This window comes from Streptopelia decaocto (genome assembly GCF_964273445.1).
Source record: "Streptopelia decaocto genome assembly, chromosome: 5".
Classification (NCBI taxonomy): Eukaryota; Metazoa; Chordata; class Aves; order Columbiformes; family Columbidae; genus Streptopelia; species Streptopelia decaocto.
Window position 1 is genome coordinate 40,609,392 of NC_138659.1, and position 60,948 is coordinate 40,670,339.

The 60,948-nt window shown below is 39.6% G+C and overlaps 1 protein-coding gene across 2 annotated transcripts; it reads left to right on the plus strand.

Moving 5' to 3' along the window:
• Window positions 1-4,790: 4,790 nt before the first annotated feature.
• RHOBTB1 (Rho related BTB domain containing 1) lies at window positions 4,791-58,072 on the plus strand. Of its 2 annotated transcripts, XM_082053349.1 has the most exons (11): window positions 4,791-4,875; window positions 9,396-9,493; window positions 32,993-33,194; window positions 33,552-33,655; window positions 45,954-46,139; window positions 47,793-48,760; window positions 49,202-49,320; window positions 51,684-51,834; window positions 53,573-53,661; window positions 55,159-55,264; window positions 55,779-58,072. In XM_082053349.1, exons 3-11 carry the CDS (start codon window positions 33,003-33,005, stop codon window positions 55,946-55,948), a joined length of 2,085 nt encoding a protein of 694 aa, XP_081909475.1. In that variant the 5' UTR covers window positions 4,791-4,875; window positions 9,396-9,493; window positions 32,993-33,002; the 3' UTR covers window positions 55,949-58,072. The 2 variants fall into 2 exon arrangements, with proteins under 2 accessions (XP_081909475.1, XP_081909476.1); XM_082053350.1 differs by lacking the exons at window positions 4,791-4,875; window positions 9,396-9,493 and adding an exon at window positions 22,354-22,472.
• Window positions 58,073-60,948: the final 2,876 nt, after the last annotated feature.

Consider the following 60,948-nt stretch of genomic DNA (forward strand, 5'->3'; position numbering starts at 1 on the left):
AATTTTGTTTAATTATAAAGTCACATAAGCTTTCATTGATGAATTTTGTGCTTTCCATAAAACTAGTTGGGTGTGGCTAAATGTATTGACTATGTTTAATGAAACTGTAAAAATGAAAGAGGGAAAAGGTTTGTCTTCTCTAACCCCCTTACATATCACTACTGTTCTTTCCAGTGTTCTTTGGAGTGTATCTTTCATAGGTTTGTTCAACCTGGCTATAAGCTTTTTTATTTAAAAAGAAGGAGCTGTATGAGGACACCATTTTGACTGATGCTGGATAAACACAAACTGTCCATCAAAGCAGAGTTAACAAAAGTTCATTTGTTAGAACCACTAGACCTCAGGAATTCTGCTGTCATTTCACTCCTGCTATTTCTGAGCCCCAAAGCAATAGGAGATTCAGGTAGGTTTGCCAAAATTAGGAATGAAATCCTTCTGCATGACTTTTGCATATTATAGATCGGGCATTTCCACAACCTAACTAGTACTTCTGCTCACGCTAAAACATTTCACTGTTGCAACAACCTGCCAGTGATATCCTTTCTCTCTCATGTAGTTTCCAAGCCAGTATCTTTACCCAAACAAACCTCCACTAGCCTTACATAGAAGACTTGTCTAGTATGAACACAAAGTGATTCACAGTGGTGATTGCTTCAGTGTTTATAATATTATGTTTATAACAGCCTATAAAGATGACGTAAACCTTCAGCAAAAGGTTATAACATGCCTTCTGATGTTTTATTCAGTTGTTGTTCTGCTCACAACTCCCATTGAACCGTGTATAGTGTTTCAGGTGTGGGCTTGCCAAAATCTCATAGAAAAGAAATAAAACCTCTCACTACTCCAGAATGATCTGTTGTATTACAGTTTAAAGCCATAATAAGTTCTTCTAAGAAAGGCTCTGAAAGCCCTCAGTAGCTAAATCACTGTGATTCTGATGCCTTTTGAGACAAAGAAGCAGCCACCAGGCCAGTACAATCTTTGCCCACACAGAGATGTGGAGAACAGGAGTTCTACCTGCCTAACACCAAATGACAGGCAACAGGAATGTAAGCCAGAGCTGGCCACCACCTGCTGGAAGCTGTGGACAGTCAGAGAATACTCAAGGATGCAATGCTACTACCTGAAGTCTGCTCCTGGCAATGAAGGGCTACAGTAACCACAGCCATAATAATAAGACAATAGAGAGTAAAATATTAAAAACACCTCAATAAATTGTAGCATAATGAGCCATTGGCTTCCAGGCCTAGCTGGAAAGGCCAGGGACATCACTTCCCCTCCCCATCATCACCTCCCATATGAGTTCCCTTGTCACCACAGCTCAGCTAGCGGAACTGCGTGCACAAACACTCCCTATTCCACCACAGTACAAAGGCCTATGCTCTGTCAACTGTGAGTGAGACCTGATGCTTCCAGGCACTGCTTGAAAACAGGTGTTAGGACTTCTGGTAAGTTCAGGCGGTCTATCTCCATCCTACATGTTTAGGGGGTGTTGAAGAAGGCAAATGCACCAACCATCACAGAATAGATTTTGTATCACTTTTCTGCAAAACAAAAACCTCTCCCAAATCTACTATCCTTTAAGAACTCAGATGTATAATGGAAGACCTGAGTCATCTGGAGCTACTGTAGTCAGAATAACATAACCACAGCTCATCTACAATGGAGCAGCAATGAAAAGACTCACAACCATAAATATTTTGTCACCACAGTATCTTCTGTGAATGGGGAACAATGTCATCACAGTCTTGACATCATGACTGGTATCAGCTTGTCTCATGACTCAGTTCAAGAGATATTGTCATAAAAGTTATACAGCTGTCAGACAACAATTATTCTTAACAGCACATTTAATCAAATGCTTTGGTATCCCTTCCTGGAAGCCTAGGACTTAATATAGCTTCTCCCCATCTCCCCATGGGCACTTTGAAGGATAATATATCCCACCCTTCATCTCTGCTTCTAGCTTCAACACGTGCAATTTTGCACAATAAGAAGCTGCATCTTAAAAACATAAATGAGTTTTTTGCAAAAACACAAAAGACAATAAATCAAAGTTGGTGAAAACAGAGGAAGTGTGCTGTAAAGACCATTAACTTTCCAAACTACTGCCTAACTAATTTAAGGCTGAAACAGAGTCATGACACTTTAAAAAAGATGATTACTTACTAAATACTTGTTTTTTTTTCTCAATTAAACACACAGTCTTAGTATCCAAGGCATAGTTTTAATGCAACAAAAATATCCTAGACCCAGTAATTACAGGGCAGGGAAGAAACAGGAAATCCTGCCTTTGCTGGCATGAGAAATTAAGTGAATGGAGTATCCTCAGCTTAGCAAAGTATCCTCCCTGATAGCATTGAGAAGCTTGCTTGTGCTGGACCCAGTCTAGGATTAAACATGGGAGTTCAGTTTCCAAAACTGCCAGTCAAGAACCTTTCACACAGCCTAAATTCATTTTGAAGTGCTAAAGGAAATAACATGAAATAGATGCAAGTCACTCAGTGTTCACAAAACACAGCTGATTTAAAGCGAACTATATAACCTGTTGCGTGGGTTGATTTTTATCTCACATGGGTTTACTTAGCAGAGCTAAAAATGTCAGCCAATACAAGGTTTGAGGCCATTTTCTGAACAGACGCAGATGATAACCTTGTAAGCTCAGCTGTCTGCTCCAACCGCCTTGCAAATGATAGTGTGTTTCCAGCACAAGTTACAGGAATTTAGACAGTTTGTTTCTACTAATTGTAATTGCACGATTATATACTTCTGTACACAAATACTGTGGAAGCACTGTGGAGGCTTCCTCATTGGGGCTCTAAATATGAGTCACCAGAACTCTGAATAAACTCTTCCCAAACAAGATAATCCTTCCATTCCTAGGGAGTAACAGGGGCCCAGCAACCTGTCTTTCCCCTAACCCTAAGCCCTAACCCTAATCCTAACGACTAGACCTGACCCTAACCATAACCCTAACCCTATTCCTAACCCTAATGACTAACCCTGACCCTAACCATAACCCTAACTCCTAACCCTAACACAAACCCTAACCCTAAACCCTAACCCTGACGCTGACCATGATCCTAACCCCTAATCCTAACCGTAAACCCTGGTCACATGCAACAAAGGTCATTTTATTTCAGGATTTATTTAAAATCTTAAAATTTAGCCACATTGTTAACACCTTTTTTTTTCCTCCCTTAACAATTTCAAGTGTCATTTATTTTAAAGGCCCAGGTCTTGGAATGCTGTGATTATACTCCCACATTTATGTTACAAAGTTAAAGCACCAGGTATGCTGGTGCTTGACAGTTTTAAAGCAATTATTTATGTGCTGAAGGCCGTATATCTATGGCAAGCATGGAGTTCCACACAGGCTAATTCACCCTGCTGCACAGTTCCGCATATTGATACACCATGTATTGATACAGTATGCATGTATACAGCAGTATTGATATCCTATAGAGCAAGTACATTTCAGGCCTTCATGACTCCAGAGGAAAAAGCACATGAAATGTAAAGTATGAAAAAAAAAAAGAAAGCAAATTCAATGAACTCTGCTTTTGTTCTGATTTTCATGATCTAGGGGCTAGATTCATTAGTTCTTAACAGGATTTCTGACCTCTGCCATGCAAATGGGAGAGCATTTTGACAGCAAGCCCAGCCTGCCTCTACCTGCAATGCTGCCAGCTCCTGCTGTCTTCAGGCGCTGTATCACTTTTTCTTCAGCCTAGAAGAGCTACGCTGTCAGAAACCCTCCATAACCAATGTTAAATGTCACTGCTGAGTGACTTGAAACACTGGCAACTGCTGAATACCTGGCCTCCACGGTCCTTCAAACTCCTCCTAAATCCACGAACAGTAAGGCCCAGGGATGAAAATCAAGTCCAAGACATTGAGCGAGCAGAGAATTCTTTTAATACCAGGCTACTGGGCCATTCCTCGGACTTTATCTAAGGATTTCAGCAATGGGCTCTACAAGCCTTTAAAATACTGTACAACATTGCATTACTTATGACTTCCTACTATTGTTCTCTTTGAAGAGTTCTGTTGGTGTATCATTGATACAGAGGTCAGACACCCTGAGGACAGTATAAATGGGAAGCATCCTGGTAGGAAAACAGGCTGAACGTTGCTTTTTAGCTGGGATTCAGCCTGAAAATTCTTTGTGGGGAAAGTGAGTGAACAGTTCAGTGTATTTTACGCAACAGACAGAAATGTGACACACGCAAATATACACACTCCATTGGAACATACAGACCCTGATCCCGCGATCAGATGCAACATTTCATCACGTGTGTGCTTACACAGAGCGCGGGTGTCCTTGCCAGCCGTACCGCGGGTGGACACGGGACCTCCGCGCTGCGAGGACGCTCGAGCCTGGCCCCTCTCACCGCGACCCGCAGGATTTCCTGTCTCGGCAGCCCCTCAATTCCTGGAAACGGTTCTTCCCGAGGGCAGGACGGGCGGCGAGCAGCGCCGCGGGGCTCACGGCTGCGGAGCCGTCGCACCTCACCTGAGCAGCGGCGCGCGGCACCACGGAGCGCAGCACCGCCCCTCCCCGCCACCCCGCCCCCCCGCCCCGCCGCGCGCGGCTGTAACGGCTGCAACGGTCGTAACGGCACCGCGTGCTCGAGCGCGCTCATGTGACGGCTCCGGGCAGTCCGCTCCAGGGGGCTGGTCGGTTGGCTGGGGCGCGCCGGCCGCTCCGCTCCCCGCCGGCCGGGCAAGGCAAGGTAGGGCAGGACGGGCCGCACCGCACCGCGTCGCTGAGGAGGCGGGTCGCGCCGGGCAGAGCGCCGCGGGCGGCGGCGGTGGTGGTGCCGGCGGCTGGCTCTTTTACCCTGTCCCCAGCGGGTTCCGCTCTGCGCTCAGGTGAGACGCGCGGCCCCGGTCGCGCTCCGCGGGCCGGGCGGGTGCCGCTGTCAGGCGCTGCCCGAGTCTCTCCGGGACGCGGGTGACCCAGCGGGTTTGGTGCCGGACGGGCTGGCAAGTTGCGGTGCACCCGAGGGGAGCGGGAAGCTGCGGGGCAGAAGGCGCCGGCAGCCGCCGAGGAAGGAGCGGCAGGCGGCTGAGGGACCGCGGGGCTCGGGGCGGTGGTGCCCAGCGGGCCGGGGGCAGATCCCGACAGGAGCCCCCGGCTCCTCCGGGCCGCTGAGCGGGGTCGCCGCGTCCGGGCCCTGCGGAGACCCGGCACCTCCCTAACCCGACTTGGCGTCCCGTTCCCTTCCCCGGTAAGTGGGAAAATGCTGACAGCTCTCTCGGGTGTGCGGACGGTTCCGCTGCAACGCTGGAGAGCTATTCAATACCGTTACACGTAATTATTTCTCCGGTTGAACACGGTGTAAATAATGCGCTGGGATATTTCTCACTACACCTGATATGGCTTTTACCTGTTCGTGCAGAGGCTTCTGTATACTATTTATTCTGGCTACACCCTCTTTTGAAAACTCGATGGGCAAAACTGAAATCTGTTCCTTTTTCCTTTTCTGAGTATTGATCTGGCACATTCGCCATAAAAATTAAACTTGCATATAGATTCTTCAGGCACTTTCTGAATGCACTTTGTTTGAAAAGCAATTTACTGAATTAACGTAGCATGCACAAAGATAACTTGACTTGACGTACTAGCAAAGTAACATCTATTGCATGAGCAAAAATGAAATGTTGCTGCCCTTGGGTTCCTTTTTAATCTTAAATTATTAATGGGTCTCTGCATTACATGAATGAAATTTGCAATCAGTACAGGGTGCAAATGCATGTAGAGATCTGGATACAAGAGGAGCTGGTTATGAAGGATGTGGCTCCAAAAAGATGAGTAGGAGGCTGAAGTTAGAGAGCCCCTTCTGTTCCTTGCAGTTATTGAGTTCCTCTGGGGGAGAAGCAGTGGGCCATACCCAGCCCAGCACTTTTGCAGCTCTCAGAAAAGAGGAATGAGAAAAAGGCAAAACTTTTCCTTGCTTGGGTAACATAGGAAATTAGAACTTTAGTACATACACTTTTGTTTAGCAGCTGTTTAGCTTAGTCTTGGGTGCTCCTAAGGGAGGGTTAGTGGCAATCACAGCATCCCATCTTCTTTGAGAACTTGCTTGTCAACATCTCACCAAATGCCTGCATTTGTACTTAGTTTTTTAAAAAAGTCTTTATATCACGTGGCATCAGTGACTTTTGCCTACGTAGTCAATAGAGGAAAAAAATCCTACATCTGTCAGGGAGACTCCAGAAAAAGCACACCTGTCTAAACTGAAGTAGGAAGGGCAAAACATTTGCATTTGTTATAGATTCTGGAACATTAAAGGTTTGAAAATATGTTGAGAAGAAATGTTGGTTTAGGTATCAATGGGAAGTAAAATTTCTACTGTCTGTTCAACCATGTAATGTACAGTAAGCGAGGTGTGTCATAGTAAAGATTGCAACAGTGAACCAAGGTTCTGTTCTTTATTTTACTTGAGCTTCTTTCAGTATTTGAACTTTTAAAGGCAAAAGTTTGAAGACCATATTAAATAAAGCAGAAGCATCATTCTTATAAGCAGTTACTTCCACATAATCCCTCCAAGTTTGTTGAAGAGATTTTGGGCAGACATACTGAAAATGTGTGATGTTACAGAAACATGAAACCAATACCTAGAGATGATAGGCTAGTGAAGGAAAGGTTAAGAGGTTAAATTCTGCAATATTGTTAGTTTGGTAATCCTAAAAAAAAAAAACCCAAACAAACCAAAACCAAAACAATAACAAAAAACTGGGGGGAGAAAAAAAGACTGGATTAACCTACGCTACTGAACAACCCAAAGGTGAAGCTGGAGTGGATTTGAGCAGAAAATTGGGCTGAGTTTTCCCTGACTTTTCTTTAGCGTCATTGTGTTAGAAGAGCGATTTGTCCATAGCAGAAGAGGCTCCTAAGCCAGATCAGACATGACCGGTTATGAGTTGTCCCAGAAGGAGCAGTCCAGGGAACCCAGCATTCCACATGGTCTCCTCTGCATTCCTTCTGGGCACTGCAATTGTATCACCTGCGAACCCGTGGCAACAACCAAGTCTTCCTCCCCTTCCCACCCATTTGAAGGGTGTTCCCCACCTTGGAGAATCAGACCATATAAGTACAACCTTCGCTGAATTACTCTTTGTTCCAGCTGCCTTCAGTTTCCCCCAGTTTATGGTGACCTCACTGCATGTCTGCAGGCAGCACTATGGTGCACTTGCTGTTGTGGGTGAGCGTTAGTTCAGGTAATGCCTGCCTGGGTGAGGAGCGGATGGGGGAAAGAAGGAATTGCACTGCTACAGCCAGAACCGATACCCTCTGGTGCAGGCACACGGGGTAAGAGTCACATAAAGCCATCTTTCTTTCCAGCTATGAGCTCTTCAAGACTCAGATAAGGAAGCTGCACAAAAGCTTTAGCTGCTCTGTTCTTCTGAGTGCAGATGACCATCACGGAAATAGATCTTCCTCCACTACTGTGGTAGGGAAGATGTTTATAATTTGCAGTTGTAACCAGGCAACATAATGCTAATTAATATTAACCTTTCTTTTGTGGTCCTAACTTTCTTCAAAATCAGAAAGCCAAGGTAAGATTGAGGCGCAGAGGGATGGAGGCCAGAAGCTTTTTTTCCTGTGAAGTGGAACTTTTAGGCTTAGGCTTTAGTAATGATGAAAATCAGGTTTAACTACATTTCTATCATCTCTTTACACTCTTCAAACAACCAGACCAACTTCAAAGCATAACAATTAAAAAATGTCTCGGCAAGCAGGAGAGTCTCAAAGTGGCCTTTAATGGGACAATAATGTAAATAATTAATGATTTCTGAAAAAGAATTATGAATGAGCTGGTAAAAGGGCTTTGTGTGTCTGTTTGAGAGTGAGAAGAGTCTCAATGTATCCATGGGGACCATGTCTGTGGGTTTTAATAAGCGCAAAGCAGAGAAAGGCTGGTTGAAATGTATGAGATCTCAGTGAAATAAAAAACAGAGAAATCTCTGAGTTTATTATCAGATAAACCAGATTTCCTCCCCTCCCCCCTTTTTTTTTGAAAAGAGGTATTCTAAAAGAAGTTATTTATTTTTAATCTGCCATCAATACAGAGGAAACAAATGAACAGTTATGAATGGTACAGTACCACATAAATAGGTATATAAACAGTTAGAGACCTCTGTGTGTGCTAATGCCACTACTTAACTATTTGGGGTTTTGCTTCATTGTGGGATAAGGCTGTTATTTGTAGGGCTCACAAAGGGACCTATGTGTGGAGGCTGTAAGGGCCTGCCTTGGAGAAAGTCAGGGTGAAGACAATAAAAAAGGTGCAGTTGTAGCTGCCTGAAACATACCAGTTAGGGAAGACTGATATGGTCTTTACCACTAAAATGCTTAAGGATAAGTACCAAATGTGCTTCAAGGGAAGGACTTCTAGAGGGATAAAAAGACATGCCTCTAGCTGTAGTGTCCATTCCAGTGGCTTATCTTTTCCACAAAGGTGGAATGAGGTCTTACTTCATTTTCTGTGTTCACTTTTACTGTTGTCTTGTGCAGGGTGTCTACAGAAGGTGGGAATTTCTGTGAGAAACTAACTTCAGTCCTAATTCAACTCTGAAATGTAGCTGATAAGAAGGGAGAAATGCCTAGAAAAGCTAAGCAGGCTGCTAGTCTCTTCAGCTGAAGAATCTGTATTTCATGTCTGCTTTTCAAGCTAGCATGAAACCTCTGAGAGCTACTTGTGTCACTGAGCATTGCTTTTGGGGCAGAATCTGAGGTGAAATCAATGTTGCTATCACCTTAGGTTCTTGGGAAACCTCAGCCTTGGCATGGGATGGGAACCAAGCCACAATAATGCAGCCGTTTACCAAAACCAACAAAGCACTTCTATAGTTAATTTCATTTGGGACCAAAGGTGGAAGCAACACTGAAGTCCCAGTTCACAGGTCATCAGGCTGTCAGCTCATATTTTAGAGTCTTGTCACCTTCTTGAAGCTGGGCAAAACTCCCCTCCTCAAAGTCTGTTAGCTAACATATGAAGAGCTGGTTATCTGTGATACAGCGGTGTTTGGTTCTCATATGTAAGGTGATTTTTTAAATCTAAATACACAGGAAAATTATTCAAGAACAATCCTAATTTAACAGAGTTGTGTCAATCTTCAGTTATACTCAAAAGCTTATTTATCTACCCGTGATTTCTTCAGTGCCTTGGAGTGAACAGCTAGTATTTTAATGCAGATATTCAATTTACCTGTTTGAAACTTTGAAAGACTGTTTTGTTGACCAAGCAGGCCTGTATTACAATATAAAATGGATCTTAAGAGATGTCTTTGGTATTGTATGTGTTGTAATTTTAGATTGAAAATAGTAATGTTTATTATCAGGTTTATCTTTTTTTTTTTTTTTTTTTTTCTCCTTCCCCCTTCAGGAATGCCACAGTAAGAGAAAGACAGAAATATCTTTAATGGAATTCTGCTTTTGATCAAGCTGTTAAAAATGGATTTGAACATTATTTTCTTCTGTGAGGTAAGTATTCCCAGGGAGAAATAAAAAAAAGTAAAAAAAAAAAAAAAAAAAGGAAAACTGCCTTATTTCACTTGTCTGTCACCACTGCTCTTCTATCCAGCAGCTTTTGTTCATGTATTTTAAAATTATAGCATCTGTGACTTGGAGAACTTTGTACTGAAAGACTTAACTGAGAAGTCCTAGAATTAATTCTTTCACTTACAGGATTAGTCAGTTTTGTTCTGATATTCAAGTAGATAAAAACAAATGTATAAAGGATCTGCACTTTGCAGAGTTGGTGTAATGGGTGGCTTCTGCACGTAGGAACTTTTGACCCAAGGTCAAGTTTTCTTCAAAGGATCAAAGAAACGGAAACTACTAAGTCTAATTTTCATGAGTGAATACTTACACAGACTAACTGCAGAAGCAGGAAATGAGTGAGATCCTGGGATGACGAAAGAGTTTGTACCACAAATAGACAGGTATTCTTTCATGCAACCAGGTAGCTTTCTCCGTTCCTGCTCTGTGCAGCCTAGGGAAAAGATGGGGCTGTTGCCAGCCTGAATTACATGTGCATATTAATAATGCCTTTGCCCACACCAAGATCTTCACAGGGTCATACAGTAAGCATGTAAGTTGGTAAAACCAAATACATGTCCTTTATTTAAGAACATGGAAAAATTCAGGTTGTAAGGAACAGGAGGTCATATAGTCCAGCCCTCTACTCAAATTTTGGAGTGGTCAATGGGGTTAGGAAATTTTCACCCATTTGCCTTCCCAGTCTGTTATATGTTCAGAATTATTAACAAAAGGTGGATTTATATCTTGCCATGTGTATTAAATGCACATTATAATAATGTAGATAGGAACATAACATGGTACTAAAATTTGTCAGAAAAGAAAATATTTTAATTAAGACAGGATTGTGCAAGAATGGCCTGTTTCTCTGAACAAAGGAAACAATAAATCTCTGGTGTAATTATTTCTTGCAATTACAAATGAAACATCTACAGGTCATCTAGCACAGTGACATGCTGCCAATATTTTCAAGACAGGTTCTCTGCAAGAACGTCCCCTTCCCAGGCATCTCTAGGGAATCTATTTATTTACTTTCTCATGTAAGCAAAATTGCTTTCTCATAATAAAGGGAAGGAAAGCGAACACATTGCCTGATACATGTTCTTGCCTGATACATGTTACTGAAACATTTCCTCTGAAGTATAAATATTTTTTCATGGGAAAACATAGTGACAGTGTGAATAAAAATAAGCATATTGTCAGGAAGCTTAGGGAGCAAAGTAAACACAAACAAAGCATTCTTCCCCCCTCATTATGTACTACCAAACAGAATGCTTCATGAGCCCTAGGAATAACTACTTCAGTGTTCTGGCAAGGGAGAGTCATGCAATGAAAGGGTTAATACTGTCAGAAGGAAGAGATTTCAACATTCAGAGCCTCATAGGAGGGTCACTGAAGTGAAGAGATACTTGGTGTGCTTTGGATTTATGCTTATCTCAACGTGCTTTGAATTGATCCCTCAAAATTGGTAATTTAATAGCTTTAATAGTTACATTAGTAATTTAATGAGCCCCCTTCAGCACATCATCAAAGTCAAACATATACTTTGTGAACAAAAATAGAAGTCATTTTATAGGTAATGCAGTTCCTGAAAGCCAGCATAAAATATTACATGTATGCAAGTTGTGATGCTGTGAATTATTTAATATACACTAAGAGTGATCTCAGCATCACAAAGTACTTATTAAGGCAAATGGCACACCTAAGAACCAAACTGTCTCTCTTCACCTCTGGTCCCAGTGTCAAGTCTCATTTCCCAGCCTGATTTTCTGTTTCTGAATGAATTTCTGAGTAACACACATAGCTTATGTAATTAAGTTACAGAATAATATTCTTGGAAATGTACTTTTTCCACACCAGTTTCTGTTGCTTCTGTGATTGGGTCTCAATTCTGGAAGAGAACATATCTGCAGGTCTGGACAAAAGTTAACTTACGTATTGTCATGTGCTTGAGTCAGAAAATGCTACATCTATGGAAGGCATGTCTTTGTAGAGGTGTTATTTGCTCCTTAATATTCGGGTCACAGCTTATTCGCTTATGGGCTTCTGTGTCACTTGAGGCATTACGAGACAAGTAGTAATAAATTTAGCCCTCTGGCTAAAGAAGCTACTGCTCTCCGAAAGATTACTTTCTCCATAGTCAGTGGAATAAAATAAGTATGTGTGTTAGCCACTACAGCACAGAGTCTGGCAATTTAATTTAACTGACAATTCAAAAAGGTAAAAACAAAGTTCTGGACTGTGCGAAGACAACAGGGGTGTATGTGTGAAGCAGCAACCTTCAACAGAATTAAATATAGCAGAGCAAATTTTAAATTTTAAAACTGATTGAGCTAGTTCTTGGCAAGCTTATGATTGCCTGGGACTAGGGATTAGAAAACTGGGAGGCTGCTGTGTGTCTGTGGCTGGGGTGTAGAGGGAAGGGGCAGTGTTGCTGTTTGTTACTTTTGATCTTTGTAATTAAATGTATGTTCTCTAGCACTGTCTATCATAGACTGTTGAAATCCTATATTAAAGGCATTTCTAACTTCATCATGGGATTTCCTGTGCTTTCGTTGAAAGAGAATGATTCTCGCAACACCACCTATGTGGAATCAGGAAACAATTCTTTGTTATTGTTAGGTGGGAAATAAAGAGAGAAATGATGCAATTCTCAAATGTCCATTAATTCAGAGAGCTTAAGCAACAAGGTAGCCAACACAAGAATTGCCAGCTGTGATATAAAAGCAGTGCTGTCACCCCAGAGCATCCTCTTGGCAACTGAAATTACCTGTGTCTCACACTTCTGGAAGCAAGGGCCTAACACTCTCAAGATGAGGATTTGTAGCAATAAAAACGTAATTAGTATGGTATCAGTACCTAAGCTTGAGCTACTGACTTGTTTTCACCACTTTGTCAGTGGTAAAATGTGCTTCTAAACAGGCAGATGTTCCAATAATTGTCCTGAGCAACAGGTACCATTTACACCTGAGACAGATAAATATGCTGTGGCTCTTATGACTATCCATGTTTCAGTTCTTGATTTATGGCTATTGCTTAACACTTGACCTCCTTAAATTTGGCCCTTCTATTTGAGATACGTGGTTTTGACTGTTATATGTGCTTAGTTTTTTTTTTTTTTTAGATTATTGGTCACTAAAGAAAGAGGAAAGTTTAAAAAAAAAATTTCTCAGTCTTCTAAGGAAAATGCCTGTGGGTCAGGCTTTTCTTGAGGCAATGCAACTGTCTCCATTGTAATTTCTCCAGGGGTGAACTTGGTTCTTATAATCCTCCTTTTTCGGTCTGTTTGCTGCAGTGGTCCCCACTGCCAACAATATAGTTAAAGGACTTCTCAGCATTTCTCTTACAATTATGGAACAATAGTATTTTAGCTGTAGCTCTGAATTTCAGCTAGAAGCCTAAAGTAAAAAAATAAGTGCTGTTCACCTATTTTAAATTAGAATGGTCAAAAAATGTTTACCTTCTGGCAGGCATTCTGTTCTGAGGCTTCTGTAATGCTACAAAATGCACCCTGCTCGAGCACTTTTAACAATATGTATGGGAGCAAATAAGATTAATGCCTTTGTAGTTCTGCTACCCTTACCCAGGAAAAGGACTCTTGACCTGGCTCAGAAAAAAACTGTAAAGGATTCTTTAAACAAAAAAAGCTACATGCCTTGCTACTTTATTGAAAAAGAAGACAACTCGTAGCAGAATTCATAATGCTTTGGCAATATAACTTCCAAGCAATAAATGCATGAGAAGTTTCAAGGCACTGGAATACTTCTGATTTTTTTTAAATTCCCTAAATTCCTTATTAAGTTCAAAACCACTGCTGGTGATTCTAGTTTGTTTTAATTTCACAAAAGTAAATTCTGCTCCTGGCATATTTAAACACTGCAGTTATCTGTTTGTATATGTGTAGTTGGAAAGTGATGTCTTTTTCTCCATACTTTACAAATCAGTATACATAGTAGCTTGAATCCTTTAAGCTCACTGTCTTTTGCCTAATCTGTATTTCAAGTCTGTAACAACGATACTTTGACAGCTCCTGGAGGTAATATGTTCTGTACCCTCAGTAAAATCTGCAAATATGTGCAAGAAAGGTGTGCTTTCATGGTTGGTGGCTTTTGAATGGTAGCACTGAAAGAGAGCAGAATCCTTTCTGGTAACTATTCCTAATAAACATAATGTGGGAAAGGCTCATCAAACAGCCTGCAAAATGTGCAAACTGCTTTCATTCTCTGCTTCTTAGATTTGAAATCACTTGTGTGCATTCACTTATATGGATCACTTGTGTGCATTCTTTTGCAATTTCTTCAATTATCATTATCCTTCAGCTACACAGTTTTGCTAGAATGTACAGAAAGTGGTTCAGGGGGAGAAAGATGTCCATCAGAAACAACCCCAGTAATTTTCTGTATATGATCTAAGGCCTTGACTCAATGCAGAAACAAAAAAGTAGTAACTAGATTTGCTTAGACATATTGAAGTAAACTGCGAAAAGGGAGGAGCAGTGTTTGGACAGTAGTAACCTTGTATTGATATAATGCAGTCTAACCCACTGAATTTAAGTTTGTGTTGCGAAAATGTAGTCTTTGCAAGGCAATCAGTGCTGGTGTAACTAAATCATGTCACTGAACTAGTGTGAATGGTTGGAAGAGGCACAAGGTCTTACCTTCCTGGCAAAGTTTTTTCTTTCAAAAAATGTATGGTTCAAAAGTAGACAATGTGTAGAATGTAACAGGAGTGAATGATTAAAGCCACAGTGTTGCTACTGTGCAGAATCACATAATTCAAAATAAATGAAGAATTGTACTGTTGTCTTGCGGGGGGAGGAGAGGGAGCGGAATTATAATCCAAACTGGTATATTCTTTGAGCAACCTGGTAGAAGCATTCATTCAGTGCTGTTTTGTTTCAGGTTGACTTCCATAGGAGTCAATGGAAGCTTTTCCCCATCAGTTTCAGCAGGGTTTATATCAGGCTCTTAAACCATAACTGGGGTCTTTTGCATCTAGCTGACTATGGGACAGAGGTGCAGAGGAGTAAGTTGTAGTTAACAAGGCTCTTCTCAAAGATTAATGATGGCGAGATTAAGCTGCCCTTGATTCTACTGTTTAATCCTGCTCTGTTGGTTTAGCACCCTGTCAAGATCAGAATAGGCTCTTGGCTGCTGTTCTTGTATATAAGCAGTGATTCAGAGACCAATAATACTAGTCTTTGGCAACTGTGAAAAAGGAGAGAAAACCCACTTTGTTTCCCTTCCCGTCACCATCCCTACCCTACACCTTCCAGGTGTATGTTCAAGACTTATTGTCATGATCTCTGTATAGCACCAGTTTAAGCAACTCAGAAAAGTAATGGCATGTCATTGCATGCTTTTATGTATTGCTCCTGTAGAATTTATGCAATCTTTGACCAATATTTCAGCTTCTGAGATTTGGTCTACGTATTGTATCCTTCTGCATATAAAGCCACTAGGCGTTTAATACATTGGGTGATTTTTAGAAGCTTTGAAAGGCAGGGAGAGTGTTTATAATGCTTTAAAGAATGAGAGCTGATCCATTTGTCAATGGCTTTTATAGCTCAACAGCTTGGATCAAGAATGAGAAATAAAGACTGTGTTTGCCATTGAAAACCTTCTCTTGTAGTATAAAGGGGTTCCAAGATACCACTGTCCCTTTGAAACTCAGTAGTCAGACAGAAGTGCATTTTGACTGATGTATGTAGAGGAGGGACAGAGACCAATGGCTAGCAAGAGGGTCAGACAGACAGAAAGTCTTCCCCAGCTGACTGTTTGCTATGACTATAATTTCATTCCACAAAGAGGTTCTTCCCATTCCGTTAACAACTGATTAGATGGCAGAAACATTTTAAGAAACTCTTAACAGTTATGCAGATGCCAGCACTACAGGTGAGATAAATGGATAACATAGTACAGACATTAAATCAGTTTTTCAAGGTGATGATTTGCTCCTGGGATTAGCATTTCATATATGTGTGAATGTTGCCCTGTGAAGTGGCAATAAAGCATTATTCTGAACTGAAAATGTATTTCTGGTATGTCCCAGCCTGCAAACAGAGACAGTAGGTAGGGACACATTTGTCAAGAAATTGGAATAATTCTCAGTCAGCCTTTTACAGCTGCATTGAGCATAGTTTTACCCTTAATTTTGGTTAGTGAGCTTTATAAAACATGAAACTCCACTAGATTGCCATAGATGGCAAACTACTGATATGAAAATGAATCTCCTGTATCTTGAAAACCCCTTTAAATACTGGAAATGTCTGATAAAGCAGGAATGATTTGGAGCCTTGTGAAAAAGTCTTATGACACTTCGGTGCAATCACTTCCAGTTTCATTCCCTTGCCAAACAGCAAAATGACATTCATTCAAGAAGAAATCCTCCTACTAGTCAGTTCTTCCCATTTAGCTGCTGTTTAGCACTGTTTTCATAAGCAGATTAAATCTTTCTTACCCATGTTGTAGTTCTGAGGATCTAGAAGCAGGGAATATAGCAAATACAAGCTGTTGCAAACTCGTTACCATTAAAAAATTACACATCTAATAAAAAACTGTGCTGTACAACAAATTTTCAATACGGCCTTGTCCTCTCTGGGTTGTGAATGCAGCGAGCCATAACTCAGCCACTTCTTCCCTTGGGAGACTCTTATCTAACTGCTCAGCTGTTTCTCTTGCTGTTCTTCATACGAAGCCAAAATTTTATTTTGTTTTATTGTATCCTGGTACACCTAGCTTTGCAAACTGGGACTATTCAAATGAATCCACTCCCTTTTAAGAGCAGACTATGCATCCTATAGAAAGAGAAGTACAGTAGCAGAGGCAGTTTTGTAATGTTTCATGAGCCTAAGTGAAGAGCCTGAGACACACCTGAGTCAGCAGAGCGCACTTCCAGCAACAAGGGCCATTCAGGTACTGGTGGGCTGCGTTAGGATGCGTGCAGTGAGGAGGTCAGTGGCAGTGGTTATTCCCCCATACTCAGCACTTGTGAGGCTGCAGCTGAAGCACTGTGTCCATTTTCAGGCACTACAGTACTGAAGAGAGATTGACCAACTGAAGTGTGTGCAATGAAGAGCCACTAAACAGGGGACTGAAATGCAAATCTACATAGAGAGACTGAGGGAGCTGTTTATCTGGCATGGAGACGGCTAAGAGGGCATCTAATTACTATCTCAGATACCTAACACAGGGTTATAAGGGAAACTAGATTCTTCTTACAGCTACACAACAAAAGGACAAGAGGTACCAGTCACAAGTAGCAGGAAGGTAAAAGCCTACTTGGTGTGAAGAAAAACATTTTCATAGTGAATGGCTAAGCAGTGGAACAGGCAGGTTGGAGACTGTGGGCTTACCATCCTTGCTGGTATTCAAATTCAACTGAATAAAGCCCCGAGTGACCCGATGAAGCTTTGAAGTTAACTGTGCATTGAGGAGGAGGTTGGACTAGATGACATCCAGAGGCCCCTTCCCACCTAAATTGTGATTATGTTGTGGAGTGACATGGAGAGAACAGGGTCTTATAATTAACGGGTTAAATATGGGAGCGGGGGAAGGCAAAAGCCAAAATCCTACATGTGGTTAGACTAAAAACTAAAGCATTGTTGAAATATAACCCTCTGGAAAAGTAGTAGGTATCTAATTTCTTTTCCAAATCAGAAGTACTGGCATTTTCCTCCTGTAGATAGTCCCTTTCTTGTTTACCCAGCTGTTTAAAATGTATGCATATATCAACTTTTATATTCCTCTGCTAGTGAAAAATAATTTGGAAATACAATTCATAAAACAAACAACTGGTGCTATATATCATTCATATAGAATGCTCTAATAAATCTGGTGCATTGCAGGTTTCTTAAGTCATGATGGTCTTGCACTATATTTTGCATTCAGTGAATAACTGAAAAAAAACCCCTAACAAATAAGTGCATAGTGGTCTATGTTAGAGTGCCTAATGCACACAGTGAAGATATTGTATATGTTACATCTCTGAGAACTGAGACAATTGTGTTGGATAATATGAAAAGGGGTGCAACTGGCCTAATCAATTTGCATAGTTGGCTATCATTAAATAGAAGCACCTTACGTCAAATTACGTCTGTTCTTATTATACCAAAGAGAAAAAAAGGACTGCATACAATACATAATAGTTTTGAAAAGAGAGCGAATTGTGAATGCATAAGCATTTGGCATGGGTATGTTACAGTTCGGAATGCAAAGCCATTAATACAAAAAATTGTATTTGACAGGAAATGACTTGAATTTTATTTCAATGTGTATAGCATAGGCATTTACATAGTTTCCTCGGGGCATTTATTCTCTTTATGAATTTTTTATGGATAAAATCTAATGGAATATATAGTAATCCATTACAGGAGTAGTTAGAAATTATTTTGATCTACCCACATAATTAAAGCCTGTAAGCCTAATTGTGGGGAAAAACTAGACTTCGAAGACAGGAGCTGGATAATTCTGATATTTTGATTCACATGCTGCCAGTTGGCTGAGACTACATGTATCACATACAATGGGTAGCTGGTGAAGTCCATAACTGAAGTACTACGTCTCCTTAGTTTGGCTGTACATCATGTATTCATGTTCTTTTGTATTGTCAAAAACAAGTTTTATGGACTGTGGAGAGCACCTTCTGTCCCCATGAGATTGCCATATGCAAGATGGAGCCCATATGGGATAATTTAACTTACTTTGTTTACTTACTTCCTTGTGCCTTTAAACTTATTTCCACTAACAATCTTTTAACATGCTCTTAAAGTCTTCTAGCACGAAGGGCCCCTGCGTTCGGGGATAATGGAGAGAGAGGAACTCGTTTGTCCTGTATTACTGAGTTTCATTTTGAGACTGTCCCAGGCTGCCTCTGCAGTGGCAGGTCTGCCCTCTCTCAGTGCACATTCAAGCCTGGTCCTGTAACTGTCCCTGCTGACTGCTGTCAGTGTGTGTGACTTGTCTTAGAAAACTGCATTTGTGCTTGGATGCTACTACCTGAAACAGAAGGGAAATAATCTCAGTTATCCTGAATTAAAGGCCTGAGTGGGTCCTCAAAGGGAGCAAAGAGCCATGTTACTAGATTTATTTATTTATTTTTTTTAGCAGACATGTGTGACAGACCCTGCTTAGACCTCTAACAGAGGGAAGAACCCCTTGCTTCTACATGGCTTTGAGTCTGGAATGGTCTGGGATGTAGACTTTCTCAGAAGGCTGTTAAACAGTAATGTAAAAACTAAACCCCAGATTTAACCATGCTTAGACCATCATTCTTCTGCAGATACAGCAGACTTAGATTATGATGGGTGGTAAGAAGCATAGGCTAGTCCAGTTCCTTGCCTTCCAGAAGTTTGGACAAAGAAGGTGAAGTAAATGCTTGTAGTCCCCCTCTTCATTCACCTCCTGTTATCCTTGGCTGGTATTTTTTCAACCTAGCGACTTCCTGAGCTTTTCTGTGCTGTCGAAGGAGTGCAGAGGATGGAAGGGCCTAAGGGCCCTGAGCTTCAGCATTTCTGAGCTGGTAGAGAGCTCCCTAAGGAGTTCTGCTAATACTGCATGTTGCAACAGCCTCTGAAGTTTAACTCTCCAGATACAGGAGTATAAAGCTCATTTGTAAACTCAGTTATGGTTTATGCACAACCAATATTCTCTGCTAATGTTTTTTAATCATCTGAGAAATACATTCTCAAAAACAAAAGGTTAATTTCACCCCAGAGTAATAAACAAGGTGTTAAGAGCATACGGGAATATACCTTTACATTTACGCTTCCAAATGTGTTTTGTGATTTAGCAAAACTAAAATAATTCTAAGTAGAATGGGTGGGAATGCATTTTTAAATTACTATTTTATTCTTTTTTATTCAGTTATTCTCTGAATTCTGTGATAGTGTTAAACGTAGTGGAGATGAAATGATGTGGCACACCTGGCAGCCCATAGTCATATTTTGGAAAGCTGTATAGACTTGGCAGAAGCAGACTCTGTAGTTAAATGCTAGCCATAGTCTGATACTTTGTCCTTTAGGACGGCTTGCAAGGATAGAACTTCCTTCTCTCTTCCCCTTTTGCTATTATTGTCCCCAATAATAAACAAAAAAGAAAAATCCAAGCTGGCTACCTGAACTACTTAAACATCTAATTGAGTGAAGCTTTACCACTCATATATTTTTAATGCTTGTGCAAACTCAGTGGGAATACTTGTGGTTTATTACTGTGCTTTCTTGTATCAAAGCCTAGAAACTAGTGGTTGCTCTACACCATGTTAGAGATGCGTTCCAGCCAGTTCTTAAGATGTGTCACTCAAGTTTATGGTCAAAACTCTACTGTTTGTTTAAAAGTTTGGAACAACGTAAGTATAGTTCAATAGGCTTATGTCTCAGAGAACGGAGAGATTCTAGCTGTCCTGGGTTTTTATTTTATACTTTGCTGGAAAAGTTGCAATTGTAATTGTATAAGAAGTTACACGTTTGTGCTGGGAAAGCACTGAATGGTTTAATAAAAGTTGCTGTAGATGGTCATTAAAACAGAAACTACATAGTAGCATGTAGCTGTTCCCGCAGCTGCACAAGCCTTCAGGGTCTAACCACCCTTTGATGAAACACAAAAAAAGGGAGAAACTGGAAATGTTTTCTTTATCCTCATCAAAAGCAAAACCTCATTTCTCTTTTTCCCATTTTTACCACCTGACTAATCTTTGTCATTGCTGTATTCTGCTCAATTTACTGTTGTGCACTAAAAGTAACACTTTCTCCCTTCTTCCTGCCGTCTTCCTTTGTTCTTGTATAGAAACTCTAACAAGATTGCAAGCAGAGCTGAAGGTGTTTGTTTGTTTTGTTGTGGGTTTTTGTTTGGTCTTCATTTGTTTGTGGGGTTTTTTTGTGTGGTTTTTTAATTATTATTTGTTTTGGTTTGGTGGGGACTTTTGTTTGGTTGTTTTTTTTTTTTTAATTGCAGTCAATATTTCTCAAGTCAGTATCAGAGCAAGTCTGGTTGCTTTCTCCCACATGATGCTAACTTACCTGTTAGGACAATAATGGTTGCTCTGTTTGCAGCAGTGGTAGTCGAGGTGTGTTTAACAGAGACACTGGGTTCTAGCTCTGTGATTTGTCTTCAGAAAGTGATCATTTAGACTGTAAAACAAAGGTACCTATAAGGAATTAAGATTTGCTGTACTGAAACAGTCCAGTAAAAGGAGCACCCTTTATATCACCCTCCCATTTTTTATCACCCTGCTTTGCTTAGCCCCCTTGAATTAACCAGGATGAACCTGGCCCTTATTTTTTTCCTAGAAGCTGTGTGTCCCAGAAACAAGTGAATACTTGGGATTTGTTGTTCTTGCATAGAATTAAAGTTTTTAGCTCTCATTTGTGGAGAAAAAAAATAGTTCATGTAGAGCTTGAAACTTAAGAAATGGAAGGTAATTATTCTATTAATTTTAAATCCGTAGGTTATCAGATTTTACTTTTTTTTTTTTTTTTTTTTTTTTTTTTTTTTTACTTGCCTGCATTATCAGTTCAATATTTCTTTGGTTGCAAGTAGATGTCTGAGTGAAAGTTGTTTTAGTTTCTGATGCATTTGTCTTGTCAATCCAAACTTGGTGCAAAGCTAGAAAAATAACAATGTTTGCAATGGTGCACTTTGTTCTTCTGCACCTAACAGCCTCCTGTGGTATGAAGTTGCAAACTGTAATTGTAGATGTACTCAACTGAAAATTGTTGCAGTCTCACCTGGTTAATGTGATTTTGGCTTCTGGATGTTTGAAAAATGCAAATAATTGACTATAATCAAATGCAGAGGGATGCTGTTAACCTGGTATTGGTACTGTTATTGGAAACGGTGTTTTTAAAACTTTATAACATCTTTTCCAAAAAATGACTGTGTTATTGCTACAAGACTGTGCAATATGTGAGTCCAGGTTGCTCTAGGACACTATTTTCTTTCCAACAGTCACAACTACAACCATGTCTAGAAAGTTCCCTTAGCCAAAGCAGTGTTGCTCATGCCCTTCACTGCACTAAAGGATTAGTTGCATTTTTTGATGGTGTAAAGTAGTAAATAGAAGAGCCAGAAAACAGTGTTTTAGCAGTGCACCTGATCTGAATTGTGACCCCTTTTCCCAGTTAGAGACAGGGCCTTGAGCCATTTTCACTGGTTAGAAAACTCCAAGTCTACCTTGTCACCTTAAGAGAGCAGCAGTTGTGGTTTAGTTGCATGTCTGTTTTACACGAAGGGTTCAAATATTAGTGGAAATGGAGAGAAGTAATTTCAAACCATAGCAGAAGCACCTGTGCTAAGAAATTGCACACCCAGTTTAGCAGATAATCCAGGGAGGCCTTCAGGACCTTTTTACAGAATCACATTCATTGTTTATGCACACACAGTCTTTGTCGAGTGCGTATAAATATGTGTGTTTATTCGTTTGGTTTTTACTAGTTTCCTGTCGGACCTCTTCCCGTGCGAGGCGGTGGCAGAAAGCATCCCGGCCTAGAGTGCTAGTGCCGGGATGGAGGATGAGGAGGGTGCGCCTCTGGGCTGCCCCCGCTTGCGGTTCCGCGCTCCCTGCGCGGCGGGAGGCGGCCCGGCCCGGCCCGGGCGGAGGCGGCGGGCGCGGCTCCAGCCGCTGGTTTCATGAATGAAATCCAATCGGCGCGCTAAAAATAGAACGCGGGGCTGCAGACGTCAGCGCGAGTCAGCGGGGCGGGCCGGGGCGGGCAGCCCGCCGCACGCCGCGGGGCCGGGCGGGCAGAGCAGCGCTGGCGGCACGTTGCCGCCCTGCCCAGGCGGGCTGGCTCCTGCCGCTGCCCCGCCGCTGTGAGGAGCAGCGGGAAGGGGGCGCGGCGGCGGCTGCCACCCCCGTCCCGTCCCGCCGGGGCCGGGGGCCAGCCCCGCTGCGTGCACGCCGGCTGCCGGGCATCCCGCCCTCCCGGGTAGGTCCCGCGTCGCCCGGGCGCGATCGTGCTCCGACCTGCCGGCGCAGCCTACGCGGCTGCGTGTGCGGGACTGGGTCGGGCTGGCAGCCAGCGGCGCCGCAGGGTGCGGGTGGCTGCGCCCTTCGCGTCCCGTCTCCCCGCAGGTGCGCTCCCGCCTCGTCGGGAGAGAGAGGAGGAGGCATTCTCCCCTCCCCCGAGGACAGGGAGACCTGAGTCCTTGATAAAGCAAATCTGTCTGGCTGCTTCTAACAGCGAGGCCACAACGTTCAAGGCAAAAATAGAGGGGTACGATGTGTACGGGAAGCAGAAACCTCCCGGTGCTTGGTACTTCTGAGTTTAATTTGCTAAAAACCTGAAGGATTTCGTTCTCCCTCTTTTTTTCCCCCCTTTTTCCCCTCTTCTGTGTCTGTGGAGTCTGTTTGTGGGTTGCTGTGACAACAGCAGGAGGCTGCAAGGGGGTCTTGCAGGACACAGATTATCAGGCGTCTGTGTGGGGACCTGTTTGCAGGCCACAGAAAGGGGTTGTAGAGACGAACACTAGTAGACTTTAATTTGTTAAGTCAACCTTTACTGGGTATTGTGGCATCTGACATCTATTGCAAAGAGAAGTCAGTCACTGGACAGGCTGAGGCAGGCTAGTCGGAGAGCTCCAAATTGTCTTCTATTGATCAAGGCACTACTCAGGCTTCTGAAGGCAATGATATACTCATTTAAAAAATGATAATAATACAAGAAAGCCCTTGAAGCTCTGCATATGGTCACAGCGAGAGCAAGGAAGTGATGCCAGAATCTTCTCAATGACTTTGTTCATCCTCAGTTTGTGTGCTATTTCAGGACACACAGCTGACTCAAAGCCAAATGTTCAGCTTGAGCTGTAATAGAAGCTGAGGTGAAAATTCATTTGTTCAGTGTGCTCTTAGGCTACTGGTCTTTCTAGGCAAAAGTAAAGCATGTAGGGAGACAAACACCATTGTTAAGATTGTAATTTCTTTTCAGTATCTTTCTGAGGTCCTCTCCCATTAGGCTATGCTATTATATGCACATTGGATTTGTATGCCTGATTCTATGTCTTAAGTACACAATGTGTCTATACGCTATTAACAGAAAAAAATAACTTGGTGAATTCTATATTTGTGCTAGGGTTCTTTACCTAAGTGACATAATACTTAAAGAGCATAAAATCTGGGGCAAGAAGAAATAAACATGAATTTTAACTCTGGAGACCTTTCTAAAACTCCTGCCCTTTTAAAACTCCGAGCTTCATGAATACTGTAAAGCATTAGGCTGAGAGGAAGAGATGATCACTTGATGAGTAAATCCCGATGTTTGGTTCTTTGCTAATACATTTTGTTCACTGGAAAAATACTTAAGTCGTTCATCCAGATGTTGCCCTGTGCTGAAGGAGATGAAAGGACAGAAAAGCCTCAAAGTAGGAGAAACAAAGGAGCAACAGGTGTTTGACATGCTCCTCCCTTGCTCCCATCTACCCTGTCAGAAGAGTACGCAAATATTGTAGAACAAAGTATGTGCTTGGGAGGGAAGAAAAGTCTGAGCAGTCCTTGCTGATACAGCAGACATGCAGAGCAGCTCATAGAAAGACTAGGCTTGTGAATGTACCCTTGGAGCATTGATTTGGTCTCTCTATAGAAGAGCTCAAAACCTTGTGCTGAAGGAATAAGAAATGTCACGTAAAGTTCAAGAAACAAGAAACTGATTCTGTCTTTTAGAAGAAAACAAGCACAGAAAGTTAATTCACTGTGCTAGAAGGTCACTAGTGTCTCTGGAATATTTTTATTTGTTTGTAGCTCTCTAGCAAAAGTTGATAAATATTTTCCCCACAGAAATGCTCAAAAGTTGGGACAATGCCTTGTTTGGTGGTTATTTTTTTTTCCCTTCTATCCTGTTGGGAATAATGCCCTTATCAAACAGAGTGTACAATATCAACACTTGTCTTTATAAATGGGTAAAATCAGTAAGAACCTATGCTACAGTTTTGATAGTTTAATGCTGTACAAACTTCTGATGCTCTTGATTACGTAAGAGCAAAATCGGGAATTTCATGGAGTTTATTACCATGAAAACCAGTAGTGTTGAATCAGCCTTTTCCAGTGATCCATCTCCCTCTGATCTGGAGTTTTATATGTTATCTCAGATACTCATGAGCATTGCAGTCAGTAAGGATTCAGCTGCAGCTTTGCCCCAGTTAGGTTGATCCAAATAACAAAGCAGGAGTCAGAGCATCTGATGCTGTATCTGCATTAGGGAGTCGTGTGATGCAGTAGCAGGGGATGTGAGGATGGAACAGTTGGTGCTGAGAACCCAGTGTCCACACATTTGGGGGGCAAAGGGTGTTAACTCAGATTGCCTTTAATCTGCTCCTCTGGGCTGAAAGCTTGCTCATTGTGGTGGGTGGCACAATTCTCACTTCAGATTCACCTGCAAGGCATTCAGTTTGTTCACTCTGGCTGCATGTGATGCGAACCAAAGCATGATAAGTGGTGAAGACTGGGATATTTGCTTCAAAACTGTAATCCTGATCTGAACTCAAATGCTAGCAGAGGTGAACCCTTAATCTGCTCCTGCAGTGTAATCTTATGTTGCAGAAGGTGGACTAATCTAAGCACTCAGTGCACAATGACATTTTATGGGTGGCTGCTTTATGAAGTACTAGATGTTTGGTGATGGTTATCACCATTAATGGGTATTGTCTGTTCTTCATTCACTTTGGTTCTCAGCCACTTTTATGAATGTCAGCCACACCTAATTTCAGTTTGTGATGATATGCCAGATTAGCAACCACAGCAATGCCAGATCTTGGTCTGTGCCTAGTCTCCTGTGTCTGCTATGGTCATCTCTGGCAAATGACAAAAGCAGTCAGTTGTAGCTAGATGTATCCAGAAGCCTAGCAAAATGCATCTGCCAGGCCAAAGTGTGAGCCTTAAATCAGTCATGTACCAGCTTATTCCTGTCTTTCCAGGGGTGAGTCCAGTGCGGTCACCCTTCCTCACAGCAAGAAAGAAGAAACAAAAGGAGCCACAACGCACTGCCCCGTGTTGTGACCTGTTCTTGAGGTGGACTCTGAAGAACTGGTTCCGGGGAGGCAGTGTTGCAGGCTCTCCCACCATACAGAAAACCCTCACCCTAGGTTCTCACACACAAACTTCTCACATGTTTACATGTCCTTCACCTGCTGTATGGATTCATTTCTAGAGAGATGATCTCACCACAAAGGATATCACAATGTGTGTCACAGATTAAAATTATATGTAAGATGCTCAGTGTAATCAGCTTGTTGATTTCTGCCCTTCAGGTCTTCCAGAACGTGTCTGAAAGTTGACATAGTTCAAGTCTAATACTAGGCTTTGCATTTGGATCTCTATTTGGTCTGACAGACTGTGTATATAATACAAAGACAGGTCCTTGTGGACTGTACATTTTCAGGACACTCAGGAGAATCAGTTATTTTACCTAAAACTGGATATTTCATCCTCAGCTATTGAGCTTCAGGGCAGTCTGTTTTTATACAGTAATATGAAAAGGATATGTATTTTGCTACTGTCTCTGATTTTTGGTCATCTAAGAAGTGCTCATATTTACTGATCAAAAGGTGTTGTGTCATCACAGAGGTAAGTCAGGTTTCAGTAAGCGTCCTGGTAACTGACCTTTAGAAACAAATCTGGAGTCGAGCGTACTGAGAAGGAGCAGCCTGACAGGCTTCTGGTACTACAAGCCACAAATTATATTCCTTATCTCTACAGTTTCTACAGAGAAGTGGTGATGATTTGACTGAGAAGTTTGCCACGAATTATATTCTTCATCTCTACAGTTTCTACAAAGAGGTGGTGATGATTTGACTGGGAAGTTTTCTAGGTAAACATAGAGATGTCTGTTCTGTCTTCAACTTTATATCTTCCTTAGAGGTTCTTCTTTCATTTCTCTGGGTGGCCACAGTCAATTTTTTGCTCTCTTCTTTAAAACTTCAGGGATAGCAGGAATGATGGCAGCTGAATGGAGGCTTCTGAGAGCTTTCTTCCAGCGTGTAATACATAGTAAGGGGTAGCATGCAGGATTAAATCTGATGCTTGTTGGCCAAAAGCTGTTGTGAAAGAAGGTGTTTCAGGCAAGCCAAGTATCGTCTGTCTTGATGACAACCAGAATACCTACGTTCTCCAGCTGTATCAAATTTTAGTAGTGTTCTGTAGGATTTATTTCTTTATTAATACTGGCCCAAGGCTGAAAACACCCCTACTATCCCAGAACAGCTGAAAAAGAGTAGAGCTAGGTTCTGCCCTTGTGGAAGATAAAGGCATTTCTGCTGACCTGCACTCTCCTTTTGTGGGCAGCAACAGCCAGGGTTATCTCATTTATCACCTCGTGCAGTAAAACAACATTTCAGTCAGCTAGCCTTCTCTTTCTACTCATAGTAGATCTGAGGGCTTCACATTTCAGATCAGGGTAATGTTAGAATATAAGGGCTTTTCTCCATCCCAAGCACTGGCTGTCTGTTGTCATCTTCTGTCAATGGACCAGGTAGGGCGAGTAGTTGATAAATTCCAGCGTTAATCTTTAATTTCTTTCTCCCATGTTGGTTTCTTCCTTTTCAGTCTTTCCATGTAAACTGCCAGAAATTTAAATAATGGCAACAGGGCAATGCCTCTTCATCATGAATGAGAATCCAGCCTAATATGCATTATGTCCATCCCTGTCCTTTGGTGACCTAGTGATCTGATCTCACCTTGAGTTTTATTACCCTTTGTTACCAGCTGGTTCGTTGATGCTCACAAGGAATAGGTTTTATTTTTAAAGCGATCTCCCCATTGCCCCTCCTGTAATTTAGTTAAATACTGACATAATTTATACCTTGTGAAAAATGTTTTGTGATGACCTTTCAGCAGCTGGTATAGTTTATCTGTTACTTGATACCATGTTGTGATTTATTTCACAAATATACTTGGTGGAGCCCTAAATTCATTTATGAAATTGAGCCAAACCAGAAACCAGCCTTTTGGCCCCCGTCCTTGCCCCAGATCAGAGCTGTCTGTGAATTCTGTGCTCTTGCACAAATGAACAGTAAGTCTCATTGCTTTTCCCCTGGGATATATGTGTTAATCCATTAAGATTCTGAAACAACACATGGCAAGTTATATATTGAGAACAAACATTTCATGTGCTTGTTCTGGCTCATGTGCTTTTTGGTCCTTGCCAGCACGCTGTCTTGGGACTCTACAGTATAAGGCAGTGACTTCAGTGCCTGAAGAACCTGGCATTTTACATCTCCTTTTCCAGTTTCCATGGTTGCAAGAAGTAATTTTGTAACCTGGGGATGGAGGTCAGAGCATTGGGTACTCTTGTAAAAGTTTTTATACTCTTTTGGTACGTTATTGGGTAATGACTCTCTGAAGGAGTCACTCCAAACCTATACTGTCTCCAGAATTGATTGATAATATGGAGTACCTACGAGTGCTCTTTCATATGTTTTCAAAAGAGTGTGTTTTTCAAGGACAGGTGTTGATGGTCTTACTACCTCACTGGTGGCCTGAGTTTTTCAAATAATTGCCACTCAGTTCCTTTAATAATAGTGATGCAATTGTGGTTAGTGACCTGTTTTTCGAAGGACTTTCTGATTTGTATGTTTGGTCAGATTACTTGAGACAGATTTGAATCATTAATGTTTTTTCCATGAAATAACTTGAAGTCAAAGTTTACTGAGCAGACAAGGTTCTTACATGCTGTCGCTCTGAACCTTCAGCTGAAGAGTTTGCTTTTAGTGATTGCTTGTTTTCATGCTAAGAGCTGCTATCTCAGTCTTATTGGACATGTTTAAGTACTGAGCTAAGAAATAATGCCTACAGGATCACTTGGTAATCACTGATTAATGTAGACACTCTTAGTTATTTGTTTGTGGAATCTTGCTGAAGACAAAAGGGTTGATAATTAACTACTACTCTTTGAAAAAATCTTGGGTATGTTTTGTATATGCCAAATGATGATTTAAAACATTTGGAAATTTCAAAATGGGCAGTTTTAGGCGGTGAGATCCATAGGGAGGGATTCCTGATCCTCAACAGGGAGCTCACAGTTCAGTTTGGATCTTCATCCACTTTCTTTCTAGCAGAGAAAAATGCAATTATAGCTTTAAGTATATGAAACTGCATTCTTAGAAGAAGACAAGTTCATAGTTAGGATCCGGTTGTCTCGTATATAGACACACCTACATTAACACACACAGAGAAACTGTATGCATCTGTTGCGTTTAATCTGTATACCAGTGGACTAGATAATCAAGTGATATGCTTCATCTACAGATCTTTTGGAAAATTTCTCTAGAAAGGCAGTGGTGCATTACTGAGGCCGACTAGCCGGAAGGATCTGCATGCTATGGCAACCACAACTGTTTTTTAGTGATAATAATAACAACTACTTCAGCAATGAGGAAAAACTGAAAAAAAACCCAAGCAATTTGATGTGAATGTCCAAAGAAAGAAATCAGTGACCGTAACCATCTGCAAGCCATGGTTCAGAACAGTAACCTTATACTTCTTTGGAAATAAGTCAGCTTTATTTGGAACAGTTCATTTTTGCTAATCAAGCAAATTGATTAAATAGCTTTATCTTAGGTCTTGAGTCTACTCACATCTGATTTTTAGCTGCCTCTGTCTCTTCTTCATCTGCAAACAATCACAGGTGACAATGTAAAAATAGAAACATCCTAAGAGATTTTTGACATCCTGTTTTATTCTTCTGAGTATCATTTTTCATTTCCATCCATCTGCTCACCTTTCTTTAGAACCTGGTAAAGCAGCTGAATGTTTCCCTGCTGGCTGTTGGGAACAGCCATAGCTGATCAGATCTTTGCCCTAGCAGGTTCCTGGCTGCTCCTTGTTTGATGGCCTTTCTGTCTTTCTCTGGCTTCTTTGGCAGTGTCCTCTCCGAGACTGGTCACACTTCCAGCAACTTCCCTTTTACTTTACCCTGTTTTGTTGGTAAACTAAACTATTGCAGGTTGTAGGTTGTTTTTAGCAAGTTTTTCAGTGGTCTTGGAATTTTATGCTGTTTTTTTGTTTGGTTGGTTAGGGTTTTTTTATTAAGCTTTATATGCCCTGGTTTGCTCCTGTCTAACCAGTTTTGTTTCAGTTCCAGTTGGTCTTCCCAGATGTTACCAGACTTTCAGAGCTCAAATTCAGATATTTTTTTTTAATTTAAGTTTTGTAAATACATGTTTAGCATTTTTAATCAGTGTGATTATATAATAGTTTTAGCACAAGCTTAACCTAGAGGTTACCTTAAAAAAAACTGACCAGGGCTGTATTTTTAAGATCTTGTACATATTCCTGGCTTTAATCATTCCAGTAGCCAGAAGGCTTCTAGCTACATTTACAGGTATTTATTCCACATGTTTTGCTAATTGTTTGTACTCTAAGTTGTTGTTATCATCTGTTTTTATTTGGGATATCTAGATATCCGTCCAGGCTTCTGTCTGTCATCTCTTAAGGAGCTATTTCTATTTTAATACCTTTCTGAAAACTAGTGAACGATATTAAAATTATTTGCATTTTTAATACATAGATATACTTTATATACCAGAGTGGATTTAAGAACTTTCCTTAATATAGCCACAAAGGTTTAGTTTTGCTTTTATTCCCTGTTTATTTTAATCTCTGTCCTGTGCAGTACTGAGTCACACTAAAAATATCTTCATTAGACTGCCATTGATCTACAACAGGGCATTAGGGCATGCTGTGTCTGAGTTCTGTGATAACTTTGCTTTCATTAGGTTACTAAGTACCTTGGAAATTTTTTAAAATAATAATTTTATTTTCATGCATTTCCTTTCTAGGATTCTCAAATAATTGCATTGATTTCTTCCCTTATTTTATTTAGATTTGGCTATTATTTTTAAACTTGCTTGATTATCCTCTTGGAAATTTTTTTAGGATTCCAGTCTGTACTTTGTGACTGACTGAACAGCATTTCTGCAGAACTACCACTTAAGAACTTTTGAAGAATTTTAAAATCAGGTTGTTATATGATACCTCATCTGATCTGTGTAACAACAATTTAATGGAATATTTGGTTGGAAGAAAAATTGGTCTCTCTGTTTGGTAGTTTAAAACCAATCAGACATATTGGCTAGCCACGCTTCTTCATTTTGTTTTCCAGCCTTGTAAACATTTCCACATTCCATCTGTGATATCTAGTCCATGCATGAATAAAATATGAAGTAATTTAATACCACATATTATGTCAAAGGGTTGCTGTTTATTCTCAGACTTGAAATGAAATTTTTTAGATCACATACTGAAACCTCTTGGGTTTTTGCTCCTCATTCAGGGCCCTGCCTTTGAGGCCATGATGTCTGATTCTCTGCAATAAGGGGAAAAAATACTGGTTTTATACTATTATTTATGTTGTGGCTGTATTCTTGGAAAGGATGTGGAGAAGGAAAGAGAAGTTAACTCTCATTTATTTTCTTGTATTTGGAGTCATGGAGATGGTACAGAGGCCATGGGCGATCCCAGCTACCAGCCTCATGGGAGCTTGGATCCAACAGGCAGCTATGGCTGGATGGCAGACAGGTAACTGGAAGTCTCTGTAGTCCTTTCCCTCAAGAGTAGTAACCTTTCAGGATGCAGGTTACAACTCAGATGAAGGGATAAAGGCAATATCGTAATAGCTTTGTTTCCTTATCAGCCAAAACCTCTGTGCTGTTGTAGCAGGTTGGTATCACAAGGCCATTAGGGTTTATATGCAATAATTATTGCGCATATTTGTTTGAAGCCATGTTATTTGCTCTACATCTGGCAGATTGCAATGCTCTAGTTGTGCAACCACGTACTTACGCCAAGATGAAGAGTTTCTGGGCCCATGTTTCAGTCCAGTGTAAGACAGCTCTCCAAAATGTGTTCTTACATGTTAGCCTGTGCTGTAGCATTTCCAGAAGCATTCAATGTTTTTGAAAATATATCAGTGTGACACAGTAGTGGCATAAATTCACCCTTGCATCTTGCTGTCTGTTTGGTCTCCAACTCCTCCCATCCACACATAAATAAAGATTATAACTGTACTTTAGCCACTATAGCTATTAGCATGCAGTCCATACTCAACATTTTAAATAAATGGGTAATATTTATTTCTAACACTTGATTTCTTGCTTTACATCACTTTAAGTAATGAAAGAATACAGTTAAAATTAGTGTTTGTCTAGTAATTACTAAACATGCTTTTTCTTAATTCAGATCATAGGTCCTCTGACAGTGAAAAATGTACACCAAACCAGCTTATAACTATTATTTTAAACAGCCTGACAGTTAATATATATTCTATATTTATGTGCAAATGAGATGTGAATATTAAAAAAGGTATTAAAACAAATAATTTGATTTCTTTATCTGTAGTTCTTTCTTCTCAGGAAAAAGGACACCTTCACTCCAGATGATGACCTGTGTTTTGTCAATTAAATTGCTGTAGGTTTCCTTGTGGGAATAATTATTAGGCAAGCCTTCCTGGACATGTTTGTTCCTTTCATTTTCCCTTTTCTCCCTTCTTGTTTACAATTCTCTGGCAGAGACCTGATTGCTCATCAGACTATTAGACATTAGAAAACCAAAATCAAATATATCAAACTATGATTCCACATTCCTTCATGTGAAAATGACAGACTGTAGTAAACATGCAGGAGTTGGTTTTAGTTTTTCAAATATAAATTTGTTCTAGTTTACATTCATATCCAGGTATTTGTTCAATATGTTGCCATAGAATATTTATTTAATATTTTCAATAATAACTTTCCATGAGGCTAATATCTTCAAAAATCTCCTTCTCTTCACTTTCCAGTGTCATATGGGAAAGAATTTGTAGATATAACTAAATATATTTGCAAGTTCTTGCTGAGCTCTTTGGTTTCATTTTAGTCCATAATTTGTACAAACTTTTCCTTGGAAAAGTAAAAGTGTGTGATACATGCAGGATATGATGGGAACCGTGGTTTGCAGAGAATAGAGTCTCTGGAGTCATCTTACAAGTCAGTCTTATTGTGTGCACATAACTAAAATCATCTGTGTGACTTGCTGCTGGCAATGTTGTTTGGACAGCCCTAAATCAAATCCTGAATGGGCAAGATTACAGAAGGCAGGTGTATACTGGAATCCTGCAGGTTAAACCCACAGGTATCCAGTCTTTTCTCCTTCTTGGCATAAAAAGTGTTAGCAAGAGGTAAGTTTGTGCTAGCTGTCCTTGTTTCACCAAGATCTACCTCCTGCAAACAGGTTTGTGTTTACAGAAACCAAAGTGAAAATAGCATGTGAACAGCATAAACCAACTGTGGTCAAAATAGTCATGCATTTGCATAACTGGACGGTATTTAAAGGAACAGCTAGCTTACTTTGGTACAGTTTACTACAAGTTTTTCCTTAAGAGTTTATCTTCTTCAAGCATCTCTTAAGAAGTGGGAGGCTGTGATTCTAAGTAGGATTCTTTTTGCACAGTAGTTGAAAACAAATCTAAATGTCTTGTTACAGTCTTTGATGAATGGATGCTGACATGGACTACGAAAGACCCAACGTTGAAACTATCAAGTGTGTGGTGGTTGGAGATAATGCAGTGGGTAAGACTCGTCTAATTTGTGCAAGAGCGTGCAATACAACCTTGACCCAGTATCAGCTGCTGGCAACTCACGTACCAACTGTCTGGGCCATTGATCAGTACCGTGTCTGCCAAGAGGTAAGGACTGCAGGTGCACAAAATGCAGAGCACATGCTGCGAGGTTGTATTATGATTTATTGGCAAGCCTTTCTTTGTCAAGGTGCAGCAACAAGCTCACAAGTACTTTGTGCGCTGTCTGTACTGCAGCCATGGTCTGATACGCGTGTCCCCAAGTCTCTCATTCCAAAGTAATTTTTTTATCAAACCTATTTTTATGAAGATACATGTTCTGCCTGTTTCATAAAATACAGCATTTACTGAAAACTGTATGTAGGAGACTCTTGGTCTCTTATGCTTTGGACCTTCTTATGGGGATAATTTTAAATGTACTTGTTTAATGGAGGGCAAGGGAATGTTATGTGTGTTCTCTTCTAGGTCCTTGAACGCTCAAGAGATGTTGTGGATGAAGTGAGTGTTTCTCTCAGGCTGTGGGATACATTTGGGGACCACCACAAAGACAGGCGCTTTGCTTATGGAAGGTAAAATGATCCCAGCAAAATTTTAATTAATACTTGTAGTAAAATTATAAGGCAGGAAAAAAATTGCAAATCTTAATTTTGAAAAGCAAGGACTTAAAAACCATCAAGGCTATTCATATTCCTGACTACTGCAAAGAGGATTATCTGCTGCAAGGATTAAAAAGATATAAATATTTAAAAAGCAGCATAGTTTTACTATGCTACATTTCCTTGAACAGCGTGCTAAGCTCTGTTCAAAACTGTTGTACTATTTTGAATTTTAAAGAACATTCCCCAAAATAAGATTGTAGTTTTACAAAACATCAGCATTCCCTGCCTGTGTAAGCAGTGTATGATATAATTACCTAACAAACAACTAATAGGGAGACATGTTGGTAAACATCACTCCTACTCAATTAAATATTTATTTTATTAAAACTTGTGATGTTGAATGGGCAGCTAACTTCTTGAGAGCAGAGCCAGTTGCATGATAGGTGAGGCTCTTCTCTATTTTCTTAAAGCTGAGGAAAAGTTTTGCTTCTATAAATATCAAGTGTCTGCTAGTGAACAAGTGATTAAACCTGGAAATTATTAAAACGAACAAAAGACCCAAACACCACCACCACAAATGATAAAATGAATGTGATGTAGACTTTTCCCATGTGTATAATATGAATTCAGCACAGTTTTGACAAGGACTGAAGCCAGTGATAGTTTTTCTGTTTTGTTCAATGGTAGTTAAGTCTGGTGCTGTGGCAGTACAGATAGCAGAACAGCTGAGTAACAGACATTTGATTACATATATAATGAGAACAGATGACCTGCACTGGACAAATACTAAGGTGAAGATGGATTTTGGACAGATATTTGAGCAAAGCCATGGTCTTTTTCATATCTGCTTCAGTCACTGCAGATGATCAAACTTCCATAGACAGATCTGTATTTTGTTTCCAGCTGGGAACACCCTTTGCAGCGTGTCTGTCCCAGCTTTGGATTCCATGTTGCCAAGATGTGCTGTCTTACAGTTTTCCTTTTCTTTGTGCTACCTGATCAAACAAGTGATGAATGTCGTTCCTGTTCTCCACCCCTTAGAACTGCTGGAGAGGTTTCTGTTTGTTGAATCCACCAGTTGAATTTTCACACTGTAAAACTCTGGCAGTTTGTACAAACCTTCCTTTGTATATGGCACTGTGTTAGTTGTGTTTTCACAGGGTCATGAATTACCTTGTATTTTGCTTCAGCATCTAAAGTAGTGACACATCTGGGCTACACAACCTGTACTATTTTTAAACAAGCTTTGTGAGTGAGGAAAGGTTCTGACTTCAAGGTAACATTGACCTTAGTATTTAGTGCTACTTGAGTATATGAATAGATATTGTTTTAACATTTGACAGCATACAGAGCCTGCTTCGATATATATGGATGTAACTTAAAGTTTCCACTAACTGTTCCTCTTTGATGTGGCCTCCTGATATTCTGCAACAGATACTGTGTCACTGAGAAGATTACTAGAGATTAGGAGAACAAAATCAGGCATGTTCTGAACTCTGATCCCGCGTTTACTGACAGGATGGGAGAGGGGAAACAACATACTTAGATTCTAATCCTGCAAGTGCCAAGGAGGACATGAATAACTTGAGATCTCGTGGGCTTAAGCATATGAACACAGTGATTCATTTATGATGTGAGCAGAATTGAACCCATGTAGAAAATCAGGTTTGTTATACCCTGATCAACTTTAAAAGGCCATTCTGGAAACCTGCTGTTCTGTTAGTGCTTTTTCCACAGGTCTGTTAATGGAGAAACTAACTGAAAACTCCAAAGAAACTATTTTATCAATAGAATTTCAGTTGTGAAATTTCCTAATTGTAATCACTGATAAGGTACTGCATTGTTTTGAAAGATATTAATGTTTCATTTGAAACTAGCTCTTTAGTATTTTATCTATTTCCACATTTTTAAATTTCCAGTATTGGATGTTCACATTTATAAGAATTGATTTTAAATCACCTCTTTATGTTGAACTACAGTCTACTCATAGATGAGTCAAATTTTACAGTACAGTGAGAGGCGTATTTTATGCCAAACTACTCAAGGCTACACCTACAAGTGCCCCATGTTTCTGATTGTCTGAAGGATCATATAATAATGTAACCATTTGGTTCCCTTCAAAATTGTTTTATGAACATGCCCCTTGTGCAGGGGAAGGTTTATTTTAGCCAAACACTCAGCCAAGACCTTTTATTGTCTTAAATATGGTGTAACAAGAACCAACAGGTCATTAATTTGCCTACTGCTCATTGGAAAAGATTGTTCCATACAGTTTTACAAAATGTTGCATAAATAGTTTATGCTATAGGTGACATGATGAACAGTTAGTAGGACTTGTAGCAAAGATAAATCCTTCTTAATTCTTTGTTTTTCAGACATAGAAATGTGACAGGAGGTTTGCAAAAGGGACACATTTTCCACTATTTTTTGTGTGACAGAAACAAAGAAACGTATTTGAATGCCACTGAGGATGGAATAGTTAGTGTTTATACTGGCATCCTTCAAAATGGGGGAATGGAGAGTGAGATCCAGCTTGCATTCTGCTGTGTGCTGTTTAGTTTAATAATCACAATCCTCCACAAGCTTTGGGAAACAGTTCTGATAGCTTAAGGGAGGCGGGGGGGATGTGGCTGGAGGGACTTGTGGAAATATTTGTCGTAGTTTTTTTTATACTGTGACATGTTTTTTTTTTTTCCTTAGACTAGAGTGTGATTTAGTTTTGGAAGTATCCTGTTCAGCTCAGCGTAGGCTCTACGTGGTGCCAAACAGTCATTTTTTGATATTGTCTCACAGGGTTTCATTTGATACAAAATCACTCAAAAATTTTCTAAAATGACAATATCTTTGTTATGATTAGTGTGTTGATTTCCAGCTCCTATTCACCTCTTTGTTTACCAACAATCTAGTCTCAGTGCTGTTGTATTCTCTAAGCCCTCAAATAAGGTGGGAACTTCATATAAAGCTCAAGTTGTTACTGTGTACCAGTTTCCCTGGAAGGCACATTTACATGTATAAAGACATGAAAACATCTTAGTTTACATTTCAGCTTGTCAGGATTCATTATCCTCTGTCCTTCTGTCCAATCTGGTTTTGAGTGAGAGTGTCAACATGTCATTGTGTTCAAACTAATTCTAAAAGCAAAATGGGATAAAGACTGGCTTGCACATATTTGCCTTTTGCATCCTTTTTTTATTTTTTCAGGTAAATATGTTTAACTACAATTTTATTAATATCCTATATATCCTGGGTTTTGATACATGCAACTCTAGTATGTGTAAACATGAGCACGAACCTGCAAAGACTTAATTCAGGCCCAATCAAATATTTATTCTCAATACCATGAATCTGGTTTGTCAGTTAATTCAGCTACGATGATTTATTTACTTGCAACTTAAATATGAGCTGTAGACCAAACAAAATCTGTTCATACAGCATGGACCGAAAACAGCTTTTTCGTCATGACTTTCAAATGTGAATGAGCCTTCCTGTGAGACTGCTGACAGAGCCTCTTCAAATATTAATATGTTTAGAGGATTTCCTCTCTTGTGAATGGATTTTGTATTTGTGGGTATTGTACGTACACAGAGGATCACATGCATTTGTCTTTTTCTGTGATTACGATTCCCTTAACCAGTTACTTCAGTGTAATTGAATGCATAGAAATATACCTTTGGAACGCTGCTGAAAAGGGTCAATAACATGGGGGTTTATCACTGATATTTGGAAACTTCCATCAATGTTTTTAGGGTTGTTTTGTTTTCTGTTTCTTTTTGTTAAAGAATGGTGATAATGATTTCCTTCCTTGACTGAACGGAAAAAGTATGTATCAAATATTATTTGTAATTACATAATTTTCCTTTTTTCCTTGCTCTCCTAAGTCAGTGGGTGAGTGGAAAGAGGGCATTTGCGCTCTGTGCTAAAATACTGCAAAGCAACATCAGGGTCTTTTGGAAATGCAAAACCTGGAAAGTGACTCTCCATTAAAATCTTGGTCTTAGTGAATTACTTCTTTGTGAATAGGTGCTAGGTGGATTTCTTGAGCTTTTTTCTACTCCAGGGTTCTCAGGATCTCAGTCTGGACTTCCTCACACAGAGGAAATAGTCGGAGAGGAGAGGAGAGGAGAGGAGAGGAGAGGAGAGGAGAGGAGAGGAGAGGAGAGGAGAGGAGAGGAGAGGAGAGGAGAGGAGAGGAGAGGAGAGGACTAAGTTGGAAGAGGCTGACAATGATCATCTAGGGCAATTGCCTGACTAACTCAGGTCTGACCAAAAGTCAAAGCATGTTATTAAGGGCATTGTGCAAATGCCTCTTAAGCACTGACAGGCTTGGGGCATCGACCACCTCTCTAGGAAGCCTGTTCCAGTGTCGGGCCACCCTCTTGGTAAAGAAATGCTTCCTCATGTCCAGTGTAAACCTCCCCTGGTGCAGCTTTGAACCGTTCCCACGCATCTCATATGGAGACCACTCTGCATAACCAGATTTAACTATTTTAAACTGAGCTCTTATTAATAACTTTGTGAGATCAAATTGCCAGTTAAAATTTCTTGCCAATTTTTATAAATTAAAAAAAAAAAAAAGAGGAAAAGGCTGGTTTTGGTGATAGCCCAAAGAAAGCAAAAAAATATGAAAATCTATATTTTCTCCCCAGAGAAAGAGACGCATCTAGCATCTGTTAATGTTCAGTTTTCATGTATTCTGTGACTTCAGAAGTCACTCTCATACTGGATAGACACCAGACCATATAATTCTTTCATCTTCTCTGGATTTTTGCCTCTTTGTCTTGTCCCTGCCTTCCTATCTGTGTTCTTCATCAGTATGTATAAGGAATGGTGCTTTTACTGAATTTTGGAACCTGGCTTTGGATCTTCTTTTTTCTCTTTGTTGGGTTGGGTTGTTTTTTTTCATCCTTACATCCCTCACCTACCTTGAAATAATTTCTTTCTTCTAACTATGTTGCTTCAGATGATGTTTTGACTAAGTCTCTTCTTTTAAATTCAATAAGTTTTTCTGATTGATCATAGATTCCTGTGTTGTTTTTTTTTTAGAGGATGGGACTGGGAGTAAAGAAAGGGTTCATTTCTTCTTTCATTTATCCTTCTGCAGTATCTTTCTTGAAAGCTAGTTGGTCCTCTGTAGCCAGATAGCATGTAGATCTCATCAGTAAACTGCTTCCTTACAATAACAGAAAAAAAGCTTGGAAAGACTGCCTTTCTCTATGTTTCTGGTTTTCCCATCATTTTGTGAATTTGTTTCTCATTATTTTATTTTCTGACTGCTGTCCAGGCACCACAGTCAGTTGAGATATGTCTTTCAAAAACATTTATGGCTATTTTCTTATCAGTACCTTTGTATGATATGGTGAGTTTTGGTGTGTGCCTTGGGTTGATCAGATGTGTTCCAGCTACCCCTGTACCTTCTCTTGCTCTGTCATTGTCTTTCATCCTTCTCCATTGATTTGGTGTTCAGGCTTTGTGTCTTGTTTTTACAAACCCCAACTTTGCATGTGATACACAAGAATATTTTAGTATTTCAGCCTCAATTAACTATCTCTAGAATTATATTTATCATGGAATTTTTGATCCTGGGTTAGAAATGCAGTAGTTGAGATTTCTGCTCCAGGGAAGGAAAAGAGGCACGTTTTGGTATTTTATGGTGGATGTATATAGTGCAAACATACCTGATTCCAAACATACCTGATTCCAAAGACAGTTTTACCAAGTCTAGTGGCAAAATTTGTCCCAGAATTGTGCTAAGATACCTTGCAGGCAGCCTGTTTCAACCTGCGAAGTTCCATTTAGCACTAGGATGGAAATTTTCACATGTAAATGCTAAACCAGAATTATGGGTGAATTTACTTCTTATAACCAGCAATAAAATAATCCAAATTCCAAACCTCTGCAAGTAGTGCTTTAAATTAAAAATAAAATTGTTTTCCTTTTATTACTTTATTCCACACAACTTTGGTATTCTCTTTAGCACTAATGCTGGTCAGGCATTTGTACAAAAATAGTAGCTCTTAGAGGTTTTTGCAATAAAAATGATGTATTTTAATCATTCTTTGTGATATCAAAACACTTTTTCTCATTCTCTATAAATGCACCACTGTTTTCCCATGAACACCTCAAAGGAAATAGAAGAGATTTTGAAATGCTTAACATTTAAGAATGACATATTGTTTGTAAGGAGTGTGTGGGAAAACTCTTTCCACTTTTGAAGCACAGACTTGGAATATGCAATTTTCTTAAAGGTAGCTTTATCTTCTTTCTATTACTGTTGTTTCCAACTGAAAGCAACATTACAGATATTTTAGAAACAGATGCATGCTACTCACCACAAAATCTGAATATATTTCAGGGCATTTTGAAAGTTTCGCACATTACACCAGTACTTAAGAAGCTTCACTGCTGTCGGTAAAGTATAGAACTAATTGATTCCCCTGCTCCCATCCAGGGCACTGCATGGTCTTGCCCTGCCTTACCTGGATATCCTCAGTTCTTCACATGCCAGGCACCCCGTGCATTTCAGTTTTCCTAGCCTCTCATCTGTTTTGAGTATGTGCACCCAAGTCCTGTGGCTTCAGGTCATTTTGTTATGCTTACCAGTCACTTAATGAATTTCTTCTCATTTCATGTGATGGCTGCAACTGCATTTGCTAAAAACTGAGTCCAGTTAAAACATTATCAGCCTCGCTTATCTGCACAATTTTTTTTACAGCTCAGTGAGATGCATGCATGAAAAACGTTGTATAACTGAGTGAATCTCTCTCTTCAGAATGTATCTGGATTGACATGGAGATGTAGCAGGGTTTTGTTCAGCCTTCTCAATTTAATTCTTAGATGGCCTTCTACTGCCTGAACCTACTGTGTGTGTGAACTTGGGAGTTGGTATTTGCACTCAGGCTGCTGCCCTACACAATCTTTCCTTTCAGGTGGTTGAAGGACTGTGCAGGTTGACTTCAGAGAGAGCTCTTGTCAAATTCTGGCCTCAAGTGGGATAAGTTCTGCTGTGATGCAGGTGTCTGAGGAACCTTGGGAAAATTATGGGACATTTGTAGGGGAAAAAATGAGGGCAGAAGGAGTAAAAGCAAACCAACATTTTATCGATAGATAAATAAATGTCTAAGGATTAGCTGTTCTGGTAAAGTCAAGAGAGCCTGAACCTCTACCAATTTGCTTCAATCTTGCTTCTTCTCAGAGAAAGCTGATATCTAAAAATAGTGGAAAATAAAGACTATATAAGGAAAAATCCACTGGATTTTTTCCCTCCCTCCCAAGTCTATTCTTAAAGTTTGATTTGATTAAATATGGGCAACAGAGTTCTTGTTAACTAAAATATAATTTGTCTATCCTTAAACTGATTTTGCCAGATTTAATTCTTGAGTCTTGTTTAAGCTCTCTAAAACAAAATATGTACTTTTGACTTTTCTTCTAAAAGATGAGAATAGCATGGTAATACAGTTCATTTTTTCTCCTTTCCCTCTTTCCTTGCATTCATTTCCAGATCAGAGATATTTCTTCTTCACATTTTGTACTCCTTACAGCTTTATTTCTTCGCCTTTCCGAACCCAACAGTATTATTCCATGACGATATGGCAAAAGATAGCCCATACACGTGACCAGCAATTCTTGCATGCAGTGGGTTTTCCAAGTAAGTTGTAGATTATAAACCAGAGGGAACAACATATTCCTAGGTAATACGGTGTGTACCATTCAGAAGGCAGCCTGTTTCTTTAGGGAGACATAAACTTGCATTAGCGTATCTGCAGCCAGCACCGCAGTATGTAACTCTAGATTCAGACTATGAAACATTAAATTTTTAAACATGCTTGCCATGGAATATATGAGATAATCATTTAATGTTGCTTTCTCCTTGAAGTTGTGTCAAAAATAAGAGTATTAAGGAAGATGGAAAATCATGTAGCAGTTTCTCTTTGAGAGACGGATCAGCAATATGGTGTGTAGGTACATCTGCAGAGCAGCTCATTACACCAGCTTTGAAACATACATAGCATGTAAGCAGATGACTCTTTCAAAATCTCCATCTTAAAACAGTTGAGTGCTCTGTTACATGAAACAGCTGTAGTTACAAAATGTTAACTTCTTTGCTGCTTCTAACAGCTTCATCAGAAAGGCTTGTTACATAGCTGATATACTGTTTTTTCTCTCCCATCTTATGAGTTTCTCGTTGTAGTGATTGCAGAATAACTTCCAGATGGTTACAGTGGTTACCTGCAGCTTGACTACTGCTGATAGCGCCTGTTTTTCAGCAGTGACTTGGACTGCTCTCTGTACACAGTCCATAACTCACCCACTAGGAGCTCACAGGAAGGCAGCACACCATGAGCTGAATCCTGCCAGAGATTTTGTTCTCTAGAGGGTTTCTCTTCATTCTCTGAAGTCTAGAAAGGGGTGGCTGCTTCCATCAAAAGTTCTTCTCATTCAAGTTTGGCAAAATGTCGCTGAATACGTTGAGCTAATACCTATGTTATTGGGTTGCTTTTGGAATGGTGGCAAGGCTCCTCCTTTGCCCGCAGAAGCATCCTGTAGGTAGTCCATAACTATATTTAGACAAAGCTGGGCTGTCCTCAGATGTGTGTGTTTTGCATTAGGAATTATTTCTGAGATTCCAAGGGGAGCATTTGAAGTGCTCTTATGCTGCTCTTACACTTTAATGTGAGTCTCCAATGCAGGAGAGCCAAGAAGTGACAAAAGTGTGAGTGGTGGTTGATTCACCTCCATCTGAGAGAATCTGTTCCCCTTTTCCACCTGCCAAGTCCCACACATCTACATTGTGTTCTCCCTTGTCTGGAGCCACAGTGAGTAGAAAGAAACCTGTTTTCTTACATTGGTGATGCAGAGTGTTTCACTGGTGGTTGATCACATGCTGGAGCAAGTCACACAGATGTTACAAGTTTTGGTGATACTTAAGTATGTTCAGATGTTTCAGATAATAAGAGCAGATGATTCATAATTTCTTCTGATACATTTATGAAAAACAGAATGTAAGTTACGCATATCCAACATGTACCACTGAATCTACAAGATGATGTGTTTGATATACAAACTACCGTTTCTCTCTGCTGAATTATTTGTAATACTTGTCTTTGTTTCTTGTGATACCTCAGTGTCAAACCATCAGTATACACATTGAGAGTAATCCTATGCTTTTGTTGTATTTAACAAAGGTAAATGCACAGAGTACCTTATCTGTTGCCCATGTCAATTTAATGGTGCTCTAGGAGGAATATGATGGTGAAGTTCTAAAGCACTTTTTGGTATTCTAGTCTATGAAAAGGTTTCTTGAATCATTCCTGAATTTTACTGGGAAATGGTTATGAAATTTCTTTTTAGAAAAAAAAAAGAAATACATCTTGTATTTGTGAATATATTGCTGCAGAGAGAAAGAAGAAAGCAGAAGTAAACTGTATTCATCCTTTCTCATTCTCCAAGTAACCAAATCACACCTAAATGGCAATTTTATTTTTTTTTTAATTCTATGCTTTTAAGTTCCCTGAGAATATTAAAATAATGTGGGTACATTTTTAATGTTTGGGAAATATTAATGCGTTATTTTAACCTGACAGGTTTTAGCTTTTATGAACAAATGTCAACCCAAAATTTATACTGAGGCATTAGCAAGTTGTGAATGTGCCTTTGACATTAAAAGGAATGGTAGGTATTTTAATTAAAATTTCTAAAGGACAGTTTTTCTCAAATGTTCACAGTCCTATGTAGACAGTTAATTTCCCTTATACATTACTGTCTCCAGTTTGTACTAATAGTGCAAATCATGCTTATGACTTGAATGAAAACTTAATTTATTATGATAAGGTGGATGTCTTTTGTGAGCTCGCAAACTCAGCTGTGGTGCTGCAGGTTCAGCATGTGAACTCTGTCACTACCCACTTTCCCACCTATCCTGTTTATGGCACAGAGCCATCTATTTCTCCCTGTTCGGTACAGAATTCTCAGGATATTCATTTTATGGGGAAGACTATGTTTTAAGACAGGATAAATAATATGCAAATCACATCTTTTACCTCTTTATTCTGTTTTTCACTTCATTCAGAAGGCAGTAGGATGGAAAGATCCTGTTAGTGCAACGCTATGTGTGTTGTGAGTTATATGTGAAGAAACCAGCTTTCCACAGCACAGTTTATGGTTGCCCAGGGAAGGTCAGAGGTGACGAGTTGCTCAAGAACTGCATGCAGCTCTGTGGCAAAAATGTGAGACTGCCTTGGCAAGGGCTGTAACACATTCAGGGCTGTGCTGGGGCCAGTCTGCTGGCTAGGCTGGGCCTGTCTGTCCAAGGAAACAGATCATCCCTGGCTGTTCTCAGGAGCCCATGGCTGTGGCCAGTCCAGCACCGGGCAGCAGCAGCACTGGCGTGGGGCTGTTGTCATCTCCTGCCTGTGAACTCCTGCTGGAGCTCTGTTTCCTTTTGGTTTTCTCAGAGATGTGATGTATGTCTTGTGGTTTGTAGAGTCAGGAGGGTTGGATACTCGTGACTGCAGTTACTTGGCTTAGGTATTAATTTCTAAAGTACGCAAGACAGTCTGTCTCTCTAAGGTGCTTATAGTTAGGGCCAGCCAGCCAGCCAATGCTTGCCTCTCTGGCAGTTCTGATGATCTTGAATTAAACAAGAATTGACCAGGTTAGAATATGTGTAACACTTTTTTCTTTCCTTTTTTTTTTTTTTTTTTTAATCTTAGCTGTACATTGATTTCTCCTTTCTGAGAGCTAAGAACATGTCTTCTAGGGCCTAGGTTTTACTCTTGTGTGACCTTGAATAGAGCAAGTTTGAGTTTAAAGGATGTTTGCCTGTTACATAGAAGACTAGTGTATTGGTTGCTTACCACTTTGCTATTTAGTAGATAAATATCCAGTTTGAAAAGCCTTTGTTTCTAGATATGATGGATGTGTTGCAGTTAATATAAGATACAAACTTGGAGCAGGAGCATTTCTCTTGCATCAAATTTATGCTCACAGCAGTACCCGTACTGTATGCAGCTATCTTTAGATTGCTGGATATATCTGTGTCCTCAGTGAAATGCAGAAAGCAGCAGTACTGAGGAGGTATTTCATTATTTAAAAGGTGGATGTTAAGATTCACTGCTGCTGCTCTATGAACATGAACTGCAGACATAAGACATTTGTGCTAAATTAAAGAATAATCGAAGAGATATATAGATATGGTATTGCTGGGATTATCTTGCTGACAATTCTGTAGCAATAAACTGCCTCCTCAAAATGTCCCTTCCCCTCAATTTTTCTTAAGAGTTTCAATTCAAGTTTAAAAAATTCTTTCCTTTTTCTTTTTTTGTTTCTTTTTCCTGTGAGAGATGCAAGAGCTTCAAAACTGCTTTGTAACATCCCATCCCAGTTTATTAATAATGAAATTGCCCCAAGTTAGGAATGTCCTGATACAAGTATTCGAGCATTTCTCTGCCTCAGGGTGCTGGCTCTGACAAGAATGAGGTGGTGGTTTAGTGGGTGAACTGTCAGCCTTAATCCTCATACTTACAATTTATAAAGGAAGTTTATTTAGTGAAGTACTCTTTGTTTTCTTAAAACCTGTAAAAGCCTTCAAATATTGTCATGCTTACTCTGATTTAAGCCACTGTCCTATTCTGCACTTTACTGCCCTTATTTTCATTGTAATGTGTATTTTTGCCTATGTTGTAGAAGCGGCCATTCAGCAGTAGTTTGACCTTCTAGCAGGTTATTTATTAAAGATGTCAGAAAATTGCTGTGCAAAGGGCATTGCAAAGGAGACCACCTCAGTGTCTAAAGCAGTGCAGTAAAGGTATTTCTCCATGACAAGTTCAGAAGTGATCTGTGTCTGCCAGCGTGGCTGTTCTGAAGTTTTGCATAACACCTTTCTGTTTCCTAAGCACAAATGATCTTTGAATTGCAATTTAGGTGTCCAGTCAGCAGAATTATTTCTTGAGCAATGACAGCCAGTGAATAACTGTAGTGTAAAAGTAGAGTGACAAGTCCTTTTCTTAGTGCTCTGTTCATAGGTGCAGGGATCATCTCTCAGCATAGAGGGGCAGTGCTTCCCTGGTATGTGAATTTGTGCTCCCATGCTTTTGTGGTGAAACGTGTAGCTTCTATCAAATCTCTGCATGAACAACATGTATTCGGGCATCTGGGTGTCAGTGCATTTTTTTGGGATAGCTTTTAAGCTGGAATGATGAAAATTGGTAAAGCCACAGCAGAAAGCATATTTGTTGGGTTTTAATTAGATGTTTTCTTGTTGCCTTTCTAGATCTGATGTAGTTGTTCTGTGCTTTTCAATTGCTAATCCTAATTCCCTGAATCATGTGAAAACGATGTGGTATCAAGAAATCAAGCACTTCTGTCCTCGCACACCTGTCATTCTGGTGGGCTGCCAACTAGATCTCCGCTATGCAGATCTCGAGGCTGTTAACAGAGGCAGGCGGCCTTTGGCAAGGTAAAGTCTAAACAAAAATAACAATTAAAAAAATCACCTTGGTAATCAGGTACATCGCTTTCAAAAGATAAATGATAGACCCTAGGGATTTTTTGTAAAATGAGAATGTATGTGCTTTCTTCTTTTTACCTCTGTTGTTTTAGTTATTTCTTTAACAAACACATTTGTTATATTTTTCCCACAGTATTTTTTTACATTGGACATCTAAACTTGTTTGGGTGCCTGAGCACTATGATAATATGGAGATAATGATTACTGCAGGTTTTCATGTATGTCTTTCTCCATCTGAACACGTGTATCATGTCCTACCCTGTCACTACTGTCAGATGCTGTTTTCAACTGACAGATTCTACTCAAGTTTTCTTAATTCTCAGTTATTATTTTTTGTAAATGTAATCCTACATCATGGCAGAAAATAGTGGTTGCAAATCAAATTTTTTTTAAGTTCTGAGATTAAAAGAGAGTTTGGGGTTGCAGTGGAGAAGTCTTTCCCAGATTCAAAAGACAAACATTCACAAGTTTGGGCAAAACAGTCCCACGATTACCTGCTCACTTCTGATTTCCTCCTTTGATATGAATTTGAATGAGACTGGATTAATGGTTGCGTAATTAAAGACTGTATTGTAACAAATTTCCATAAAGAGGCTGAATTGATATTTCATGGGCTCTTGGAAAATTCTGCATTGCGTTCAAATTCTTGACTCAACAATATGATTTTCATAAGTTTGTTTATTAAACATTTCTTCATTGTGTGGGAGGGGTGGGCTTTTTGTTGACTATTTGAAAGGAAATGTTCTTTCAAAACTCAAAATTCTTCCTCTGCCCCAATCCTCCTTTCTGATTTCACCATTAATAAAGATCAAATCAGAATTCTGCATGTCTAGCACAGACTTCTGCCACCTGAACTGATTATTAGCTGGCGACTAAAGCAAGCTGTTGTCTGGAGTGTGTTCAGGCTGTGCCAGCTCATGTCTGCCCAATATGCTGTGCTCACAGAACACACTGTTGGGCCATGTCTTCTGGGGAAATGATTTTTTTTGGTGGGAAAATGGATCCTAGCCCAGACTTTTTTTCTGGTTTGTTTACCCTGTGTCATGTACTAGAACTGCTCTGGAAATTAATGAGTTCCTACAGTGCTTCTACAGCCAAAACAGACCCATTTCTTGAAGTGTGTCTTCAGTTACACTTTTGTCATAGACTGCTATGATTTTCTTTAAAAAGCATAAGCTTAAGAAATATTTCTCATTTCATATTTAGCTATATCTGTGGCACGTCTGATAGATACTGACAGAATATCTGAGTGGAAAGGAATGTTAGGAGGTGTTTTAAATAATGAAAGTTCTCAAGCATCCTATCAACTTTTTTACTGTAAATTTCCCTTTAACGTGGAGAAGGCTTAGTCCATTTTGTGCAAATGATTTCTACATGTTTTAGTAACATTGCGAAGACACCACCAAACTCAAACAAATTTACAAGTATGTGATATGCTAAAACTCTCTGGAGTCACAGTTGTAGATTTGCAAAGGGCTTTGTGTGCTTCATTTTATATTTTGTTTCATTTGAATGAAGACATTTTGTAAAATTCTATGCTTTCTGAAGTAACTTTTTGATGACCATTGTGTGTGAGAAGGTTTCTTTTTTGTTTGACTCTAGGCCAATAAAGAGAGGAGACATTTTGCCACCAGAAAGAGGCAGAGAGGTTGCCAAGGAACTTGGGATACCATACTATGAAACCAGTGTGTTTGATCAGTTTGGGATCAAAGATGTGTTTGACAATGCAATTAGAGCTGCCCTGATCTCCAGAAGACACCTGCAGTTCTGGAAGTCTCATCTGAAGAAGGTCCAAAAACCTTTGCTTCAGGCTCCATTCCTACCTCCAAAAGCCCCTCCTCCGGTCATCAGAATTCCTGAGTGTCCTGTTCCGAGCATGAATGAAGCTGGATATTTATTGGACAGCCCACTGTGTGCAGATGTTATGTTTGTTCTCCAGGAGCAGGATTACATTTTTGCTCACAAGATCTACCTAGCTACCTCCTCTTCAAAGTTTTATGATCTTTTCTTAATGGAATGTGAGGAAAATCCAGACTTGGAAGAAACACAGTGTAAGAAAGAAAATACAAATAAGGATGTTCTGACAAGTTACCTTGAGACAAATGGTGACAGTGATGATATATCTTTGAAATCTGCTGATGTTAAAAGTCCCCCACCAGAAAGTACTGGCTCTTTGAACATGCTAGAACTCAAAACTGGTGAAACAAATTCTGCAGCAAAATCTCTGTCATCCTGGGGTAAGGGGTTTGTTAGTGTGCATAAAGAAATGCAAGTGAATCCTGTCTCAAATAGGACATGTCCTGTAACTGTGGTAAAAATGGATTCCTCTGTGCAGGCCAGACCTTTTAAAACTGTTTTGCAGTTTTTATACACAGGGCAACTAGATGAAAATGAAAAAGATCTCACAAGACTGGCTCAGATTGCTGAAATTTTGGAAGTATTTGATTTGCGAATGATGGTGGAGAATATTATGAATAAAGAAGCCTTCATGAATCAAGAGATTACTAAAGCATTTCATGTCAGAAAAGCTAATAGGATAAAAGAGTGCCTTTGCAAAGGGACATTTTCTGGTAAGTAACTACATGCTTTAACAGGAAAAGCACTAATTCTTTTCTCATGCATGTTACTGTTGCTTCGCTGGCTTCAAAAACTATGACAGCTTACATTGTTCTGAGAGGAGGGGTGAGCCCAAAATTAGAGTGCTATTCAGGGCCAACTGTTCCAACCTGGGATTCTGTTGAAAATCTACATCTGGGATTTTCTCGAAATCCACACACAAGCTTTTAAATAAGTGACCCAATTTTCCAAAGTGTTGAATGTCCAATATCCCCCTTTTAAGTGAGACTTTTTATTTAAATATATAAAATACTAGAGTTATCTTTGAGGTGGGGGTCATTGGAAGTGAAAGAAGTCCTTTGTTAACAATGTGCAGGTGAAACATACTTTTTTCAGACACAGTTTCACTTTAAACGCAGACTTGCAGCATGCCTGTTTCTTTGTTCCCATGGCAGATGTGACATTTAAATTGGATGATGGAACTATAAATGCCCACAAGCCGCTGCTGATCTGTAGCTGTGAATGGATGTCTGCTATGTTTGGAGGATCATTTATTGAAAGCTCAAACAGTGAGGTATTTGTCCATTTTGCTTATAATATCTGATGGATTTAGGGTGATGGAGGCATCATTTGTATCTGTTTGAAGGGCTGCAATAATCCCTTCAATAATTCTTTATTCTTCCCTTGCAGACCTGGGATGCTTTTCTTCTATAGGCATTAAATTAGAATGCCTAGGAGAATAACATCTTTTCTGCAAGGTATGAAACTTCCTCCAATGCTGGAGGGTGTGTTTTGAACCCGAAAACCTTTAAAATATTAAATATAGGGGAAAAGAAAACATGGATCTGTGAATTTCTTTAAAATAAGTTCTGTGAATATAAATTTATATGGTGAGAAGCATTACAGAGAATACTTGGAGCAGAGACATTGAGGAAGAAATTAAAGGGAAAAAATGGTTAAAGAACATGGAGTGTTAAACTAGAAAAGGAGGCTGACATCACAGTACTTCAGTAGAAACCAAGCTCAGATTCTCTAGTGCATCAGCTTATTCCCTTGAGTAAAGAAGGTATAAAGTACAGTATAAAAGATCTCAATGCTTTGGATCAAGATTTTGCAGCAGAAGCCTTGCATTTTCAGGTGCCTTCATGGTCTGTGTTTCAGATTCTCAGTACTCTGCTAACATTTTTTTCTTGTGTCTTATCCATACCCAGGTTTTGATTTTTGTTTTGATTTTCTTTTTCCTTTCCATACTTAGGGGTCTTGTTCATATGAAGAGCTCAGGGATTTTTGTATTTAATATTCTGGAAGGTTCTGATCTATTTAGATTTTTCTTGCTTCTTCCAATACAGCTGTAAACATAATTCCTTTCCCAGAGGCAAGCTCGACAAGTGGTTCATTAAAAATACGTAGTTCGATTTGGCAATGAAAAATATACATTTTTTTCCTACCAGCCCATTTCTAATGATCAACTTAACAGTCTTAGATCATCTTTCTAATTTAAAATGTTTAGCTTCCATTTTGCAGAGTTTAAAGCAATCAGTAATGCTTTTGGAAGATTGAAAATATAGGTAGATATGAACTGAAGGGTTTCCTTTGACTGCTTTCCAAAAAATAAAACCATCTACTTTTTATCTACTACTTTTTCTGTATTTGGGACACAACATTTTATAAACTCATTCACTGTACTGTTCTCTGCACTAACACAAACATGTTAATAATGAATGAGTTTCACAGCTAGCTCCTCTTACTTGGAGAACAGAGCTACTTCCCAGAGTGGTTGATATGTGTAAGAGGTTCACACTTTAGCGCTAACAGATCCAGGTTTGAAACCCACCCATCCAGGCAGAGCTGAAAGAAAAATTCACAAGCCCCCGAAAGGTCAGTGACCAGCTACATGGCACAACTAACCCCTGTCTAGCAGTAAGGGTGTGCTAACTGCTTCCAAGCTGTCAGATTAAGTTGCATGCACATTTAATTCCTCATCATAGTTTTATTATTATTTTTCTGCTCTGCCATTTTTTTTTTTACTGCAAGTTCTTCAGAATACAATGTTGCATTCTTCAGTGCCAGCAGTTATGAAGATCTGCATTACAAACTGCTAATTAATGAGATTGACTAGCTTGGGCGGTGGAAGCAGACTTACCTGCAGTAATCTTGAGCCCTGCAACAATCAGTTTTACCCTGTTCTTTGAAGGAGTGATTGTGTGTGCAAACTGTAGTCGAGATGACACAGTGATAGGTTACAGGGAGGCTTTCTAACTCTCCTTCCTCTTCTTTTAGGTTTCCCTGCAGTGACGTGGAGTTAGGGTTGTCCTGGCGAGAAATTAGATAGCTTTTGTCCTAGCCGTAGTTTCATGACACAGTGGTTACACTTAATTACATGTGTGTGGCAGAAATGGTTTACATTTTTTTTGACTAATTTCTTCAGTTTTCAGTCCCTTCCCAAACATCATTTACTTGGATAAAATGGCTATTTATAAACAGATTGAGAGGGGTGGGGGGTTTGTTATCCTTTGGTTTCCTTTATTTTCAGAATCCCCAGAATACCATGAGCAAGTAGATTGCATTCCTCAAGAAGTCTACCAGGGGAGGTTCAGCATGGGAAGTGCTCAGTGGCTTTATATATCCCACAAAGCTGTCCATTCGCAGGCTAGAAAGCATTAAACAGATTCACTGTTTGATGTGGGTCCAATTTAGTAACTTAGTAGAGTTGTTTGTATATAAACTGCCAAAGGATCTGATTACGGAGGTTTGCTTACCTCTTGGCAGTTTCTTGAACCTTAATGGGAAATTTATTTTTTGAAAAATGTTTTTCTTGTATTTCTAAAATAAGAGAGAGAAAAAGTGTCAGTCCAGCAAAGCAGCAGAAATTAATTATGGCCTCTATATGAAAATTTCTCAATTATTAGAGACTTTTTTCTTAAATATCTTTTCCAGGTAGTTCTTCCCAACATAAACAAGACTTCCATGCAAGCAGTTTTAGATTATTTGTATACCAAACAACTGTCCGCCACTCAGGAACTGGACACACTTGACTTAATCGCATTGGCAAATAGGTTTTGCCTTCCTCACCTGGTTGCTCTAGCAGGTAAGAATTTGTGACCTCTGCAGTGCAGCATCTTCTGCAATGGCTGAAACATGTTTTAAATGGTTTAGAACGCACCGGATTTTATCAAGTGTCAGAGAAAATAAATACTTTTTTTGGTGAAAGCAATATCATAGTACAAATTGGTATTTTCACTTAAAAAAATTTATTTGCCCTTGTCTTGCCTTTTTTAGTTTTGTGCTAAATTACTTCACAACATTCAAGTATTCTGTGCTTTAAAAAAAAGAAAGAGCAAACCTTCTCTTTAGCATTGATATAATGCCTGTGGTTTCTAATATCTATTCTGTTGTTTTTAATTTACCTGAAAACAGGATGGACCCCAGGCTTTCCATTATAAAATGAATGAGGTGCTCCATTATACATTTCTATTCTAAGAGACTAACTGAGCCAATTCAAAACTAATATAGATTATGATGGGCTTTTTAGAAATGCTGTCTGGATCCCTTTTAACTGCCTAGATGGGAATTGGGTATTTTGGTATATACATGGGAGTTCAACCCTTATTTCAGAAAGAAAAACTTTTCTATCACATATTTGGAGAGAAATTACAGGATAGGATATTACTTAGTTTTAAAATTAAATCCATGCATGCCCCAGTCCTCTGGGGTTGTGGTTTCTGTTTGTTATTTATTTGTTTCTGCCTAAGTATGTAACTTGGCATTGTTCTGAAGACCTGGCCAAGGCCAAAACTGGGAGACAGATGGGGCAAAGCTACACATATTTACAGGACAACATTTAGGTAAAATTTAATCACATATGAAATCCTAGCTCTTCTTCAATTGTGCATCAGGACTCTATACCTTGTCTTCACTGGTTCTGACAGACCAAATTGTTATTACCTGATTTTATACACACATTGGTTATTTTTTTTGGTTGCAGCATAAACATACAGTATTAAGAATATTTCATTCTATTTAATTCTTTATGAAAGAATTTTGAGTCCAAAGGCTACTGCTAACAACTGAATTCAGTAGAATCAAATCAGCTGACAACATTTCCCAAAAGACACTCAAACGTCTAAGGTCCCAGGGAGCAGTTCTAGTAAAGGCTTAAGGAGACTTTTGAACTGAAGTGACTTTTGGGGGAGCTGATCAGCCTTCATCTGGATCCCTAGGAATGGCTAATCTGAGGATCTGAACAGGACCTAAAGTGATCTTTTCTGTATCAGTGCTGTGGGTATAATTGTTAAGAAATCCACAATGCAATGGCAAGTGCACTGTTGCCCAAAAACCTGGCTACTGCTTTTGTATTACCCAAAAGAGACAACTGATCTGGATTTCTAATTTATATTGAATATTGCACTCATCAATTCTGCCAGAGATAGACTAGTGGCTGCTGAACTTTGTCCATCTGTAAGTGGTTATTAATTGCAGGCTGCGTTTCTGTAAGAAACAAATAAGAATTGTGTTTGAAACCAGAAATAAATAGTTTGGGTTGAGGCAAAGTGGCAAATCCTCATATGGACTGTGCTCCACTGGAGCAAGCCCATTTATATAGCTATGATGCAGAATCTCCAGCCACAACTCTAAAGGCCAGAATTTGACTTCACCCAAATATGAAGTTGCTCAGGATACCTGGGTGAATGTGGCACTTGCATAATGCTGGAGTTAACACTAGGAGGAGGGAGAACATGCCTTCTTGGTTCTTTGTCACTTGTGGATGATCTGACCTTGAAATGTGACCATTTCCCATGTGAGTGATGAGTTTTCTCCTCCAACAGAACAGCATGCAGTACAAGAGCTGACAAAAGCCTCCATGAGCGGTGTTGCAATAGATGGAGAAGTACTGTCCTACTTGGAATTGGCACAGGTCAGTGTGCACTGTTTTTTGAAGGTAATTCTGGCCATCTGAAGGATTTGCTTTTAGCACCGTACTGGTTTTGAGTGTTGCTTCTAAGTGGCTCAAGGTCTGCAGTTCTGAGAGTGACTGACAATAAAACTTAGTTTTATCTTCTATTTTAAAGACTGTTTTTCCATTAGTTCAAAGGTGAAACATCTATTTAAGTAATCTCAGAGGAGCTGTCTTTCAAATATATATTTTGGTTTTCCTTGATTGTGGAGCTTCCAAGCTCCGCATTCTCTTGGTCGTGCTTCAGTAATGTGAAATGCAATGTAATGAAGCTGGTCAGCTTTGTAATGGTGAATGATTCCTGGGTACTTTTCAATGCAATTCTTGTAGGTATATTTAGACCTGTGTTGCAAAAGCAACATTTCTTGTATTCCTAGACTTGACACTTAGACTGGCTACTCTGAGCCAGTCACCTGATAGTTCAGAATGCGTGCAAATCTTACCATTTTATGTTCACACATATTCCAATATTTCTTGAGTCCCAGAAACCACAAAAAGAGCGAGCCCCCAGCTTACAGTTTAACTGCATACCTGTTTTCCAAAAGGAGTGCTATGGCAGTCTTCCAGATACAGTAGTACAAGCTAAAATGTTTTTAAAATTTTATTATTCTTGATTTCACACTAGTGAGGAGTCTGGCTGCAGCTTGTCTTGAAGTCTGGGGGTTAAGTAGCACTGAAAGACAGCACAAGCTGGCCACCAGGCAAGACTGCTGCAGCTGCTTTCAAGTGCCTCTCTTGCATTACCTATGATGCTGTTGCAAAACAAGGACTGAACCCCTTCCAAGAAAAGGCAGCTCACTTAGTTCCCATTTTATGAAGGATGTTTTTCCTTTTATTTCTTTTCCTTTTTTTTTCCTCCTGGTTGAAGACAGAAGTAATATGTTTAACTGCAGTTAGGATATCTTCTGTGCCCAGTGTCTAGATCGATATGATGTGTTTATAACTTGAGATCATAGTAGACAGTCAGAACGCCAAAACAGATACACATGCTACACAATCTGACTTGCATTATAGTTGTGCTTCCTTACTACCATAGGAAGCTTGTACCAGATTTTGTATTGAGCTTTCAGTAATACTTTATTTCTGTCAACAAGCATAGTTTTCCCAGGAGTTACTTCAGAACTTGGTTTGCAGTAACTGGTAAGAGATATGTGAGTGGTACAATCACACCAGAAAATTCAGGTCCAGCATGCCTTGGGTTCAGAACCTGTGTGGGACTGAATGCAGTTTGCCAGATGCTGCGCATCCTGAGCACCTACTCATGAGCCTTTTGGGCCACTGCTTGTTCCAGCAGAATTGTGCAACAAGGTCTATGGCATCTAGAGGCCACTTCAGTCTCAAAAGCTCCCCTGTATGCTTGGGAGAGTGCTGGGGACCATTCTAGCTCAAGTTGTTAGTTGGGGATGCAAAATGAATGATGACCTCAGGAAACAATAAGCTCTGTGTTTTTCCTTACAGTTTCATAATGCTAACCAGCTGGCAGCTTGGTGCTTGCACTATATCTGCACCAATTACAACAGTGTTTGCTCCAAATTCCGCAAGGAAATCAAAGCTAAATCTTCAGGTATGGGCCGTTTTCTCCCCCAACTTTCATGAGGTTTTCCCTTCTTTCTCCCAATCTAGTTAATTAAGCATGAAGACAAAGATGAGCTCAAATAGCTGAGCCATGAGACTGAATCTCTGCACTATCTTGAGTAGCATTCATAAATTCTTCTTATCTGTAAAAGAGAGGTCATAATCATTAGCCTGATTCTAGGTCAGGCATTATGGTCTATACCTATTCCAGTGATGCTAAAAGGAACAGAGCTATTTTCAGGCTCCACGATAAAAAATGCACTCTGTAAAGGACTTGCTTTTTTTACACTCTTGGTGGACTAAGGCCTCTGGAGTGCAACTGCTTTCAAAGTCTTTCCACCCCGTGAGTAAGGCATATGAGGAAACCGTGGGAATCCCCAGTAAGCCAGCTAATTTAGAGACTGGGTAAATGATTAGCAGCAGAGGTTTTTGCAAACATTTCTGACATTTCTGTATCTTACTGGCTTTGGTGGGGGGGGATTTGATTGTTTCTTTTTAATCAGATAATCAAGAATATTTTGAGAGGCATCGCTGGCCGCCTGTGTGGTATTTAAAGGAAGAAGATCACTACCAGCGAGTTAAAAAAGAAAGAGAAAAGGAAGATGTTGCACTGAATAAACATCATTCAAAGCGGAAGTGGTGCTTCTGGAATTCCTCTGCTGTAGTTGCCTGAACAAAGAAAATAAGTGGAAATCCATAGCCAATGTCAGACATCAGTCTTCTTGTTAGAAATAAGATGTAGTTCGGGTTTTCAGGAAACTTTGTTCCACGTGTGCATTTATTATTGCTAGGGTCAAAAGCACAAGCTCACTGAAAGTGAGCCTGGAACAGCTCCTTGAAGTCATATGTATATTTTTGGCTAGTAAGCAGATAAATGTCTACCATTATTACATTTCTTTTTATACAAAAGAAAAATCCAGCATTAATATTTCAATCTCCAATTGGGAAATATTTTTATACTGTCTGGTGTGTTTTGTTCAGATAAAATTCTGGATACTGTTTTATTTTACAGACCACAAAATAACCATGTAGCAGCTTTGTAATTAGATTTTAACTATTTTTACTATGCGAGTGCAGTGAAATAGACAATCTTCAGTTATAAGAGACCACTTTTAGAGTATCTCATAAAAAGTTATCTTAGGAAAAATTCTAGTTGCCTAGAATAGGTTGTCTTTTTTAAACTAAGTACTGTGCACTGGTAATATCATTAGATGGTTATTTCCCCTTTCTAAAGTAAAGGGTTAGAATAAGATCCAGTAACTGCAAGATATAGAGCGCTTGATCTTTGCTCAGCTGAATAATAGGCAGTATAATTACCTATTCAACTGCAGGCAAATGTATTTCTAATATTTGCCATGTAAGTGCAAATAATTATGACTATGTGGGCCATGCAAAATCTAGTGATTCTAAGTATTCAGAGGTTTTATATGTCTAGATCAAAGAGAATATTTCTAAAATCATTTAGAAGGGCTTATTAATTTATAGCCTTATACAAGTATGGATCTGAATACAAAAGGCAGTTACACTGCTTGCATTTGAATTACTGCATGGCAGTTACCTTGTTCTGTGGGATCTTAACCATGCAGCCATTCCTCATGCTGAATTCCTTTTTGCTTCAGTGCAAGCAAACGAAAGGGCTGCACAAACATGTAGGAGTTATCTAATCTTACAGCATTTTGTAAATGAGGAAAGGTCTTCACACACAAGATCACTTCAGTTTGATCTAAATTGGTTTATAGCTTTTCCCAGAAGAGTAGAACTCAAAATGTTAGATTATTTGAAAATAGATCATATATTTCCCCGGAAGTAGGTATTCCCAGAAAACTGGGGGCAAAATGATGGCAGAAAGGCAGGAATTCTGCACGAGTGGTGGTGCAAGAAAAAAAAAAAGCCTCCAAATGTTTTTAAATGGTCTGTGTGTTTGTGACTTTTTATCAAGCATTATTCTAAAGCTGTGGTGTTACACTAGGTTACATAAGGGTGAGAGCATTTTTTAAAAGACCAAAACTAAGATACATAGACTGTAGAAAATACACATGCAATCCTGTACAGTGTCTCAGGCACAATTCTGTAACCAAGGTAGTATCGTGCATTAGGTTCATTAATATTGTTTTGTGCTGGCAGCTCAGCATACCAATGTGAAAAGCTGTTTGTTTGTTTGTTTGTTTCTGTGTTCAAAGGCAAGGCAGTACAGTCAAACCCCAGTACTGTAGGTCAGGAAAGACTTTGGACTGAAAGCCATATCCACCTCTACATATTTGCATTCTGAATGGACTAATTCTCGGCAGATGCTACCACAGGATGGTAGAAGCCACCCAGCATGGAAAGAGATGCTGCTCTACAAACTTCTATAAGGAAAGCAAGTGACAGATTCCTACCCCTATAAGATTCATCACCATATGGTGATAAAGAAGGGCTATTAATGATGGCTGCAAATATGTCTCAATTCTTAGTCAGTGATAACAAATAGTGTGAAGGAGAAGAATGAATGAGAGAAGACATGTCAAGACTGAGATAAATATCTGTTGTCATAAAATGTTAACCAGTCACATTTTAAGTAAGTATTGCTATTAGGTTTCACACAACCAAAGCTACTATATGATTGTAATTTTGCCAAACTGTAATGGATATATAAATGAACCTGAGGTATATGCAATAATATCCAGTTGTTCTAGTTATCAGCTACTATAACCAAGTGGCTGGTTCATTTGGTTAATGCTGTCTATGGCCTTTAATCTTGGTGGTTATTTTGTGTTTTTTATTTTGGGAAAAAAAAAGGTCAATAAAACTGTTTAGTTACAAATTGTCTCCAAGCTCTTTGAAGAAGCTTCCTAAGTGTTGCATTAGGTGCTGCCCGTTCTAGTGCTGCTTGTAAGCATCCAGTTATGGTATCATTCCTTGAATTTTACTGAACGGATATTTGCATGCTATATTAGGATTTACATTTGGAATGTCACAAGGAAGCCCTAGAGTGTTTGTACATGATGGTGGAAGGTTGGTGTGTGTCACTTACTGTTAAACTGCATTGCAAAAAATCTCTTGCTGCTTTTCCCCATTGTTTCTGAAATTTAATTACCATTATATTACCCAAGGGACATGAAACTAATTAGTCATGACAGACAGGGGGAGAAAAAATGCAGGTAAACAGCAGGAAATCTGTAAGGTTTTCAGTATGCTCTAAACTTGGTACAGACACTGTTTTTCCTGCATTCTCAGTGCCATAATTGTCAACTGTTATACAGAATCCCTCATTACCTGTCAGTGGACTCTCAGCAACTACCTCCATGAATATAGGTTGTATAATTGATAGAGGTAGAAAGTTGATGCTTTTCTAGAGGATTTTTGCAAGATGTCATGCAAAGAATGCCATGTTTGTGATTTTTTTTTTAATAGCTCTTAAGCAATGCCAAGGACATTGAAAGTAAGCACATTCAGAACAGAGTGTACATTTTTTTTTAATTGCTAATTTATGAGAATGTTACGTATCTCGGTGGCTTATTTTTGGAAGCAAAATTTTATTTCTTTGAACTTACCATTAGAAAAAGTAATGGGCTCGACATAAAAAGCAGTGATATTAGATGTGATTTTTTTTTTTTTTAGTATGATAAAATGAGTAGCATGGAAGGAAGGGCCAAATCAGAAGTATTGCTCTTCAGGACATTCTTTTTTAAATATTATTGTCATTTAGCAGAAGTTGCGTGTCCTTTGATTCTGAGGAGTCTCATTCAGCTTATTTCTTAGAAACAATGTTTTTCTATTTCTTCTTTAAGATAGAGTTTCTGTGAGCAAGTTCCTCTGCATCACAACACAAACCAGTTTCTGTGGCTTCCCACCCACAAATAGCACAAAGCCGGAAGTCCTTAGTGAGTAAGATGGGATTGGCCACACTTCAGCCACAACTCACTCATTTCATTCACTGAAGACCTACTCATCACTGTCTTTTAGACAGATCAGGCCTCAAAATGTGCAAAGGTAAGCTAGATAGCTCTACATATGTGGGTACAGTAAGAAGGGTTGCCTAGTAGAAGAGAATAATCTGGACATCCCTTCTGAGCACTGGAAGCAGGATTGTACCAGAGGGAGTAAGGCAAGAGCAGTACAACACTTTTTTTGCCCTAATTCTTCAGTAATTTACCCACAGATATCCCTCAAGGATAAATTATGCCTCAAGTGTTTGATTTGTAAAATAAGGAAGTTTTTATCATGTTCTAATAACAAGAACTAGGAGACCAGCTGAAGGCATCTTCAAAATCCTGCTCTGAGGGCAAAGTCTTCCACCTTCTGTACAAAGAGGTTTAGGTAAAGATTGAATGCACTAAATAGGATTCATTTTGTTACCTAAAGTCTAGGATGGTGAAATATTTCCATTCTTCCAGACTTTTTAAGATTACAGTCTTGTGAAGAGATTTGCTTTGTCCCTATTCTGTCTCTTTTTTCTAGATCACTGTTTCTATAGTCTTGTCACTGGATAGGCCAGTATTTATTTACTCTGGGTTGGAATCCAAGGTATGTACTATGCAGTGAGGTGTCTTTTAAGGTGACTGCTTGCCAGTCCTGAAACCCCTTCGATTTTTTGTCTATTAAAATGACCTAACAGCATTTACATTAGTGTCCTCCTCCTGCAGGCAAAATTCCTATTGAAATGGATGAGATGCCCCCTGTACACACACTTTGGGCTTTGAGGTGCCACCTAATGAATTTACACGTTATCACTTGCCAGTGTTCCAAATCTGCTAACAGAAGTTTGCTCTGTGTATTGCATGCAGGATAAGGCAGTGTGATGACAGCAGCAATAATCCCCATCCTGCAGGCTCTACAATAGGATAATTCATTATCGGTTAACGTATGTCTTTGACTTTAAGTAAGAGAGCATAACTTGTGTCGTAGATTCACTTTGCACTAGCAGCCAGAGTAGTGAGACTGTTGTATATTCATACATGCAAACTAAATCCCTCACTGCTGCTTACATAAAAATCTTGATTTCTGGTAGAAATATGAAAAGCTTTTGGATCAAGGCTGCAGGAGACTAAGAAGAAAATGTGAACATCAGAGGATGCAAGAATAATTATGCTAATGTATCCCAGCTCTAGAGAGAGTCAAACTGAGATAAAGATGTGATTCAGACAGAGCAGTTAGCATGGGACAACAGAATTGTAATGGCTCCTTTATAACTGTTCAGCCTTATTATTTCATTTGTAAGCAGGCCATACAGCTACAACATCCCACTGGGCTGTTCTGCAACAATAGACGTTCTCATCACGCAGGTCCTGCATCCCTCCTCCACAGGGTGGGGGACACAGGTTACTGTTAAAACACTGTGTTGCTGATTCATCTCAAGTCCTTCCTTGTATAGCACTGATACCCCACAACCTGTCCTTTGGCCTGCACAGGAGCCCAGTACCACCTGCTGGACATGGTATATCTGGTTTTGTCTCATATTTAAGGATGTTCCAGAACAGCAAGGATCTCACTCCAGCATATGAAGGATCCCCAGCCAGTCTCCTTTACTGGGACAGCACATAGTGGAAGAACAAAGCTCCATGACAGCCAGGTCTTAGCCTATTTAAGGATTTCAAGATAAAAAATACAAAATAAACAACTTTGAAAAGCACTCAGAAAGCCAGAGACTGAGTCACAGAACACACAGGAACCAGCTGAATGACAGTCTGGACA

Excerpts from the sequence above, each read along its gene's own strand:
- RHOBTB1 (XM_082053349.1), top strand. The coding sequence starts at position 33,003 with ATGGATGCTGACATGGACTACGAAAGACCCAACGTTGAAACTATCAAG. Across the intron at positions 33,656-45,953 it reads AGGCGCTTTGCTTATGGAAG|ATCTGATGTAGTTGTTCTGT; the intron begins GTAAAATGATCC and ends TTGCCTTTCTAG. Across the intron at positions 53,662-55,158 it reads CCTACTTGGAATTGGCACAG|TTTCATAATGCTAACCAGCT; the intron begins GTCAGTGTGCAC and ends TTTTCCTTACAG.